The sequence below is a fragment of the Triticum aestivum genome, chromosome 7D (genome assembly GCF_018294505.1).
Source record: "Triticum aestivum cultivar Chinese Spring chromosome 7D, IWGSC CS RefSeq v2.1, whole genome shotgun sequence".
NCBI classification, from domain to species: domain Eukaryota; kingdom Viridiplantae; phylum Streptophyta; class Magnoliopsida; order Poales; family Poaceae; genus Triticum; species Triticum aestivum.
In genome coordinates, this window is record NC_057814.1 from 82,118,699 (window position 1) to 82,179,646 (window position 60,948).

General features: G+C 47.1%; 2 protein-coding genes and 2 non-coding genes across 5 annotated transcripts; all 4 read right to left on the minus strand.

Moving 5' to 3' along the window:
* Positions 1-1,321: 1,321 nt before the first annotated feature.
* On the minus strand, positions 1,322-2,126 carry LOC123163653 (auxin-responsive protein IAA20). 2 transcript variants are annotated; one of them, XM_044581009.1, is made up of 3 exons: positions 1,899-2,126; positions 1,565-1,843; positions 1,322-1,461 (listed from the first exon to the last, which is right to left on the minus strand). In XM_044581009.1, the coding sequence occupies exons 1-3, from the start codon at positions 2,075-2,077 to the stop codon at positions 1,416-1,418; spliced, it is 504 nt and encodes a 167-aa protein (XP_044436944.1). In that variant the 5' UTR covers positions 2,078-2,126; the 3' UTR covers positions 1,322-1,415. The 2 variants fall into 2 exon arrangements, with proteins under 2 accessions (XP_044436944.1, XP_044436945.1); XM_044581010.1 differs by lacking the exon at positions 1,322-1,461 and having other exon boundaries at positions 1,561-1,822.
* A 35,619-nt stretch (positions 2,127-37,745) lies between these two features.
* On the minus strand, positions 37,746-37,818 carry TRNAA-AGC (transfer RNA alanine (anticodon AGC)). Its single transcript has one exon. It is a non-coding gene; the product is annotated as a tRNA-Ala (tRNA).
* A 7,826-nt stretch (positions 37,819-45,644) lies between these two features.
* LOC123163635 (auxin-responsive protein IAA20) lies at positions 45,645-46,627 on the minus strand. The gene is made up of 3 exons (XM_044580995.1): positions 46,349-46,627; positions 45,996-46,247; positions 45,645-45,892 (listed from the first exon to the last, which is right to left on the minus strand). The coding sequence occupies exons 1-3, from the start codon at positions 46,357-46,359 to the stop codon at positions 45,847-45,849; spliced, it is 309 nt and encodes a 102-aa protein (XP_044436930.1). The 5' UTR covers positions 46,360-46,627; the 3' UTR covers positions 45,645-45,846.
* A 1,868-nt stretch (positions 46,628-48,495) lies between these two features.
* On the minus strand, positions 48,496-48,568 carry TRNAA-AGC (transfer RNA alanine (anticodon AGC)). Its single transcript has one exon. It is a non-coding gene; the product is annotated as a tRNA-Ala (tRNA).
* Positions 48,569-60,948: the final 12,380 nt, after the last annotated feature.

The window sequence follows — 60,948 nt, forward strand, 5'->3', positions numbered from 1 at the left end:
AATCAACCACCTTTTCTTCCAATGCCCACTTGCCAGATACATGTTGAATGTTGTAAGTCACTGTGTGGGAATACAATGTGACTTCTGTGATATGGACACATACCTGCATGGCTGGCTTGGGAGTTTTGGGTCAGAAAAAAATGCTTTTTATAGGAGTGGCAGCCCTAATGTGGAGTATCTGGAAAACCAGGAACTTAGCTTGTTTTCAACATGTTTGGCGCGTTGACGCTATGTAGTAATGTTCGAAATGTCACATTGGATTAATGAATGGAGTGTTTTGCAGGTGAGGAGAGGGACGCAAAGGTGGAGTTGCAACAGGACGCAAGACTTCTGGATCGAGTCGCCAGTGAAATCTTCCAGTCAAGACGAGAATGGGCGACCTGGGTGCTCAGGCTGAAGGATAGCTGAGATGAGATTGAGGGCCTTTTTGTATTTCCAGAGAAAAATGATGTCAATCTTCAGGCAAAACTTGTTAAGCTTGGAAAAATTGCTCATGTAATAAGTTGGAGGGGGTATGTGGATTGCTATGTTCCTTTGCTTGTGTTACTAGAGTTCTCTGGTACATAGGGCTAGGAGAGATATGCGTTTTGCAGCGCATAGGTGACGGGACGGGTGTGTTGTGGCTGTAACAATACTATTTGGGTTTCGTTACTGAAATCGGGGGAAAGATCCCTTTCATTCAAAAAAAAAAAAGAATTTTTCATGCATGATTTTAGTTAGATTTTGTTTGATCTGGAGAAGTCCATGTCCAGAACATACAAAAGCACCACTATAACGACGGTCTCCAACGTACAGTTTGGTTGTACTTCTGTTGTTTTGGAATATTTCTGAAATTTCATTTTGGTTCTAGAAATTCAGTCCCAGTTCATCGGTCAAATGTCTCTCGAATGTCATTGAAGTAGTTCTGAAAATACACTGAAACAACTTGTATTATAACTCTGGAGGCAACTTGGACGACGGATTATTGCACATCACGTGTAAAGGAGGATTTGGGTAGTACTGCAGTTTATATAACTCTAAAGACAGGAGCATGGTTTAAAAATTCAACGATTTTTCCAATATTTTGGTAATTTCCGCGTGTACCGAAATATTTGTAACTCAAAATTCCGGGTCATATTCACTAACTTCAAACAAAATTCAAATTTGGTCAACATCCATAAAAAATGAGTAAATTTTGATGGATCGAATTTTGAAATAATTTTCCGACGTTTCGGTGAAGACCGATTTTGTTCTGTTGCCGAAACATTAAACACTGGACCAGAGAGAAAAACTCAGAAAGTTCCATATACTTGTCGACGTGACGGCAACATGTGCAAAAATTATTCAGTGAGCTAAAACTAAATAGTCACACACGGCGGGCCGGTGCAGATCCATGACCCCCAAACTCAACTAGCAATGGCAACTACTGTAGTCGGTTACACGAGTAGTATCTTGAGCCGCTTGGCCGACATGACAAAGTCCCTGCAAGAGATTGATTCGGCACCTCACTGTTAGTCGAGACGCCAACGGTTGGATGCAATGAGAGGGGAATGCGCGCAGAAGAAATTAAGGAACCACAACTTACTCCCACGGCACGTCTCCGACGAGCATCCAATCCCCATCCCCTTCCTCGTAGGTGACGGCGTATGGATCACCATGGTGAGAAGTGGAGGAGGGGAACATGAGGCGGAGCGTGTGGTGGAGCTGGTGGTAGGAGGCGTGGCGGGACAGGTCCACCTTCCTCCCGATGGGCACCCCTTCCATCTTCACCTTCACGTGGCCGCCATTGCTGCGCGGGCGGAGCGCGCTCTTCACCGGCGGCCACCCCACCAGCCTCTTCTTCCTGCACGACTTGCAGGCAACCCTGCGGTCAGTTCCATGAAAGCGAAGAGCACGTACACCATCGATGAAGAACTCACTTGTTGCTCATTTCCCAGTCGCGGGCATCGCTGCAGCTGCTGCCGTGGTCACCATCGTCGTCGCGCAGGATGAGTGGCAGCCCAGCCTTGTCGATCCCGAACGCCTCCTTCGTCCCCCTCTTGCCGCACGATCCCGCGTGGTTCGGCGGTGCAAGCCCCAGCTCCAGCTCCAGCTCCATGGCGCAGGTGGCTCCTCTCCTTGGACAGGACAGTGGTCAAGCTAGCTACTCCAGCTGTCCAGCAACACAGTGGCATCGATGCGCGGCGTATATATACACGCACGCACGCACGCGCGGGGCACGGGGGCCGACGACGCACATGCGGGTGTGGAGACTGGAGAGAGATATTAGATGGCCGCGATCGATGCTCGGTGGTGGCAGTGGAGGTCGATCCGGAGAGGGAAGTCGCGGCGGCGGGGGACATGGTGTCGGGGCTCAAGGGTGCCAAGCCGCAAGCAGCGGGCGGGCTGTCTGCCAGCTGCCGCGGCGCTCTCTTGCGTGGGCCGCGCTAGCTACGTGGATCGATCGATAGCGACCCATGGTGATGTGCCTGCCCGTTTTGTGGGCGTAGGTGGTGCGTGTCTCTACGTCGATCGGTGTGTTTTGGCTAGTCTCTTTTTTGTGCACGACACGGTCCCGGTCCAGGAATAGCTGCTGCATTCGTGCATGCATGCATGCACACGCCTTGTGTGATTCGATGGTTATGGGCTAGTGATTTGAGTTCTTGGATCAGCATGCATGTCGATCGGTGTTGATCGCAGTGGCGGTGCCAGAATTTTAAGCTTGTGTGGTCAATTTAAAATTGTGTAGTCAAATATGTGAGTTTGTAGTATTTTTTGCAGGATCCATACATGTGCACGTTGATTTTTAAAAAAAGTTGGGTAGTCAACTGACTACCCAGCTAAAACGTGGCTTCGCCACTGGTTGATCGCGGCAAAATTTCCTGTTTTGACTCTTTTGACAAACAAAATCGGGATCTGACCCCTCTTTGAAAAAATTTCGACATTTGACCATTTTCCCTACCGCCACGAGGCCCGGCAGTAGGATTAGCTAGGCTACCGCCGGAAACTGCGGCGGTAGGAAACTTATCCACGTCAGCAGCGTAAACGGCCTCCATCCCCCCTCCGTCCGACCCTACCGCCGCAGTACATGGCGGTAGCCTGTCCGATCCTACCGCCGAGGGCCCTGGCGGTAGGGTGCGGGCAGTTATAAGCCGCCGGCCGCCCCACCCTTCCCCTTCTCCCCCAACCACCCACCCAAGAACAGAGGAGTTCTTCCTCTCGCCCCTCTCTCTTCTCCTCCACTCCCCCCCTCAGATCTCCTCGTTTCTTCACCGTTTTTGCGGATCGAGATGGCCCCGAAGAAAGAAAAGTAAGCTCCTTCGATCCCTCCAATTAGTTTTAGTCAAATAGCTTCCGATTCGTCACATTATTTGATTCAAATCACCCCCCCTTCTTGAACTAGATTTAAATATTTTGAACCCTAGGATTGATTTAGGTTGATTATAGACGTTATATTGTGTTAGATATGAACTCTAGTCACTAGTTGGTATGGTTATGTGAAGATGAACCCTGGTTCATATTATTTTTGGAAGATTTTTTTATATGATGCATGTTGAAGGAATTTATTGTGATATGATGATGCATGTTGATATGCTATGATGCAAGTAGTGGATATGATTGGACAACAAATGTTGAACCCTCAAGATGAACCTAGTTCATAAATTTTTGTGTTAAAAAAATTTATGATATGATGAATATTGGAGATATTTGTTTTGATATAGGATGCATGTGGATCTTATATGATGCAAGTAGTGGATTTTGTTGGAGTAAACATGGTTAATCCCTCAAGATGAACCCTAGTTCATGGTTTTTGTTTTTGAAAACAATATGATATGATGCATGTTGGGTGTTGTTGGAGAAATATGATATGATATGATATGATATGATGCATTTGAACCATGGTGATTGCATCTTGATATATGTATTTTAATTAGTTCTTGATATATGTATTGTATTTATTTCATGTTCATGATAATCTTGATATATGATTATTCAGAGATTGAACTCATAGGTTTTTTTGGATGTGATGAACCTTTGTTATGCATCGATATGTTTCGTAGTTAATGATGAACCCTAGTTCATGTTGAAAAATCTTTTGATATGCTTGTGTAATTCTTTTAGGTGGCCACCTCTTGCGGACGACATCGGCACGAAGTACACAATGCTTGACCCTAGGTTCGACAAGCGTCATCGTGCCCGTTTCATTGAGAATGGAGTGGTAATTATCATTTTAAACCAAATATTTCAAATTGATGAAAACAAGTTGCTAACTATTATGTCCATGCTAATTATGCTTTGGTTATTGATTTTCACAGATGCTGCCGCCACTGCGGATGAGGGCTCACAAGACGACGGTTAAGATGGAGTACGACGAGCGATACGCACCGTTCTTCAGGAGAGCCCGACTATTGGGTTTCGTCCTGCAGTTCAAGCGTAAGCCGCCGACGCTCGTCCACTCAGCTCTCACGGCTTTGATCGACCGGTGGCGGCCAGAGACGCACAGCTTTCATCTTCCATGTGGGGAGATGACCGTGACCCTCGAGGATTGGGCGATGATTACGGCCCTACCGCTCGAGGGTCGTGCTCTCACAGGAAGAGTGGAGAGGGCGAACTGGCACGATAGGGTTGTCAGCCTCATCGGCGACTACCCCCCCCCCCCCCCCCCGCGCGCGCCCCGCTAAGAGCAACCGGACTTCCGGCATACCGCTGCCATGGCTCCTGAAGCACCGGAGCAAGTGCCCGGAAGATGCCGAGCCCCGAGTGGTGGAGCAGTACGCCAGGGCCTACCTGTGGTACATTCTCACGGAGGTAGTGTTTCTGGACTGCTCCAGGAACTCTGCCCTATGGATGTATCTCGACTTCCTAAAGGACTGGGATGCGAGGTACAGCTGGGGGGACCGCCGGACTCACCTACCTATACCGTTCGGTAAGTGAATATCACTTTCTTTCAAATATCATGGACGTGTGCTGCTTTAGATTTTGACATCTTATCATCTATACTTGGTTTGTAGCTTGGCGACGCGACCCAGAGAGCGGAAGTCACGCCCGGTATGTGTGGATGTGTATGGGGCCTCTCCATTTGGATGTAGGAGCGAATCCCGGTTGGCCATCCGGAGAAGCTGCGCTCGCGTGCATGGACGGACTATGGCGGAGATAACGAAGATGATCAGAACCCGACCGTCGCATACGCTTGGGACGTGGTGCGTGTCTACACGGGCGAATCGAAGGCCTTGTACAAGGTCTTCAGCAACGAGCTTGATGCTCTCACAGCTTTCCAGGTATAAGAACTACATTTTGAATAGTTTTGATAACACTTTCACTTGAGCTTACCATTGTTTGGTTATAGGTTACTTGGCGGCCATATAGTGATGATCGAGAGTGGGGGTTCAAGATGAATAGCATGTGCAAGCAGGACCAACTTCTCTTCCGGTGCATCGTGCCCATGATTTGTGTCTATGCCGTGGAGTACCACTTGCCACAGCGTGTTGCCGCACAATTTGGTAAGGCGCAACACACACCACCAGCCGGCCATGATACCGGTGGCTACGACCTACACCAGTGAGTACCACAAGCCGTCCTCATCGATTCTAAGGCCTTGTTTTGATGTTTTACATTCATACAAGAAGGGTGTTTTACATTCTTTCTTATGCATTGCATGATGAGCAGGAAGAACAATCAATCAATCACGGACTGGGAAGCCGAACATGCGAGATACGTGAAGGAATGGAACGAGTGGAAAGGACGCAAAGATACGGAGAGGAGAGTGCTTGACTGGGGCGAGTATGAGGATCACATGTTGTGATACAACGACGGCATCAAGCATCGTCTGCGTCTGAGGCCCCAGTGGACGACAACAGATGCCGAAGACCTGTTCATGACGCCTCCGAGAATGAAGCCTACAACGAGAGCATCAGAGAGCTTCAAGGCGGGTTTAGGGAGTACGGACCTCTCATGAACAGAGTTGTATGTTGTTTTTACCTCTTTTGAAACGACGGTTGGATGAAATCAGCTTTTAGTACCATTGACTCATTTTATTACTTTGCAGTCTTCGGAGCTGAACAAAAGCATTTTTCATGCCTCTGATGCGCTTAGTGCTATCCCTGGGACTCGAGCTAGTGAGAACAAGTTGAGGGAAACGGTGAAGGTAATACGGAGTTCATTTTCGTTATCATTGGACATTCGAGAAGTTCATATTGTTTCGTTATCATTGCAGAAATACGTCAACAAAGCACGCCGGCTTGTGGGCCTGCTTGGGTGCGCTACAAACACCGAGGATGTTTTTCCTCCTGCACCGATGCGTAGCCTCGCTTCATCGAGCCATGCAGCCTCGTTGTCTAGGGCGGTTCAAGATGACGAGGAGGAGAGCGAGGACGATGATGATGAAGAGGAAGATGAAGAAGAGGGCGCAGAAGAAGAACATGGTGAGGAAGAGGAAGAGGACGATGAGGAGGAGGAGTACGATGATGACGACGGACCTCCAGCAACTCAGCCAACCCAGTGTGAGAAGAGGAATGTGCCGAAGAAGGATTGGAAGAGTCCATCCCCGTTTCAGAAAGCACGTCCTACCGCCCGCAAGAAGACGGCGGCTAAGAAGCGATCCAAGGATAACGAGGACCGAACGTCGAAGAGGGAAAGGAAGGACTGAAGTTGCTGCCGTGTCGTTGAACTAAAAACTTGCATATTTGCTTCGTGAACCATATGGATTTGCTCGTGAAACTGTTTCGTTAATTTGCTATGTATAACTTGGTGAAAACCTTTATGGATGTCTATTTGCTATGTATCCAACCTATCTTATTTATAGATTTATGGTGTGTGCTTCATATATCATACATATGCTTCATGTTTACAAGTGTTTAAATGTTGTTTGCCAAAAATTGAAGACAAGAGAAGTTAGGAGGTGCAAAAATGCACTCTGGGCCACCCTACCGCCGGGTGTCACGGCGGTAGGTCTGTACAGCCTACCGCCAGGACACCCGACGGTAGGGTGCCTCCCCCCCACACCCCCCTCCTGTGACCAAATAAGCGAACTGCTCAGCGGTAGGGTTGCACACATATGAAAGAGGAAAGTAAGCTCCTCCCATCCCCCAATTAGTTTGAGTTAAATCAATCCGCTTTTTTAGCCTAAAAAAGGTTCATGTTCCTGTTCAAAATCATGAGAATCCCTAGTTGATATGATGAACCCTAGTTAATATAATGAACCTAGATGATTGCAATGTGATGAACCTAGTTGATGAATCCTAGGTTTAGTTTTTTTTACCATATGAGGAACCCTCCCTAGTTGATGAACCCTAGGTTTAGGTTTAGATTTTTTTTGACAAATGTTGAACCATCGACTTCTCAATTTTTTTGTTAACAAATTTTTTGATATGATGAATATTGGAGTAAACAAAATTTATATGATGCAAGTAGTGGAGTAAATATGATATGATATGATATTGCATTTGACACATCTTGATGTATGTATTTTATTTAGTTAATGATGAAATTTTGTTATCATCCATATGTTTAGGTCTGCAACAGTGGCGCAACCATCGCCCATTCATCTCCAACACGACCCTTCTGCCTTGCCACTTCCGTACGTGTACGAGTCCTTCCCCGAGCTTCTGCAGCCGGTGGGAGCTTTTTCAGATGAGTTCCTAGAGGAGACGAGGGCAGTGCGGTGGCACGAGAGGGCAGAACGGATCTCCGACGATGTGAAGTCTTGGTCGCTGAGTGTGAAGGAGTTGAAGAGAGTGACTGCAGAGATGGAGGGAGATCCAACTATCTCCTGTGAACGCCGGGAAGAGACCATTGAAGTTGTCAAGCAGCACTCCAACTGGGACCTGCGCAATTTGGGCCGGAGGATCTACTTCGAGAGCAACGCGGAGGAGAGAGGCAGGATGCCGCCCCCAAGTGCATTAGCGTTCGATATCATCAGCTAGGGAAGGGCTGAGGCGAAAACTCCAGCGGGTAAGGCAAGGTGGAGTGCTTGAACGGTCAGATGCCGACCAGCGTTCCGCCTCCGCCTGAACCGGTGGATCCGCTGCCGTATCTGTCTCCACGGCCAACCCTAACATACGAGGGGGGGGAAGGTTTATCCGCCCTATAAACTTGTCTTATGCATATGCATCTATGTGTTAGTTGGGGTTGTCAAACTATGTGGACAAATTTGCTATTTGCTATTTCCTACTTATGAATCTATGTGTAAACTGTTTAATATTTGCTATGTGGAACCTTTATTAATATGTGAGTTCATATTTTTCTATTTGTGAAACTATGTGAAACTTGTGACAAAACCAACAATCAATAAAACTTGTAAAAACCTAAACCCACAGGACCCTAACGCCAAGACCTGCGGCGGTAGGGTAAGTCACCCTACCGCCAAGAACTTCGGCGGTAGGGTACTGCGCTGGCCATTATCTAACGGCAGTGGGCCGTCATGCCACCGCCAAAAGCCCTGGCGGTAGCCTGCGTGACCCTACCGCCGAGCCCTTTGGCGGTAGTAAAAGGGGCAGATGTAAAAAAAAATTAAAGTGGGGTTAGATCCCGATTTTGTTTAACAAAAAGGTCAAAACACGAAAATTGGCCGTTGATCGCTGTGTCATGCATGTGAAAACATCACCTCCTACAATTCTTGGGGTGCATGTGCTCGTGGGTTAGTATTTTTTGTTTGTGTGAGCCGTTAATTAACCCTTGATGATGGGGGCTCCTCGTCCTCCGGTCCGGACGTTCCCCACATGGGCGCAGCGTATGCCCCCAAGTCATGGGCCGGAGACAAACCAGCCACCGCCACTCGTCCATGCTTCGCCCACTCCAGTCAGTCAGTCACAGTGTGTCTGACCCATTACGTGCAGCATCGATCTGCACGGACTATGGACACCGTGCATGTGCATGCTTGCCCCCTCCTCTGCCGGCTGTCTCCCACTGTAGCAGCAGAAAACTGGAGCGTGACTATCTCGTCCCTACACTACATTGTATGCACGTAAACATGCATCCACGCGCAATTTCTGAGGGGAGACAGGATAATTACACAGAGAGTGCCGTTTGTCAAAAGTTTGGGCGTAGTGCAACGTCAATTTCCACTCGCTAGCAAAAGGTATGAATGCTTTGTCCAAGTAGTGCCATGGATCAGTTTCCATGTGACACGACACGGCCGATGAAAGCGCAGTATCGGTGCTATTACCGCCGTGATTGAGTAGCTAGTAGCTTAATTAGTCGGCATTTAGGCACCGGATTGCGTGGCTCATTTGACCGGCGCATGTGTCATCCCATCGAAGATATCTTTGAAACATCAAGGGACACATGAAATGATGCACACAGCAGCCATATCTAATCAACCCTAGACTCTAAAAACACCCTTGTCAATCAGGATCAGGTTTTTAACTCTCAGCTAGATTGACTTCTTTGTGCTAGCTGCAGCTGTTCCATTGAACTTTGGGTACAAATGATCGAGGCAGGTACGTAGTATCAGGTCTAGACCACCGTTCATCCTTCATCGTAAAAAAAAAAAACTCCAAATCACCGACCCGGCAAAAACGAAAGGAGCAAGACCACCGGGAATCGCCGAACAAGAAAGCACTCGAGATCAAGGCCGGCATCTCTGGAAGACTGGAACCACATGTGTCCTTCAGAGGCTGAAAGCATTTCAGTTTACGTCGCAACCAGCCTCTCCGTGCGGCGCCACTTGCACCGAGTCGATCTCTCCACCGAGAGTAGAGACGCGACCGCCCAACTAACGTGCAATCGTGCATGACAAGTATTTATGCCGGTTAGTTAATTGACTTGATCATCCGGCCGGCCGGCCGGCCGGAACTAGCTACCTCTTCCCTTGGTTTAATCAGCGGCTGCATCTCGCTCGTCACGGAGCACGAGAGATTCCATGGTCAGTTGGTCCAGGCTCCATGGATGCTCGTGGATAATACGTGGTTTCTATATGTAGGCCTCTGTGGATGATATGTGGTTGGGAGACCGGAGGCGGAGCGGGCGATGCATGCATGGGAGGGGAAGTAACCTGCCGGCATGTTCCCCGGAGGAGGAAGGGCGGGACGTCTCCCTGCCGGTCGCCGATCTCTGACACTTCCGGGCGTCGCCCTCTCGTGCATTATGAGAAAGCGCATGCACGCACGCTGGTGATATATGTTAGAGTAGTTATTATGGTATACGACTTCTAGTCCAAGTCAGTTTTGTACCCCTACCCCAAGTCGGGTTGTACCATCTTATATACTCTTATATGCCGCATCAAATCATCAATAAGCAACAGTTTTATTCAGCTTTCATGGTATCAGATACCGGTCCCACGGTTTAGGGTATGGCTCCGCCAACGCCACCGCCGCCGCCGCCGCCGCCCGGCTACTTCGAGCGCCGGGCCGCACTCATCGCCAAGGCTGCCAACGCCGCGGCCGCTTCTCTCTCGGCCCTCACCATAGCTCCACAAAACTACCTTGCACCCATCCTCGCCGCACCAATATCTCTTGCTGACACAATCTCCGACGTCAGCCCCTACATCCCCATAGTTCTTGATCTCGCCGCCCACAACTACTACCATTGGAGACATCTCTTCGATCTCCACCTCGGCCGCTGCAACCTGCGCTCGCATGTCGCCGCCAACTGTCTTCCCCGCCCCGACGATCCGCAATGGTTGAAAGACGATCTCGCGATCGTCCAGTGGTTCTACACCCGCATCACCACCGAGATCTTCAACATGCTCGATCACGACGGCGCCACCGCTGCCAACATCTGGCACTCCCTCCGTCAGCTCTTCCAAAGCAACACCGACGCTCGGAAAAACGCTCTCCACACCGAGCTTCGCAATATGGTGCAAGGAGACGCCCCGGTGAACCTGTTCTGCCAGCGCGTTAAGACCATTGGCGATGAGCTCCGCGAACTCGGCGATACAGTTAGCGACTCACAGCTAATCAATATCGTCGTCGTCGGCCTCAGCGAAGACTTTGACAAGCAAGCCTCGTTCATACCGATGATACGGCCCCCTCCTACCTTCGCTGAAGTACGTTCCTTGCTACAACTCGCGGCGGAAACACAAGCTCGCAAGGACTCTCGCCCCAAGGTCTTTCATGCTGCGGCTCGTCCTCCTCTGTCGTCTACACCAGCGCCGCCTTCCAGGCCGGCTCCTGCCGCCGGGCCGTCCGCATCGTCATCTGTTGAACCGCCCCCAGGCTGGCGTCCTAGTCCGAACTACCGCGGCAAAAACCCTATCTACAGGCCGCCGCCGACTCGTTCGGTTCCGCCTACGACATCACCAGCACCGAGTCCTGCACCACCCACCAGTGCTCCATCTGCGGTTGCATGGCGGCCTCCTCATGATCCTTGGACGGGGCTTGTTCAAGCATGGCCCATGCCCTGGTCCGCTCCGTCCACCCTCGGTGCTCCGCCGGCATACTCAGGTGCCTGGCAACCCGGCCTTCGGCCGCCTACTGGTGCTCCCGGGGTTCTCAACCCCCGACAGCCGGCCAATGCCTATCACGCCGCCCCGACGTATGCTCCTTATGGTCATTACAGCACCGACGGCGGCGCCTACTACACACCTCAGCCGGCCCTGCTCCCGACGCCACCCCCACCACAGCCGGCCAATGCCTACTACACTCCCCAGCCGGCCCTACTGCCTTCACCATCGTATCCGCCGGCACTGCTTCCGACGCCACCCTCACCTGCGACGCCGAGCTGGGATCAAGCTGCCTTTCTCCAGGCCATGAATAACTTTGCTGCACAAGGAAACTCAGGTACGGATTGGATCTTTGATTCAGGGGCCTCTAGTCATATGTCTGCATCTAGTAATTGGTTATCTTCTTGCACTAAATCTCCTTTCCCTTCCATTATCCTTGGAGATGGATCATCTATTCCTATATATTGTGTTGGTCAGGCTCAACTTCCCTCTTCCACCAAACCTCTTTTACTTCGCGATGTTCTAGTTGCACCCGCCCTCATTAAAAATCTTATCTCTGTTCGCCAATTTACTTGCGACAATCTAGTTTCGGCTGAATTTGACCCTTTTGGTCTATCTGTGAAGGATTACCTGACCAAGGCCGAGATCGCTCGCTTCAATAGCTCCGGTGATCTTTATTCTCTTAATGGAGTTCCTGCCGCCACCCCTCCAACATCCATGCTGGCCTCCGTCGATCTCTGGCATCGTCGCTTGGGCCATCCCAACCCCGCCGTCTTAGCTTCTATGCTTAGTGAATTTACCATACCATGTAATAGGGACTCTCATAATTCTGTGTTTTGCGAGTCTTGTCAATTAGGCAAACATGTGCGTCTTCCCTTTAGTTCCTCTAGTTCTTGTAGCACTTATCCCTTTGAATTAATACATTGTGATTTATGGACCTCTCCCATTGCAAGTGTTTCGGGTTTTAAATACTACCTTGTTATCCTAGATGATTTCACCCACTTTGTCTGGACTTTTCCTCTACGCAACAAATCCGAGGTCCATTCTCTTTTCCTTAATTTTCAACGCTATGTGTCTGTTCACTTCTTCCTCCCAATTCGCTTTATCCAATGTGACAATGGTCGCGAGTTTGATAACATTAAAAATCGTACTTTCTTCTTACAACATGGCATCCTGCTTAGGTTCTCATGTCCCTACACCTCCCCTCAAAATGGTAAAGCAGAACGCTCTCTTCGCACCCTCAATGATATAGTTCGCACTCTCCTCATTCAATCATCTATGCCTCCCAAGTTTGGGCTGAAGCCCTACACATGGCCACCTTCCTTCTAAATATTCGACCTTCTAAAACTAAACCCAACACTACTCCCTATTATTCCCTCTTTCTTTCCCACCCCGACTACTCCGCGGTTCGTGTTTTCGGCTGTCTCTGTTTTCCCAATGCCTACGCCACTTCTGCAAATAAATTGTCACCACGCTCTATCCCATGTGCTTTTCTCGGCTTCTCTGACGAGCACAAAGGCTATCGCTGTCTCGACCTTCACACCGGACACGTTCATGTCTCTCGTCATGTCACGTTTGCTGAGCACATTTTTCCTTTCTCACAACGCACTACTACACCATCCAACACCCCTAGCTCCGCAAACACCCCCTCTCCCCCTCCTTTCCAACTATATACTCCCCTACCTGCCGAACACAACTTATCACCACCACCATTAACACCCACCATAGCCAATCCCAACCATACACTCACCCCACCCGAGACGTCCCCAACACCCCCGACCCCTGCTCCCTCCCCAACACCCCCGGCCCCTCCTCCCACTCCACCACCCAGCCCTGCTCCCACTCCACCACCCAGCCCTACTCCTTCGTCCGACTCTTCCGCTGCGCCGGACTCACCAGTACCCACCTTACCCCCTCGTGCTATTCCTACAGCAGCCCCGATTAATGATCATCGCATGCGTACTAGGGCCAAATCAGGATTTCATCAACCCCAAGACCGCCTAAACCTTCATACCTCCGTATCTCTCACTTCTCTTCCAAAGAATTACAAAACTGCTCTACTTGATCCCAATTGGGCCGCTGCCATGCAAGAAGAATATAATGCTTTACTTCAAAACAACACCTGGCAACTTGTTCCTCGTCCTCCCAATACAAATATTGTTTCTGGCAAATGGATTTTTCGCCAAAAGTTCCACTCCGATGGGAGCCTCTCACGATATAAAGCCAGGTGGGTTTGTCGTGGCTTTTCTCATCAACAAGGAATTGATTACGAAGAAACCTTCTCTCATGTTGTTAAACCTAGCACCATTCGCACCGTTCTTAGTGTTGCTGTCTCCTCTTCATGGCCCATTCACCAACTTGATGTGAAAAATGCTTTCCTCCATGGTTCCCTTCAAGAAACTGTCTACTGCCAGCAACCTCTGGGTTTTGAAAATCCATCCTTTCCAACTCATGTATGTCTTCTTCAGAAATCTCTCTACGGTCTTAAACAGGCCCCACGAGCTTGGTTTCAACGCTTCTCCTCCTTCATTCAAACAATAGGCTTCACTCCATCTCTCTCCGACACCTCTCTTTTTGTGTATCATCAAACTTCTGACACTGCCTATTTACTTCTCTATGTAGATGATATCATTCTTACCGCCTCCTCTCAAAAGTTCTTAGATCATATTGTCTCTCTTCTTAGATCTGAATTTTCTATGACTGACCTAGGACTCCTTCATCATTTCTTAGGCATTGCTGTTGTTCGAGATTCCTCCAGCCTTTTTCTTTCCCAACGCCAGTATATTCTTGATCTTCTTAATCGTGCTGCTATGCTTGACTGTCAATCATCTCGCACTCCTGTCGATACTAGTTTTAAACTTTCGGCTACCGGTGAACCCTTTTCCGATCCTACTCTCTATCGTAGCCTAACAGGTGCTCTCCAATATCTCACCATTACTCGTCCTGAAATCTCTTTTGCTGTTCAACAAGCATGTCTCTATATGCATGATCCCCGGGTTCCTCACTATAATCATGTTAAACGCATTCTTCGGTATTTAAAAGGAACTCTCAATCATGGTCTCCACCTCAATAATTCTTCTCCAAACTCGCTTACCGCATACTCTGATGCAGACTGGGCTGGTTGTCCTGACACTCGAAGGTCCACTTCCGGTTTTTGTGTTTTTCTTGGTAACAATTTGATTTCTTGGTCTTCGAAAAGACAGGTTACAGTCTCACGTTCGTCGGCCGAGGCTGAGTATCGCGCTGTGGCACATGCCGTTGCAGATACAATCTGGATTCGGCAGTTACTCTCTGAGCTACATAGGCCTATTGAGCAGGCCACTATTGTCTACTGTGACAACATATCAGCAGTCTACATGACCAGCAATCCAGTTCAACACCGACGCACAAAGCATATTGAGATTGATATTCATTTTGTTCGTGAAAAGGTTGCTCTTGGTCAGGTTCGGGTGCTTCATGTTCCCTCTACGGCTCAGTTTGCTGACATTTTCACCAAGGCACTGCCTACTAAGCCGTTTCAAGATATCTGTTTCAGTCTCAACGTCGTCGAGCCTGCCGTTGATACTGCGGGGGGATGTTAGAGTAGTCATTATGGTATACGACTTCTAGTCCAAGTCAGTTTTGTACCCCTACCCCAAGTCGGTTTGTACCCTCTTATATACTCTTGTATGCCGCACCAAATCATCAATAAGCAACAGTTTTATTCAGCTTTCAATATAGGGTGCGTTTGGTTACCTGCATTATTTTTTGCCACTTTGCATACTTGTCTCAGTTGGGTCTGGCTAATCATATGCGGGGAAAAAAAACCATCATCTGCATGTTGATTGGTTGCCTGCATCCTCTCTTCCTGTATAGTAGCAACGTCTCTACGCACTGTGTTTGGTTGCTCGCATTGGCTGTGTTCATACTAGTGCATGTTGTTTGGTTGGCTGCACGGGATATGATTAAGACTTAACAGGTACCCATAACACACAGTGCCATGGCGATTGCAATGAATAATGACGAGGACACAAGCAACTAGTTCGTCATGCCGCAGTCGGACTCGGCGCCAAGGCCACCGTCCACCGCCGCTGGCTCACCCGTGTGGAAGGCCAGCCTCTTCGGATAGACAAGCAAGCCTCCCGCTGCCGTGGCGAGGAGAGTCTCTGAAGCTCATCAATGGTAGATAGATACCGAGCAGGGGAGGGGAACAACCAGTAGCAGAAGAGGGCGGTGGACTGGCCTCCACGGGCATGTACTACGCCGTCGCGCTCTTCTGTAGGTCCGATACGCCCTGGCGCTGCTTAGGAGCGGAGGACGTTGAGCGCGTGGCTCGGGAGCGGCAAGTCGGCGCGGTTGTAGTCGTGGTCGACGCACACGATGATGGCTAGCTGGAGCTGCTTCACGATGCAAGAGAGGAGGCAGAGAGGAGCGACGCCGGTGTAGCAGGACACGAGAGAGTTAACTGAGATTAAGGGGTGTCATTAACACATATCACACATATATGTATATACATTCCACGAGAAAGAGGTTAGATCTACTCGTCTACGATCGTCGAAACAGAAAATGTGCAACACGAAAGTCGTGCGAAATTGCAAGATGAAGCAGCTGGCAAAGGAAATTTCAAACAGTCGGCCATGCGAGACGAATTTGACACAATTAATCAAAAATAGCTCTGAACATGAACACGAGATTAAATATTTACGGTCAACGAAACTACAAACTGATCACAGAAATGGAACCATAACATCGATGCTCTTTTTTTTATGTAGAGCTTATCACAAATCGATGCACCTTGTGTGAATTAGAAGGGATCTAAGAAAGGAGATTAGAGAAGGATCTTACTCGAGGTGGAAAAAGAAACAACCTACAGGCTGTATACCGGTCGCATCCTGATGGTGGCTCGACTCAGCCTGGCCTGGTAGAAACAGCCAATTTGACGGCTACTTTTGTGTTGAACTGATTTTGAACCTGGATGATACACTTATTGTACTTTAAGAACTTGAATGATGAATTTCATAGTTCAAGGGCCTATGTGACATCTCTAAAATAGTTCGGGGTTCTACGATTCACTTCACCCAGATATATATGCATGCGCGCTACATGTACGCGAGATCTATTCTTATTTATTTTATCTCGCATTCCCGCGAGATCTATTTATCCAAACTATCATATTTTTATCCCATCTACTTGCCAATTTATGGTGCCGTTACCTGAAAGGGATTGACAACCCCTTTAATACGTCGGGTTGCGAGTATTTGGTATTTGTGTGCAGGTGTTGTTCGCGTAGTGTTGCATGGTTCTCCTACTGGTTCGATAACCTTGGTCTCATCACTAAGAGAAATACCTACCGTTGTTGTGCTGCATCATCCCTTCTTCTTTGAGAAAATACCGACGTAGTTCAAGCAGACATCATGCACTATGTATGATGTTGGTCTGCAACTGCAGTGCTTTGCTTAAAATGTGGTGTGCTGCACTGCTTTGCTTAAAATGTTGCATTGTACTACTTTATTTGTGTCTATGTGCATGTGAATAGCTTGATAGACCATATGGAACACTTACTATAAATAGCGTTCTGTAGGTACATATGCTACATTCTGCAAAAATTCAGTTATCAAACAAATAGTCAGAGACAAAAATTCTGTTATCAAACTTAGTTACCTGAGACAAACTCAGTTGTCTCTAAACATGTTCAGTTAACTGTATTTCTATTAAGTTAACTGAACACAAATTCAGTAGAAATTTCACTTAACTCAATACAACTGTGGGATTAAGTAAGCAATGTGGGCCTAATAATGGGCTGGTTTATTACTCTTCTCCCTAATATTTGTCTCTAATATTGGGCCTACCAGCCACCATTAATCTTCTACCTACCTACCAGCCACCATTACTACTATATAAAGCACCCCCCCATTGGCAGAAACAACAGTCAAACCCAAACCCCTCCCTTCTCCTCCCCCAGCCGCCAAAGAAAACCCTAGGAGACATGGATCCTGGAGAGGTCGTGGATGAAAAAGAAGAGGTGCCCAAGGGAGCCATGCGCAGAGAGGCAAGAAGGAGGAAGAGAAGGCAACTGGTAGAGAGGATCCTTGCAGAACGCAACCGCAAGGACATGGAGCAGTTCCTGGAGGCATTCCACCTCGGCTCAAACCCTACTGATGATGATATCATCTACTAGGCAAGGAGGAGGGCAAATTTCCATTCTTTTCAGGTCACTAGGCAGAGGTGGACTAGGATTCTCTACCCATGAATTTGCTGTTAAGTTTCTGTGCTCCTAGATCTACCTTTCTATCTATGTATGGAATCTGTCGATGAATGCAATGTAATGAAATCCTAGATCTACCTTTCTGTGCTCCTAGATCTGTCGATGATGAAGTGTATGCAATGTATGAATGGAATTATATCTATGTATGAGTGAATGTTAACTGAACTGAACACTAATTGAGTTCACTAAACAAAACACAGTTAACTGAACCATAATTCAGTAAACTAAACCAAATTTCAGTTAAATGGAAAAAGCAAACCAGTTAACTGACACAACAAATCAGTGAACTGAATCCAAATTCAGTTAACCAAATCAAAACTCACTTAACTGAATCCACATTCAGAAAACAGAATAAAAGGTCAGTTCTCTCCATATGAATTCCATTAGAGCACCAAAGATAACTGAGTGCATCAAAGATAACACAAATTCAGATAGTACAGTGCATATTAGGTCATTGCATCAATTAGTACAGTGCATCAAAGATAACTCAAATTTAGGCAGCAATCCGCTGATCCTAATTAACTAAATTAGACAAGTCCACTGATAAAATTCCATTAGAGCACCAATGGATCACTCACATTCATGTATCATCTCCCTAACCTTCCTTATCTTGCACTTGGTGTCTTCCTTATGCTTCAACAAGTCACCAATCATATACTCTAGCTTCTTTATCCCTTTCTTCAATTGATCACTTTCTTCCTTCAAGTTTTCCCTCTCTTCCATCATTTGTCCCTCTCTTGCTTCATCTCATCCCTCTCTTTCTCTGCCTTAGCCCTGACCACCTGATGAATGTTAGTCACTGATTTGTCGGACATTCTCTTCTTCTCAAGTTCTATCTTTAGGTCAGAGAGAGCTAACCTTGTGTTTCCCAATTCAGTAATTGCTTGCTCTTTGTCAATGACCATCTTAGCAAAATCTAGTTTAAAAAACTTCAATTCTTTTTCCATCTTTTCCTTCTCTCTCACAACCCTAACATTTTCTTCAGCATTAACAACAGCTTCCCTGAGCCTGAGTTTGACCTCCTCTTCATACATGTCCCAGACCCTAGCTAGACTGGTCCTCAATTGTGGAGGCCACTCTGGGTCAACCCAATGCACATAGGGGCATTTAGGCCCATCCTAAAATTTAAGAGGAAAAAATTTAGAGTGAAATGCATTATTCAGTTAACTGCACAAAATTCAGTAACACTGAATCAAGATTCAGTTAACTGCACAAAACTCAGTAACACTGAATCAAGATTCAGTTAACTGACACCAGATTCAGGTTACTGTTTTCACAGTAACCTTTGAGCATTCATGAGCTACTTAAACACTACATATTTAGACAACACTTAAATTATTCAAAAATAATATAATCTTCTTCTTATAGCAATATGACACAGAACAAAACTATAAATGGCACAACTGAGCAAGTTCAATCACATATGCACTTAAATGGATAAAGCATGTACAACTATGAACATCTACTAAAGCAGTACCATCTACATCTACAACTAAGAACATCTACTAACCTTTTGTGCACAACCCTTGAATCTTCTTTCACTGTCAACAGACTCAAAGGCAACCAACTTCTCACACACTGCTTGGTGCTCACATCTAAAAGGTAGATCTGCAGCAAGACCTCTCCAATCGAAGCTCTCAATGGTTCGAGGAGCCTAAAACCAATTCTGGTCAGAAATCCCAAATTTTCGCCTAATCCTAAATGCCAGATGCTGGTGGAGAGGATCTCACTGGACTGCTTACATAGTCGCCACCCGACGAGGAGGAGATGGATCCGGAATCACTCCACGAAACCATGGTGGCTCGCTTGCTTGGCGGCAGCGGCTTGCTGGACGGCGGCGAGGAGGTGCCCTGTGAGCAGAGAGCAAGAACAGAGAGGGGGTGTGCGACGACGAGTGCGGGTTTGTCTGCAATTGCGGGGTCATGTGACCGTGGTCTCCTAAACAATTAATTCAGGTGTATTCGTGACTACGGCTTGATTCTAAGGAAAGGCAGGGGCTCTTTGCAAAAACGCCGGCACTGACCGGCTCGGGCCCGAGGAGTCCACTTGTCGAGTTCTGGTTGGTCCAGGACCAAAGTTGCACATATGATGCAAGTTATGGGACTGGGTAGGGTCATTTTGCAAGTTCTAGGACCAAACCATCACATTCTAAGCAAGTTCTACGACTCCTAGTGCTTTTAACTCTTATAAGTTTGTAAACGTCATATGTATACATGCGTGTGCAACTTCTGATTGGGGCAAGACAATTAAGCTGGGAGAGCAGTTTGTCAAAAGTAATTTGGGCGTGCGCTACGTCAGTTTACACTAGCTAAGAAAAAAGGTGACTTATGTCTGATATTTTTTTAGAAGAATAGGGAGGCCTCTCCCCGGTTCCATTAACCAGAATGAAACCATACAGCGTCTTGTTTGAAAGAAACTACTGAAACTAAGGTTCACCATTTCGGACTAAAACATAGAAATTACAGGCCTGCTCGACAAGAGCCAAAGGACAAAACGAAAGCACACAAAGGCAAAACATGCGCCTGTTAACCAGTGATCACACCACATAACTCGCTCGCTCCCCTTCTCTTGAGTGGTGGCGCCAGGGGCGACCAACGGATTGCGAGGGTTGACACGAGATTGTTCACCATGGTCTTGCCGTCGGTGTCACACTTCTTGGCCGGGGAAGAGAAACCGCCGTCTTCAGAGATCTTGAGGTTGTCCCAGCATACCCCAGCATCCAATCCAGGGTTCTTCTTCAGCCACATGATATCATCAAGGGTTACTGGAGTAGCTTTGCCAGCGCACTCAAGAACTCTTCCACGCGGGCTTTGCTTGCTTCTGGGATCAGAATCACCCAGAACTTGATCATCCTGTGTATCAGTCTCCACACCTGATTGATAGATGTCCAAATGGTGTTATTAAAAATCATAGAGTTCCTACATTTCCATAAACACAGTAAAACTAACTACGTTCAAAGCTAAATTATTTTTATTAGAGATCCAAAGTCGGGCCACCGATTCAAAGTTTGCACCCAAGTTCTTTTGGAAAAAGAGATTGACAAACGACCATATATTTTTGGCTACAACATAGTCAAAAAATAAATGATGGTTTGTTTCTTGCTCCGCACGGAAGACACAATCAAGTGGCTTGATTATATGCCTTTTCCTAAGGTTGTCTCTCGTCATCAGCTTGTTTTGGGAAAACAACCAAAGGAAGACATGAATCTTTGGGGGCACTGCCAGTTTCCAAACAGCTGGCAGAAACAGGGGTTGCACCCCTCTAAAGTTAATCACGTGGTACAAAGAGCTAGAGGAGTAGGCACCCTTATTCTCAAGTTGCCAGATCAGAGCATCAAAATCACCATCGAAGATGATTTCTTTGGCAATTTCCATTAGCTGGTACCATTGCTCCATCAACTTACTATCAAAGTTCCTCCTAAAGGTTAACTTCAGCGTTTCACCATCCCAGACATCTTTGGCACTCTTGTTTTGCTCATTGCAAATCATATAGATGTGCCAGAATTGTACTGCTAGGGGGGAGGTGCCAAACCAAGTATCTTCCCAAAACCTAATCTTGTCTCCTGTCCCTATTTTCCATCTATACCCAAATTTCAAAGTTTGGATAATGGATTTCACTGCTTTCCAGAACCTAGAGGTATTGGTGGAGGTGCTAGGGGCAAAAACATTAGTTTTGCCTCTCATATATTTTCGGTCTATCATCATCTTCCAGGGTTTCCCTTCACCTTCATAGTATCTTTTAACCCAAGATCCTAAGAGGCAGATGTTAACCTCATGAAGATTTGGGATGCCAAGCCCCCCAAATTCTTTCTTCATACAGACCGTCTTCCAGTTAGCTAGATGCAATTTCATGTGTGCCTCAAAATCATTCCATAGACAATTTGCCATTTGGGCATAAATAAGTTCTATTGCCCATTTAGGAAATTTAAAGAAAGAAAGCAAGTACACAGGAATACTAGCTAAACATGCTTGGATGAGGATTATTCTCCCCCTGTAAGAAAGAAGCTTCCCCCTCCGTCCAGCAATCCTTTTCATAATCTTATCAATCAGTGGTTGAACATCTTCTCTCTTAAGTTTATCATAGTGCAAAGGTGTCCCAAGGTACTTAATGGGGAAGGAACCTATAGTACACTCTAGTATCTCTAGGAACTCTCCCACCTCAGCTGCATCCACGTGAACTGGTATGAGCTCACTTTTACTATAGTTTATTCTCATTCCAGAGATCATCTCAAAACTGGAGAGAACCATTTTAAGGTTTCTGGTATGTTCTATATTACTATCTAAGAATAAAATGGTATCATCAGCATATTGGAGACATACTATCCCTCCAGGGCAAATCTCAGCACACAACCCTTGTATCAGCTGATGATTTGTTGCTTTCATTAACATCCTAGTTAAAATATCAACTACTAGGTTGAATGGCAGGGGGAAAATGGGGTCCCCTGCCTTAAACCTTTTCCTGTAAGGAAAAAATCACTCTCAATGTTGTTAAGCTTAACACCCACTGATCCACCTCTAGTTACTTGAAGGATCCAATGGACCCATTTATCTCCAAAGCCTCTCTTTCTAAGCAGCTCTTCAAGGAATTTCAAATCTACTTTATCAAAAGCTTTTTCATAGTCTAGCTTGAGCACCAGGCCTTGCCTTTTAGTAGAGTGGATGGAGTGTAGAATCTCATGAGCTGTAACCACACTTTCTAAGATATATCTACCCTTCAGGAAGGCTGACTGGTTACTAGCTATAAGCCTTTGCAGGATCATGGCTAGTCTATTTGTGAGGACCTTGGTGAAGATCTTGAAGCTACAATTTAGCAAACTAATGGGCCTAAACTTTTTCATGCTGGAAGCATCAGCTTCTTTTGGAATTAAAGTCAGCATAGCAAAGTTAAGTCTATGAATAGCCAGCTCCCCCTGATGAAAAACTTCAAACATGGCCATCAGGTCTTTTTTGATCAGCTCCCAAAAGTGCTGATAAAAAAAGAAGGGGATACCATCCGGGCCAGGGGCACCATCTGCATATGATTCAAAGACAGCCTTCTTGATTTCCTCTTCTAAGAAGGGGGCCTCAAGGGCTTCATTTTCAGCAGAGTTAACTTTCTCTTCATCAGAGAAAAAGGTTGGGTTTAACTGGATCCCACCCCTTTCCTCTTTCTTGAAGAGATCTTTATAGAAGTTGGTAGCAATCCCAAGCATTTCCTTAGTGTCAGTGACTGGTCCAAGTGGGTCATCCAAGGAGTGGATAGTTGTTTTCCTCCTCCTTTGGTTTGCCACTGCATGGAAATACTCAGTATTCCTATCTCCTTCTTTAATGTCCCTATCCCTAGATCTCTGTTTTGCTTTGATCTCCTCTTGGAGCCAAATTTTCTGGAGCTCACTATGTGTGAATTTGAGCCTAGCTGCCTCAGAGTCAGAGAGCACTAAAGTTTCAGATTTGATGTCTAGCTTGTCATATTCCTCTAAAAGGATCTTCTTATATCTCCTAAGTTGGGCCTCTTCATTAGAGCTCCAACCTTTGATCACTCTTCTAAGCTTTCTCATCTTCTCCTGCCAATTGTCTAAAGGGTTGGCCTTAAGGGTGGGTTCATTCCAAATTTTGGAAATTAGCTTGGAGAAGTCCTCTCTAAGCAGCCACCTTTTTTCCATCCTATAACTACTACTCTTAGGCATTTGCTCAACCCCTGATTCCCAGATGATGGGTGCATGATCACTGCCACATCTAGGGAGAGCAATGCAAGAGGCTAGTGGAAAAATCTTGTCAAGCTCAGTATTACAAAAGAGCCTATCTATTGTAGACATGATCAGGTCAGCCTGGTTGTCAGCCCAGGTGAATTTTCTACTAGATAGCTTGATCACCAACAGACTCCAGATTTCTATCCAAGAATTGAAGTTGTCACACCATCTATGGTTGACAACCCCATTGCTTTTTTCTCTAGCATACCTAACTAGATTGAAATCCCACCCCCAATCAGGGTGGGGTGTGGATTCTCTATGAACAGGGAGTGAAACTCAGAGATAAATGCTTCCTTCCCTTCCTCATAGGGAGATTCATAAACAGTGACAATTCTAAAGGTTACATCTTTGCTTTTCAGCTTAAGAACACAACTAACTGAAAAATCAAGATGAGACCAAGAAATGATCTCAAAAAGGTCAGCATCCACACCCATCAGGATGCCTCCAGCAGAGCCTTTAGAAGGGAGGTGGTGCCAGGAGAAGTTCCTGCTTCCTACCAAGGATTTAAGGTAGGAGTCAGAAAATTCTTCCTTTTTGGTTTCTTGCAAGCCTAGGACAGACGCTTGCAATTTCCTAATTGTATCAACTATAAGGGTTTTTCTCCCTGGAGCAGAGATACCCCTAACATTCCAAAAAATTGCATTCATTGGGGAACCTTTGTCCTGGGGTGCTTGCCCCGTTTGTAATTACATACTAGGTTCCACACTCCAACAGAGTCAAATCTACTATTATGCTCCACCCCATCATCTATATTATATTTTTCGGGGGTGGTGAATCCTGAGTCAGGATCAACATTCCTGTCAGGATTCAAACAGCTAGGGGAAGGTAAGTTGAACATGTTCTCATCTCTAGAGTCTATATCAATTCCTATTTTAGAAGCTACCGAAATAAAATGAGGGTTATTGAAGAGGGAGAAAGGTGTGGACTTATTACCTTGCTCTTTTTTAGTTGCTGCATCTTGGGCCGCTTTGAGCTACTGTGCCTTTTGCAGTATGGTTCTGGAATCTCCAGCATTTCTTGCACTGGCCCTAGGCGCCTGTATGGGACCCCACTTCTCTGCCCTCTTAGTCTCATGGTTATGGAGGGGTGGGTATTCCACCTCATACTGTTTGTTCATCAGTGTTTCATCCAGCCTCAGGGGCTCCTTGTTCTACATCTCCTCTTGCAGCTCATCCCATTCATCCTCTGTGTCTATGTCCTCATTGTTCCACCCCTCCATCTCCCTTAGCAAGCTAAAACCATCCACATTGTCATCTGTTGCTCATGAACAGCTTAGAGCACTCCTTTTGGCTTGTTGCAGGTTTTCTGGAGCCTGTGCCTTCAAGAGAGAGGTGGGTGTGGGAGGCTCAGTGATTCCAGTCAGCTGGTTGTGGGTATAGCTCTTGTCACTCTTCCCACTCCCAGCATTAGAGTTGCTGCCAGCTCCAGACTTGGCACTTTTTTGCATCTCTATGCCCCCAGTCTCCCCTTCACTCCCCTTATCAGTGTCCATAGAGACAGAGCTGTTGGCTTTTGGAGGCTCCTGTATAACCACCTCTGCATCTGCCTGGGGTGGTTCCACCTCAACTTGGATCCTATATAGTTTCCCCTAGATCCCAAAAACTCTCTCATGTGGAATTCTCCTATGATCCTTGCAAGATATTTTAACTCTTGTTGTTTCATAGAAGCTCTGGAAGTTGTGCTGCCAGTCAACATCTAGCAGGACCCCAAAGGTTGATGTGATCTGATCAAGGATTGTCCATTCACACCATTTAGGGTTTAGTTTCCTAAGTTTTAGCCAGACTTCTTGGAGTTCCTCCTCTGTTGTGACATCTCCCAACCAGGTTTCCACTTTGACCATGGTGTTCTCCTTTGTCAGACCAAAGCAAAGGTACCCAGCCACTTGCTCCACATCAATCTCTAGGGGAAACTTGACCAAAAAGGTCCATTCATCCAGCTTGTTGATGGCCCATGGCCAGTTAGTTTTGTAAATACTAGCAAACTCCTTAGCTAGTTCTTGCTTAGTAACCTCTCCTTGCTCCACAAAGACAATGCCAACATTCTTGAGCAAACCCTGGTGTTGGGCATTGACATCTGGCATATCCAAGTGGTAGAAGCCTAGCCCCTGTGCAGCACCACCCACATATTTGGCAGCTGAGTGAGGTCTTCTCCTGGTAGGGCAATCTTCAACTTTGTGACTGATCATCTTGCAGATGAAGCACCCTTTTGGCTTGGTGCACTTGTCTTTGTGGTGCCCAGGATCTCCACAATTATAACAAAGTGACACTTGTATATGACATCAAGCCTGGGTTGATCTGTTGCTTCTGAGCCACATCTTGTTTCTTTTTCTATTGAATCTTCCCTTGGTTCTTGCTCTGCTGTGAGCTCCCTCCCTGATTGTTGCAAGGGTCCGAGGACTGCCCCCCTCCATGCCCTTGCATCTGCTGCTGGGGAGGGCCGTACCACTGTTGCTGCACGCCCCCCCCCCCCCAAGACTGCTGCGGGAATTGGCCATGAAATTGACCCGGGAAAGCCCATGGTCTGGGTGGCCCCTGATAACCAAAGCCGAAGAATGGCGGCTGCCCCCCACCTGCTCCCGTACCTGAGTTCATCTGCTCCTGTTGCCAACTGTTGGGGTTCTCTCCCCTTCCCCCTTTGCTTCTTCCACGGCCACGGCCTCTCCCTCCCTCCATGATGGGATCTGCAGCGGCCGCAGGTTGGCTTGGTGAGGACGGGGCGGCGGCGGCGTTGGGTGGGTGGGAGGGGGTAGTGGAAACCCTAAACTCGTCCCCCCTTCCCCGCTTTTTATACCAATCCACAATTGACTGTACCTGAGCTCCGCTTCGTCACCATGGCAAGCTGGAAAGCAAACTGGTGATCTGGACGCTTTTTCCCCCAAATTTTTGTACACTCTTTTGGTGCTCATCCTTCTCTGAACCACCCTGAATCTGCCAGCAAGCTCCATAGCCAACATGGCTTCTGTTTCTTCAGAACCTCTCATCCCCTGCATTGGTTGGAGTTCAACAGCATCTCCATCAAATCTAGACTCTCTTGCGAATGAGCTCGAAAGAAGGCTTCCCATCGCACTCTTCTTGCCTTGACTCTCGAGGTCCTTGCCGCCAGCGCCCACGCGATCACCTCCGACAGCTGGGTGGCCTGATTCGGCACGATCAGAGAAAGCTCCGCCTCCTCCGGATGCATCAGGATGCGAGTCACAATCTTCTGGGTTGATTCTGCACCTCTCCTGGGCAGCCTTAACTCTCTCCGCAGCTTGCTGGTGAGATCCACAATCAGCAGCTCTTCTGTTGCCATTTTCGGTGTTGCTTCTCGCACACTCATGACCGAAGTGGTAGGCAGAGTAAGCATGGGTTTCTTCTTCCATGCCCTCTGCAAGCTCCAGTCCGCAATCCACATCCTGAAACTCTGCAATCGCCGCATCCAACCAAATTTGCCTTGCCCACTTGTGACACTTGGGTCCAATTTCGCCACTATTGCAGGATTCCCCAACTCTTAATCCATGGCCGGGGCAGGGGAGAGGTATGGCCAGGGGTCGACCTCTTCCAAATCCGAAGGCGGCGCCGACAACATCTTCCCCTCGATGCATTCCCATCTCGCTCGCCGCTGTGGATCTGTGCTCCTCGCCTCTGCCCGCGCCCAATTGACAAAATCCTTCGGGGAGGTGGTCGGGTGTGGCATCCTCCTCTTCTCGTCCCAATTGCCCTCGAAATAGATCCTCCACGCCAGATTGAGGAGCTCGTGATCTGCGCTCGCACCATAGTTCTCGATTCCCCATGATGCCCACACCTTCATCTCCGGATCTGGCTCCGCCTCCGCTTTTTGCTGCAGCGCCCTCCACTCCTTCACGCACAGGAGATAGGAGGATGCGTCGTCGTGGATCCGCGTGGCTCGCTCCGTCCACCTCCGCATCCTTGTCGCCCGCAGCGTCTCCGATGACACCGACCCAATCGGGCGCAACATCTCCGGGAAGGCCCGGTACACGAAGGGGGAGGCATGTACGGGATTGTCGAGCCCAGGCCAGGAGGCGAGCATGTAGATCTGTCGACTCTCGGCATGGGGGCGGGGTGTAGGGCAGGGAGGCTCGTCGTCGCGGTGGAGTCGGCGGCGAGGTGGGGTGGGTGAGGTGGAGTCGCGGTCGCCAGTGCCGTGCCCCCTACCCGCCTAGCATCGCTGGCGCTGACGCGGTGGCCCCGCCCTCTTCTGGTGTACATTCTTGTCCAAGTACCTGTTGGAAATATGCCCTAGAGGCAATAATAAAATGGTTATTATTATATTTCCTTATTCATGATAATTGTCTATTGTTCGTGCTATAATTGTGTTATCCGGAAATCATAATACATGTGTGAACACATAGACCATAACATGTCCCTAGTGAGCCTCTAGTTGACTAGCTCGTTGATCAATAGATGGTTACGGTTTCCTGACCATGGACATTGGATGTCATTGATAACAGGATCACATCATTAGGAGAATGTTGTGATGGACAAGACCCAATCCTAAGCATACCACTAGATCGTGTAGTTCGTTTGCTAAAGCTTTTCTAATGTCAAGTATCATTTCCTTAGACCATGAGATCGTGCAACTGCTGGATACCGTAGGAATGCTTTGGGTGTACCAAACGTCACAACGTAACTGGGTGGCTATAAAGGTGCACTACAGGTATCTCTGAAAGTGTCTGTTGGGTTGGCACAGATCGAGACTGGGATTTGTCATTCCGTATGACGGAGAGGTATCTCTGGGCCCACTCGGTAATGCATCATCATAATGAGCTCAATGTGACCGAGTGGTTAGTCACGGGATCATGCATTACGTACGAGTAAAGTGACTTGTCAGTAACGAGATTGAACGAGGTATTGGGATACCGACGATCGAATCTCGGGCAAGTAACGTACCGATTGACAAAGGGAATTGTATACGGGATTACTTGAATCCTCGACATCGTGGTTCATCCGATGAGATCATCGAGGAGCATGTGGGATCCAACATGGGTATCCAGATCCCGCTATTGGTTACTGACCGGAGAGCCGTCTCGGTCATGTCTGCGTGTCTCCCGAACCCGTAGGGTCTACACACTTAAGGTTCGGTGACGCTAGGGTTGTAGAGATATTAGTATGTGGTAACCTGAAAGTTCTTCGGAGTCCCGGATGAGATCCTGGACATCACGAGGAGTTCCGGAATGGTCCGGAGGTAAAGATTTGTATATAGGAAGTCCAGTTTCGGCCACCGGGAAAGTTTCGGGGGTCACCGGTATTGTACCGGGACCACCGGAAGGGTCCCAGAGGTCCACCGGGTGGGGCCACCTATCCCGAAGGGCCCCATGGGCTGAAGTGGGAAGGGAACCAGCCCCTGGTGGGCTGGTGCGCCCCCCATGGGCCTCCCCCTGCGCCTAGGGTTGGAAACCCTGGGGGTGGGGGGCGCCCCACCTGACTTGGGGGCAAGTCCCCCCCTTGGCCCACCCCCCTTGAGATTAGATCTCTAGGGGCCGGCGCCCCCCAGGGCCCCTATATAAAGAGGGGGGAGGGAGGGCTGCGCAACCCAAGCCCCTGGCGCCTCCCTCTCCCCCCGTAACACCTCTCTCTCTCTCGCTGAGCTTGGCGAAGCCCTGCCGAGATCCCCGCTGCTTCCACCACCACGCCGTCGTGCTGCTGATTCTCCATCAACCTCTCCTTTCCCCTTGCTGGATCAAGAAGGAGGAGACGTCTCTCCCAACCGTACGTGTGTTGAACGCGGAGGTGCTGTCCGTTCGGCGCTAGGATCATCGGTGATTTGGATCACGACGAGTACGACTCCATCAACCCCGTTCTCTTGAACGCCTCCGCTCGCGATCTACAAGGGTATGTAGATGCACTCATCTCTCTCGTTGCTAGATGACTTCATGATTGATCTTGGTGATGCGTAGAAAATTTTGAATTTCTGCTACGATCCCCAACAGTGGCATCATGAGCTAGGTCTATGCGTAGTTTCTATGCACGAGTAGAACACAAGTTGTTCTGGGCGTTGATTTTGTCAATTTACTTGCCGTTAGTAGTCTTATTTTGATTCGGCGGCATCGTGGGATGAAGCGGCCCGGACCGACCTTACACGTACGCTTACGTGAGATAGGTTCCACCGACTGACATGCACTAGTTGCATAAGGTGGCTAGCGGGTGTCTGTCTCTCCCACTTTAGTCGGATCGGATTCGATGAAAAGGGTCCTTATGAAGGGTAAATAGAAATTGGCATATCACGTTGTGGTTTTGGCGTAGGTAAGAATCGTTCTTTCTAGAAACCTATAGCAGCCACGTAAAAGTTTGCAACAACAATTAGAGGACGTCTAACTTGTTTTTGCAGCAAGTGTCATGTGATGTGATATGGCCAGAAGGATGTGATGAATGATATATGTGATGTATGAGATTGATCATGTTCTTGTAATAGGAATCACGACTTGCATGTCGATGAGTATGACAACCGGCAGGAGCCATAGGAGTTGTCTTGATTTATTTATGACCTGCATGTCAACTGTAACGTCATGTAATTACTTTACTTTATTGCTAACCGTTAGCCATAGTAGTAGAAGTAATAGTTGGCGAGACAACTTCATGAAGACACGATGATGGAGATCATGGTGTCATGCCGGTGACGATGATGAACATGGCGCCCCGAAGATGGAGATCAAAAGGAGCAAAATGATATTGGCCATATCATGTCACTATTTGATTGCATGTGATGTTTATCATGTTTTACATCTTATTTGCTTAGAACGACGGTAGCATAAATAAGATGATCCCTCGCTAAAATTTCAAGAAAGTGTTCCCCCTAACTGTGCACCGTTGCGAAAGTTCGTTGTTCCGAAGCACCACGTGATGATCGGGTGTGATAGGTTCTAACGTTCGCATACAACGGGTGTAAGCCAAATTTACACACGCAATACACTTAGGTTGACTTGACGAGCCTAGCATGTACAGACATGGCCTCGGAACACAAGAGACCGAAAGGTCGAACATGAGTCGTATAGCAGATACGATCAACATGAAGATGTTCACCGATGATGACTAGTCCGTCTCACGTGATGATCGGACACGGCCTAGTTGACTCGGATCATGTATCACTTAGATGACTAGAGGGATGTCTGTCTGAGTGGGAGTTCGTTAATAATTTGATTAGATGAACTTAATTATCATGAACTTAGACTAAAAATCTTTACAATATGTCTTGTAGATCAAATGGCCTACGCTAATGTTGCCCTCAACTTCAACGCGTTCCTAGAGAAAACCAAGCTGAAAGACGATGGTAGCAACTACACGGACTGGGTCCGTAACCTGAGGATTATCCTCGTAGCTGCCAAGAAAGCATATGTCCTTGAAGCACCGCTAGGTGATGCACCTGTTTTCCCAGCAACTCAAGACGTTCTGAACGCCTGGCAGTCGCGTAGTGATGATTACTCCCTGGTTCAGTGCGGCATGCTTTACAGCTTAGAACCGGGGCTCCAAAAGCGTTTTGAGCAGCACGGAGCATATGAGATGTTTCAAGAGCTGAAAATGGTTTTCCAAGCTCATGCCCGGGTCGAGAGATATGAAGTCTCCGACAAGTTCTACAGTTGTAAGATGGAGGGAATAGTTCCGTCAGCGAACACATACTCAAAATGTCTGGGTTGCACAACCGCTTGTCTCAGCTGGGAGTTAATCTCCCGGATGACGCGGTCGTTGACAGAATCCTTCAGTCGCTCCCACCTAGCTACAAGAGCTTTGTGATGAACTTCAATATGCAGGGGATGGAAAAGACCATTCCTAAGGTATATTCAATGCTGAAATCAGCGGAGGTGGAGATCAAAAAGGAACATCAAGTGTTGATGGTGAATAAAACCACTAAGTTCAAGAAAGGCAAGGGTAAGAAGAACTTCAAGAAAGACGGCAAGGGAGTTGCCGCGCCCGGTAAGCAAGCTGCCGGGAAGAAGACAAAGAATGGACCTAAGCCTGAGACTGAGTGCTTTTATTGCAAGGGAAACGGTCACTGGAAGCGGAACTGCCCCAAGTACTTAGCGGATAAGAAGGCCGGCAATACCAAAGGTATATGTGATATACATGTTATTGATGTGTACCTAACCAGCGCTCGTAGTAGCTCCTGGGTATTTGATACCGGTGAGGTTGCTCATATTTGTAACTCAAAGCAGGAGCTGCGGAATAAGCGGAGACTGGCGAAGGACGAGGTAACGATGCGCGTCGGGAATGGTTCCAAGGTCGATGTGATCGCCGTCGGCACGCTACCTCTACATTTACCTACGGGATTAGTTTTTAACCTCAACAATTGTTATTTAGTGCCAGCTTTGAGCATGAACATTGTATTTGGATCTCGTTTAATGCGAGATGGCTACTCATTTAAATCCGAGAATAATGGTTGTTCTATTTATATGAGAGATATGTTTTATGGTCATGCCCCGCTGGTCAATGGTTTATTCTTAATGAATCTCGAACGTGATGTTACACATATTCATAGTGTGAATGCCAAGAAATGTAAGGTTGATAATGATAGTCCCACATACTTGTGGCACTGTCGTCTTGGTCACATTGGTGTCAAACGCATGAAGAAACTCCATGCAGATGGACTTTTGGAGTCTCTTGATTATGAATCATTTGACAAGTGCGAACCATGCCTCATGGGAAAAATGACCAAGACTCCGTTCTCCGGAACAATGGAGCGAGCAACCAACTTATTGGAAATCATACATACTGATGTGTGCGGTCCAATGAGCGTTGAGGCTCGCGGTGGCTATCGTTATGTTCTCACCCTCATTGATGACTTGAGATATGGGTATGTCTACTTAATGAAACACAAGTCTGAGACATTTGAAAAGTTCAAGGAATTTCAGAGTGAGGTTGAGAATCAACGTGACAGGAAAATAAAGTTCTTACATTCAGATCGTGGAGGGGAATATTTGAGTCACGAATTTGGCACACACTTAAGGAAATGTGGAATTGTTTCACAACTCACGCCGCCTGGAACACCTCAGCGTAATGGTGTGTCCGAACGTCGTAATCGCACTCTATTGGATATGGTGCGATCTATGATGTCTCTTACCGATCTACCGCTATCATTCTGGGGTTATGCTTTAGAGACTGTCGCATTCACTTTAAATAGGGCTCCGTCGAAATCCGTTGAGACGACACCGTATGAATTATGGTTTGGAAAGAAACCTAAGCTGTCGTTTCTTAAAGTTTGGGGATGCGATGCTTATGTCAAAAACTTCAACCTGAAAAGCTCGAACCCAAGTCGGAAAAATGCGTCTTCATGGGATACCTAAGGAAACCATTGGGTATACCTTCTACCTCAGATCCGAAGGCAAGATCTTCGTTGCCAAGAATGGGTCCTTTCTGGAGAAAGAGTTTCTCTCGAAAGAAGTAAGTGGGAGGAAAGTGGAACTTGATGAGATGACCCCTCTCGAACCAGAAAGTAGCACAGCACAAGAAAATGTTTCTGTGGTGCCTACACCGACTAGAGAGGAAGTTAATGATGACGATCATGATCAAGTTACCACTGAACTTCGTAGGTCCACAAGGACACGTTCCGCACCAGAGTGGTACGGCAACCTTGTTCTGGAAATCATGTTGTTGGACAATGGTGAACCTTCGAACTATGAAGAAGCAATGGCGGGTCCAGATTCCAACAAATGGCTTGAAGCCATGCAGTCCGAGATAGGATCCATGTATGAAAACAAAGTATGGACTTTGACAGACTTGCCCGATGATCGGCGAGCGATAGAAAATAAATGGATCTTTAAGAAGAAGACGGATGTGGATGGAAATGTTACCATCTATAAAGCTCGACTTGTCGCTAAGGGTTATCGACAAGTTCAAGGTGTTGACTACGATGAGACCTTCTCACCCGTAGCGAAGCTGAAGTCCGTCCGAATCATGTTAGCAATTGCCGCATTCTACGATTATGAGATATGGCAAATGGACGTCAAAACGGCATTCCTTAACGGCTTTCTTAAGGAAGAATTGTATATGATGCAGCCAGAAGGTTTTGTCGATCCTAAGAATGCTATCAAAGTATGCAAGCTCCAGCGCTCAATCTATGGGCTGGTGCAGGCATCTCAGAGTTGGAACATTCGCTTCGATGAGATGATCAAAGCGTTTGGGTTTACGCAGACTTATGGAGAAGCCTGTGTTTACAAGAAAGTGAGTGGGAGCTCTGTAGCATTTCTCTTATTATATGTGGATGACATACTATTGATGGGAAATGATATAGAATTCTTGGAAAGTATAAAGGCCTACTTGAATAAGTGTTTTTCAATGAAGGACCTTGAAGAAGCTGGTTACATATTAGGCATCAAGATCTATAGAGATAGATCGAGACGCCTCATAGGTCTTTCAAAAAGCACATACCTTGACAAGATATTGAAGAAGTTCAATACGGATCAGTCCAAGAAGGGGTTCTTGCCTGTATTGCAAGGTGTGAGATTGAGCACGGCTCAATGCCCGACCACGGCAGAAGATAGAGAAAAGATGAGTGTCGTCCCCTATGCCTCGGCCATAGGGTCTATTATGTATGCCATGCTGTGTACCAGACCTGATGTGAACCTTGCCGTAAGTTTGGTAGGAAGGTACCAAAGTAATCCCGGCATGGAACACTGGACAGCGGTCAAGAATATCCTGAAGTACCTGAAAAGGACTAAGGATATGTTTCTCGTTTATGGAGGGGACGAAGAGCTCGTCGTAAAGGGTTACGTCGATGCTAGCTTCGACACAGATCTGGATGACTCTAAGTCACAAACCGGATACGTGTATATTTTGAATGGTGGGGCAGTCAGCTGGTGCAGTTGCAAGCAAAGCGTAGTGGCGGGATCTACATGTGAAGCGGAGTACATGGCAGCCTCGGAGGCAGCACATGAAGCAATCTGGATGAAGGAGTTCATTGCCGACCTAGGAGTTATTCCCAATGCATCGGGGCCGATGACTCTCTTCTGTGACAACACTGGAGCTATTGCCCTTGCCAAGGAGCCCAGGTTTCACAAGAAGACCAGGCACATCAAGCGTCGCTTCAACTCCATTCGTGAAAATGTTCAAAATGGAGACATAGATATTTGTAAAGTGCATACGGATTTGAATGTCGCAGATCCGTTGACTAAACCTCTTCCACGAGCGAAACATGATCAACACCAGAACTCTATGGGTGTACGATTCATCACAATGTAACTAGATTATTGACTCTAGTGCAAGTGGGAGACTGTTGGAAATATGCCCTAGAGGCAATAATAAAATGGTTATTATTATATTTCCTTGTTCATGATAATTGTCTATTGTTCGTGCTATAATTTTGTTATCCGGAAATCGTAATACATGTGTGAACACATAGACCATAACATGTCCCTAGTGCGCCTCTAGTTGACTAGCTCATTGATCAATAAATGGTTACGGTTTCCTGACCATGGACATTGGATGTCATTGATAACGGGATCACATCATTAGGAGAATGTTGTGATGGACAAGACCCAATCCTAAGCATACCACTAGATCGTGTAGTTCGTTTGCTAAAGCTTTTCTAATGTCAAGTATCATTTCCTTAGACCATGAGATCGTGCAACTCCCGGATACCGTAGGAATGCTTTGGGTATACCAAACGTCACAACGTAACTGGGTGGCTATAAAGGTGCACTACGGGTATCTCCGAAAGTGTCTGTTGGGTTGGCACAGATCGAGACTGGGATTTGTCACTCCGTATGACGGAGAGGTATCTCTGGGCCCACTCGGTAATGCATCATCATAATGAGCTCAATGTGACCAAGTGGTTGGTCACGGGATCATGCATTACGGTACGAGTAAAGTGACTTGTCGGTAACGAGATTGAACGAGGTATTGGGATACCGACGATCGAATCTCGGGCAAGTAACGTACGATTGACAAAGGGAATTGTATACGGGATTACTTGAATCCTCGACATCGTGGTTCATCCGATGAGATCATCGAGGAGCATGTGGAGCCAACATGGGTATCCAGATCCCGATGTTGGTTATTGACCGGAGAGTCGTCTCGGTCATGTCTGCGTGTCTCCCGAACCCGTAGGGTCTACACACTTAAGGTTCGGTGACGCTAGGGTTGTAGAGATATTAGTATGCGGTAACCCGAAAGTTGTTCGGAGTCCCGGATGAGATCCCGAACATCACGAGGAGTTCCGGAATGGTCCGGAGGTAAAGATTTGTATATAGGAAGTCTAGTTTCAGCCACCGGAAAAGTTTCGGGGGTCACCGGTATTGTACCGGGACCACCAGAAGGGTCCCGGGGGTCCACCGGATGGGGCCACCTATCCCGGAGGGCCACATGGGCTGAAGTGGGAAGGGAACCAGCCCCTGGTGGGCTGGTGCGCCCCCCATGGGCCTCCCCCTGCGCCTAGGGTTGGAAACCCTGGGGGTGGGGGGCGCCCCACCTGACTTGGGGGGCAAGTCCCCCCTTGCCCCCCCCCCCCCCTTGAGATTAGATCTCTAGGGGCTGGCGCCCCCCAGGGCCCCTATATAAAGAGGGGGGAGGGAGGGCTGCGCAACCCAAGCCCCTGGCGCCTCCCTCTCCCCCCGTAACACCCCTCCCTCTCACTGAGCTTGGTGAAGCCCTGCCGAGATCCCCGCTGCTTCCACCACCACGCCGTCGTGCTGCTGAATCTCCATCAACCTCTCCTTTCCCCTTGCTGGATCAAGAAGGAGGAGACGTCTCTCCCAACCGTACGTGTGTTGAACGCGGAGGTGTTGTCCGTTCGGCGCTAGGATCATCGGTGATTTGGATCACGACGAGTACGACTCCATCAACCCCGTTCTCTTGAACGCTTCCGCTCGCGGTCTACAACGGTATGTAGATGCACTCATCTCTCTCGTTGCTAGATGACTTCATAGATTGATCTTGGTGATGCGTAGGAAATTTTAAATTTCTGCTACGATTCCCAACAATACCATGGATCTACTTTCGTGTGCCACGATACGACCGATGAAAGCGCAAGATCGATGCTATTACCGCCATGATTGAGTAGCTAGTTGCTTAATCAGTCGGGGTTAGGCACCTCGGATCGTGTGGCTTAATTGACCGGTGCGTGCATGTGACAAGGGACACATGACATGAATCAGAGCAGCTACTCCCTTCATTTCAAAATAGATGACCCAACATTGTACTAACTTTGTTTTTAAATATTTATTTTTTTAGTTATTTTAAATGGACTACCATATACGGATGTATATAGACATATTTTAAAACATATATTTACTCATTTTGTTCCGTATGTAGTTACTTGTTGAAATATCTAGAAAAACAAATATTTAAAAACGGAGGGAGTACTAAATTTAGTACAAAGTTGGATTATCTATTTTGAAATGAAGGAAGTATATAAGTATAATCTAACGCTAGACCTTTAGAAACGCTCGCGCCGATCAGGTTCAGGTTTTTAACTCTCAGCTAGATTGACTTCTTTTGTGCTAGCTGCATCATCGATCGGCTGGTCCATTGCACCTTGCGTGCAAAAGATCGAGGCTGGTACCTCGCATCAAGTCCAGAGACCACCGTTCGTCGTCGTGAAAACAGAAGTACAGACCACCGACTCGCCAAATACAAAAAGAGCCGAGACCACCGGGATTCCGGGAGTCGACGGACAAAGGTGATTAGGAACCAAGTTCAGCGAACGGCAGTCTTGATGATAAACAGCCGTCTACGTCTGCCCGGACAGGAAAGCAACCGATGGATGACGGCCGGCATCTCTCGAACCATGCACGCGTGTCCTTCAGAAGATGATCGAAAGCATTGAAGTTTACGTTGTAACCAGCATCCTGCCTCCGTGCGTTGCACTTGCGCTGAGTCTCTTCACCGATCGAGAGCGAGAGTAAAAGATTCGACCGCCAAACTAACGTGCGTGAGAGGTATGTGCCAGCTGATTAATTGACTCGTCTGGCCGGCCGGCCGGCACTAGCTAGCTCTTCCCTTAGTTTAATTAACGGCGGTCACCCGCTCGTTGCGGAGCACGAGAGATTCGATGGTCGATCGGTCCAGGCTCCATGGATGCTCACGCAGACACAGGAGTAGTGTGTGGTTTGTGTATGTCGGTTTCTTTGGATAATTACCAGGGACATGCTAATGCTTGGTCGACGATGCATACGCGCGAGTGTGCGTGGGCTAGGAGACCGGAGGCGGGACAATGCGCCATGGTCCATGTGTGAAGGGAAGCAGGGTACATACCGGCATGTCCCCCGGAGGAAGGGGGGGACGTCTCCCGGCCGGTCGGCGATCTCTGGCACTCCATGGACCATGGTCTCGTGCATTCACAGGCATTGCGCTTGCATGCACACACGCGACGTATGCCGCAGCTCCGCCCAAGATGTGTGTGTAGCGGCCCGGTGATGACGCCGATGCCGAGCCAGCCTTCTCTCATCTGGCCTGGTCACGGCCCACGGGGTTTCTGCCCAAGACAAAAATAAAAACAAAAACAAAAACTGGAGAAGTGGGGTATCGATCCCCATACCTCTCGCATGCTAAGCGAGCGCTCTACCATCTGAGCTACATCCCCGTCGATGTTCAAATCGAATGCGTCCCTTTCTCATGCGAAACATTCGAGAACAAAGCAGAAACCCAAAGTGAGTATTTATTTTCTTGACGCAGAAAACAAACCGAGTATACACGAACAAATCACAAGATACAATCGGCTGGAACAAATCACAAGAAAACAAACTGAGTATAGACGAACAAACCAGCATCCTATACATCGCATGTCCGGTGCACAGTAATTAAGCTGCTGCCTCGCTTGGAACGAGCAGCCATTCACTCTAGGCTAGGCTAAGTGCTGCACAGTAACCCAGTGCTTGTTGATATTTGGGATTTCAGGCTCCCGAAAAGTAATGATCTTCGGGTGGCTGTTGTAACTTAATGGTCTCAACACTAGGAAGGACTTCTTTTTTAGAAAAGTAGTTAGGATTACCTCCGGCCTCTGCATTAGAGTGATGCATGCAACCCCTTTATTAAACCAAGTGACCGAAAAGTTTATGATGACTAAACACCTATTCTATTACTAGACTGCCATCCAAACCGGTTGTAGATATCCTGAGTTACCATCTCCCATCGGGCAGACCTAGTAACCAAAGGGTCCCTGGCTTCCACAGGAGTGAGTAACGACGACATATGGATCCAAATAGTGGCCCTGTAGATAACATGCAAAAGATTTATACGAGTTTGTCTGTTAAAAACCATGCCATTTCTGCAGTTCCATATAGCCCAAAGTAATGCACATACTCATATCCGAATATGCCTCGCAATATTTGTCTACTGCATTTAGCCACATCCCAAATAACGTGTGAATTCTATTTTGAGGGGTTATATTAAAGGCTATATGAACCGAGCGCCATAAAAGTTTGGCCAGAGGACAATTGAGAAAGAGGTGTTTGATTGTTTCATCTTGATCACAAAAAGCTACATCTTTGACTACTCTCCCAATTACATTTTGTCAGAACCACCTCCTTGTGAACAAACCACATGAAGACTTTGATTCTTAATGGGACCTTGATCTTCCAAATATGTAGTGATTTCGGAATGGGACAAGAATCAATTAGGTTCAAATACATAGATTTCACCGAAAAATGTCATTCGTAGTTAATTTCCAGTGAATACTATCAGACTCATCAGAAAGGTTCACATTCATCAACCTTCTGACAAGGTGTAGTCATGCTTCCCATGGTCACCTACCAAAGATCTCCCGAATTGAATATTCAGAGGGTTGGAGTGTAACACTGTAGCAACATAAGCCTTCTTACGATGTACAATGTTATAAAGATATGGATACTGTGTGGCCAAAGGCGTCTCCCCTAACCAAGAATCCTCCCAGAATCTCGTCGAATTACCGTTTCCAATGGTGAATTTAGTTCTATGGAAGAAAGCTGCTTTCGTTCTCATCAAGCCCTTCCAAAATGGAGAATCATTGAGTCTGACGGTAACCTGTGCCAATGTCCTAGATTGTAAGTACTTATCATGTGAAATTTGTAACCACGTGCCTTCGGTCTCCACAGAAAGCATGTACAACCATTTACTGAGCAGACATCTTTTCTTTAGTTCTAAATTCTCAATCCCAAGATCACCCTAGTCCTTCGGCCTGCAAATGATGTCCCATTTAGTAAGCATGTACTTCTTCTTTATTTCATCACTCTGCCAAAAGAATTGTGATCGATAGAAGTCTAGTCTTTTCCGTACCCTGACAGGTACCTCAAAGAAGGACAAGAGGAACATCGGCATACTCGTGAGCACTAAGTTTATTAGTATTAGCCGACCTTCGTATGATATAAGCTTGCCCTTCCAGCAGCTTAGTTTCTTTTCAAATCGATTTTCGGTACACTTCCACTCCTTGTTAGAAAGCTTGCGATGATGAATTGGTATGCCCAGATAACTAAACGGTAGGGTACCCAGTTTACATCTGAACAATTGTTTATAGGCATCTTGTTCATCGTTGGCTCTCCCAAAACAGAACAATTTGCTTTTGTTAAAATTAATCTTCAGTCCCAACAACTGTTCGAATAGGCATAACACAAGCTTCATATTTCTGGCCTTTGCCAAATCATGTTCCATGAGAATGATGGTATCATCAGCGTATTGTAGTATGGACACCCCACTATCACCTAGATGTGGTACTAGTCCTCCCATCTGGCCTTCCTCTTTAGCTCTTCCTATCATAATTGCTAACATATCCGCTACTATGTTGAACAACATAGGAGACATCAGTTCCCCTTGTCTTGGACCCTTGTGCGTCTAGAAGTAGTGCCTATGTCATCATTCACTTTCACGACATTGCCGTTTTGTACAAATGAATCGACCTGCTTCCTCCAGGAATCATTGGATCCGACACAATGAAGGACTTGCACAAGAAGAACATTCTGGACATGGAAACTTGCCCAATATGCTTTCACGCGGTGGAGGACCGTGAACATCACTTTTTCTCGCGTCTGGCAGCTCACAGGATTTGGCGGGCAATCAATATGCATCCTCTTTTCATCTCGATTTGAGATCTCTTCCGCACAACACTACCAGCCACACGCTGCCTAGCTCGAGTAGCTCCTTCATGTTCCCTCTAATTCTCTGAAAGATTTGGGATGCAAGGAACAAGAAAGTCTTCCAAAGCCTTGAGATCGATGCAAGTAGTTCTATTAAAACTATTTTAGATGATTTGATTGTTTGGATCCATGGGCTTATGTCCAAAACTCTCAAGGGCCATGCCGGCCTGTGGCTTGAGTTCCCCTCCTCTCGAAACTTGTGAACTCTGCAACACTTGATAACTTTTGAAATATATTCAGGCGGGGAGCTTTCCCCCCTGACCATTTCAAAAAAAAAAGTTCAGACATCTGCTTATACTCGCCAATTTTGCCATTTTTGCTGGTCGTTTCGTGTCTTATTTGCCCATTGCATTGTCTGTTCTATTTTCTTGAGAAATGTTAGTTATAAGATGCCCCTAAGGGTGTCTTTTTTTTAAAAACACTGTGAGTCAGTACACTCTCAAGTAATTCAGTTTTCTCTCTTTCACTGATATTAATTTAACCCCGCTTAACCGGTTAAGGTGTACTAGACCCTTGTATTTTGGGTTAAATTCGATCGTATATTTGATTTGCAAAATATCGGTATGTCATAAAAATTATCTTACTGATTTGTATTCGCATGAAGTTTACAGCGATACCACAATTTCTACATACAATTTATATTTTACTACGCAAATGTATTGTCAACTTTGGATCAAATTGTGAGGGGGCCTAATAAACCCCGACAGAGGAAGTAATATATGAGTACAATTTGTAAGATGTCAACTTGTTACTTGTCATAAATGAAGTCAGCTTGTAAGATCTCAACTTCTCATAAATGAAGTCAACTTGTGATGGATGAAGTCAATTCGTAAGATCTCAACGCAGATCTCTGCTTCCAACTTGGTGCACTTTTTAGCTAGGTAGCCGGATCAGTACTCCACCTATATATTCGTACAAGATAGTACAAGTTTTTTTTTCGAGATTGACGGGGGGGCCAAAAACCCCACCGCTTATTATATTCCAACTCGAAGGTGACTTGGCAGTCAGTACAGATACAAGTAAGTGCACAAAGGCACAAAAGAAAATTACAGGGGAGGGCATCAAGAGAAAGCCCAAAACTAGAAGAAAGAAAACAAAATGGAGGGGAAGGCTGGCAATAGAACCAAACCGAAACCCCTGGAGGCCGACATCTCGGGTAGCGAGCTCCGCTGAGCAACTTGTTCCACCACTGACAAAGAACCACAACAAGGCCTAGGGAGGAAAATACGGGCACCAGAACAACAGCTCGCAATGGAACATCACTGGCACGAACGAAGGGCGTCGGATAGCCGAGTTCGTGCGGCGACACCGGTGTGCGCCGGCGAAGCCAAAAGACAACAGACCACCGAGACCGAAGGGCGCGGCACCGGTGTACCGCCGCCGAGGTCGAAGGGCAGCGTGTTGCTGAGGCCACCCCAGGATGTCCACGCAAACGTCGTCCGGGCCACCATGAAGCATAGCCCTGACAGAAAGGAGACACCGAAGTAGAAGCATATCGAGAAGCATCACTGGCGCGAACGAAGAGCGTCGGATAGCCGAGTTCGAGCGGCGGCACCGGTAAGACATCACATTTCATCTGCGTGCACAGGTCCTCTTGCTAATGTGCAGATCGATCTTCCTCGCAAACTATAGTTAGCCTTGCGTGCACAGGTCCTTTTGGTAATGTGCAGATCGATCTTCCTCGCAAACTATAGTTAGCCTTGCGTGCACAGAACATTACGCCTGTCGACCCTTGCCCCCCCCCCCCCCCCCCCCGCGTCGCCTCCCTACCGGCTCGGGGGCAACCCTAGCCGCGCCACACCTTCTCCCGCCGCCACCCCTCCCCCGCCGCGCCGCCGCCAGAGGCCCAGCCGGCGAAGCGCGTGCTGGTACCTGTGAAGGCGGCGGTGAGGCTTTTCCCTCGGCTCGGTGGCCTCCTGCCGCTGGCCAGTCCCCCCGCGCGATTCGGCCACTACCGGCGGCTGCTGCTCGCGCCGGCGCGGATCCGGCCGCCCCACTCCTCCCCTCCCTCCCCTCCGGTCAGCTGGCTGCTGCCCGTGCTCGGCACCGGCGATGCTCTCCGTCCCCTCCTGCTCTCCGCCAGGTCTGGCCGAGCCAGAGGCAGGGGCCTCCTCGGCTGCTTCGGCCCCTCCCACCTCTCCTGTGGTGGCGTCGCAGCGGCGGCTGTCTTCTCCGAGCTTCGGTCATGGCTACGGGACTACGGCCTTATTTGGTTTCCGGTGGTTCTCCCCAGAGGTGGCTACTCCTGCAGCGCGCCGGCCTGGCGGCAAGGCGGGCGTTTGAGACCCACGGTGGGCCTTCTGCCGGGGCGGCTCTGGCCACGGCAGCCTTGGACCGCGTTCTCCGGTGCCCTCGGCTCGCTGGTGTCCTTTGCCGGTGCCTCTCCGGTCCCCGGCGCTTGAGAGGTTGCGTTCTCCAGCCTCTTCAGTTTGTCGGTGTCCTGACGGTCGCGGCTACGACGGTCCGGATCTGCGTCTCTCCAGTTTTGGACTCGTCGGCATCGCTGGCATCGTCGCCTTGCCCCCGTGTTGGCCTCCTACGCTTCGCCGCCTCCCCAACCCTAACCCCGGTCACCTACTGCCTTGTCCCTATGCCATGTCCAAGGCTCGCGTGTCCGGCGACGCAGGTGCCTTCGTGCTGCACCAGGCGTGGCTCCTCTTCTTGTGGTGTCAGTTTCGGCCAACGTTTGGTTTCCACGCCTCCTTGTCATGATCCGGCGGCTATGGGATTGCTCGGATTTGGGCCGGGGCGAAATCCCCGCTTGGCTTGCCGATGCTGGCAGCGGCGACGCTTGCGAGTGTCGTTCCCTCCTTGGAGGCACTGGTATGGCCCTTTTCTGTGCCCCTCTTCGAGCTTTAGGGAAAACCCTAGATCCGATTCCTCGGATCGGACGACGGCGGCGCCACGGCGTTGTCCTCCTTCTTGAAGGCATCGTCTTGTTGGCTCACGATGTCCCCGGTGTTTGTTTTTGGAGATGTTGGACTTCATGTTGGTTCAGGCTGCCGCTCAAGGCGTGGTTTTTCAGGGCGCTATGTACGACTTCCACGGTGCTTCTCCCATGTCTTCTGGCTCCGACAAGGCCGGGTCCTGCTACCCACTTCCCGATCTCCCGGCGCTATTGGTGGGGGTACGTTGATCCGATCGAGTCTGGAGCAGTGGATGCTGGGCGGACGCTCTCGTGAGGTCGCGACGCTGTCTGAGTTCATGTGTCCCGTCTCCTCGCCTTCTATGGCTTGAGGCCGGATTAGAGGGGTTTAGCTGTGTTTTTCTTGTTTGGGCCGAGCATCCCATGTCTTCTTTGCTCCGGGCACCACTCTTGTACTTCTTCTCTTTCTTCTATCAATGAAATAATACGCAAGCTTTGTGTATTCACGAAAAAAGCCTTGCGTGCACAACACAGTCCACAGCACAACAATGGCTCCACTTTCAGCCGCTCTCGCTCTCAAGGCAGCCACCGTCGCTGCCATTCTCGCCATGCTGGTTGCGCCTTCTTTGGGGCGCTGCGGTCACCCTCAGGCGCCGGCAACGCCACCGCCACCAACAGCCACACCACCACCTCCGGCGCTGGCGTCAGCGCCGGGACCTGGGCCTGGGCCAACGATATCATGCAACGATGTTTTTCGCAGTGCTACTCGCCATGTGAAGCCTCAATTGCCTCGAACTGCAGCAGCTACTGCGACGGCATTGAGTATACCTGCAACCCCTGCAAGATCGACGTGATCGAGGGCTGCAAGAAAGCAAACAACTGCACCGCAGCTGCGACGAGTGCAACTTCGACCCTAGCGCTTCATGCGTCAGCCCCTGCACCCCCCGATACTGTGAACTCTGCCGGTACGGGTTGGGGCAGCAGTGCCGGGAAACCTGCCAGAAGGAGTGCTCTGCGCCCAAATGTGTACCCTAGAGCCCTCAGAACTAGGTGGTATCATGTGTTGTACAGTGCCCACCGTGTCTGCCGGTGCATTCGTCTTCATCTATGTATGTATGCAGTGTGTACTAGATGATGTGACACCAAAGTTTTATTATCTAAAAATAATATTTCCTTGGTCTGGAATTATTTGTCGCGAAATGGTTGTACTAGACGTGTTTTTACTTCTAGATAGTACATCAATTTCTATCTATTTTTGCGACAAGTAAATCGGGATGGAGGGAGTATATAGCTATGGGGATGTTGGCCGTGGGATAACCTCCTTTTCGAAGAAAAAAAAGCTATGGGGATGTTGGTGGTGGTGGTGCGACCGGATTGGGGTCGACGGTGGTGTCTTGGGGTATGGAAACAGCACTGCTTGGTTGTGGAGCTGCCATCTTTGCCCCCGTTGTCTGCACAAAACCATACAGGTTGACCCCGTTTTTGGCCCGGTTTCCCTCATAAACGAGGTCAACTTGCTTAGGTTTTTTATCTGGTTTTCTTATAAAACTGGATCAATCTCTTGCACTATGGCCATTTGAGTGGTAATATATTCAGGTGAGTAAACTCTCTCCCTCCCTCCCTCCCAGGTGAGTAAACTCTCTCTCTCTCTCTCTCTCTCTCTCTCTCTCTCTCTGGAGAGAAGAGCAAGGCACTAGCTCGTTTGCCCGCCCTTGGCTTGTTAGCCCGATATGATAACCAAGCTTCAATTCTGAGATTGGCGAAGAGGGTGAGCGGCGTTATCGATGGCAATGAACTACACGCCGTGCCGTGAGAGGAGTCTAGATCAACCTCTCCACCTTCTGTAGTTCTTTTCTGATAAATTCTTTGTTCATTTTCATGCATGATTTTAGTTCAATTTTGGTGAGGTTCACCAATCTGGACAATGATATTTGTTTGATCTGGAGAAGTCCATGTCCAGAACATACAAAAGCACCATTACAACGACGTTCTCCAACGCACAGTTTGGTTGTACTTTTGTTGTTTTGGAATATTTCCGAAATTTCATTTTGGTTCTACAAATTCAGTCCAAGTTCATCGGTGAAAGGTCTTAGGTTGTATGAAAAAATCAGTAAAATGTCTCTGGACTCTTTATGATGGTTCCGTAATGCCACTAAACATGCATTATTTTTACATTAAGTTTATGCAAATTTATGCACATCATGTGTAAAGGAGGTTTTGGGCAGTAGTGCAGTTAACTCTAAAGACAGGAGCATGGTTCAAAAACTCAACGAATTATCCAATATTTTGGTAACTTCCGCGTGTACCAAAATATTTGTAACTCAAAATTTCATGTCATACTCACTAATTTCAAACAAAATTCGAATTCGGTCAAAACCCATTAAAATTGAGTACATTTGATGGATCGAATTCTGAAATAATTTTCCGACGCTTCTCTGAAGATTGAATTTGTTCTTTTGCCTAAACATTAAACCTTGGACGGGTGAGAGAAAATCGATCAGGAAGTCCCATACTTGTCGACGTGACGACAACATGTACAAAAATTATTCAGTGAGCTAAAACTAACTAGCCACACACGCCGGCCGGTGCAGATCCATGACACCCAAACTCAACTAGCAATGGCAAGTACTGCAGTCGGTTACACGAGTAGTATCTTGAGCCGCTTGGCCGACCTGACAAAGTCCCTGCAAGACATCGATTCGGCACCTCACTGTTAGTGGAGACGCCAACGGTTGGATGCAATGAGAGGGGAATGCGCGTAGAAGAAATTAAGAAACCACAACTTACTCCCACGGCACGTCCCCGACGAGTACCCAGTCCCCGTCGACGTCCTCGTAGGTGACGGCGTATGGATCACCATGGTGAGAAGTGGAGGGGAACATGAGGCGGAGCGTGTGGTGGAGCTGGTGGTAGGAGGCGTGGCGGGACAGGTCCACCTTCCTCCCGATGGGCACCCCTTCCATCTTCACCTTCACATGGCTGTTGCTGCGCGGGCGGTGCGCGCTCTTCACCGGCGGCCACCCCACTAGCCTCTTCCTCCTGCACGAGTTGCACTCGGCCAGGTCAGTTTCACGAAAGAGAAGGGCGCGCACCTACCGACCTACGTGCATTGCATTGAACACCATCGACGAAACACTCACTTGTTGCCCATCGATATCTCGCAGTCGCGAGCGTCGCCAGTGTCGTCTTCGCCGTTGCCGTGGTCACCGTCGTCGTCGTCGTCGCGCAGGAAGAGTGGCAGCGTGGGTTTCTTGACCCCAAACGCCTCCGCCGATCTCCTCTTCCCGCACGAGCCCGCGTCGTTGGGCGGCGCAAGCCCCAGCTCCAGCTCTATGGCGCCGGTGGCTAGCGCTAGCTCTCCTTCCCTTCGACAACTGTTTTCCCTGTACGTACGTGATCACAGCTGAAAGCTTGTGCTACAGCTAGCTACTCCGACCGGCAACGCAGTGAGGTCGATGCGTGCCGTATATATACGCGCGCGGGGCACCGCAGTCGATGGTTACGTTCGGTGCATATGCATGGTGACAGACTGACAGTGGAGGTCGATCTGGAGGGAGTGAACTCGTCGTGTGCTCGTGGCGGCCGGGGGAGTGGGAGACATGGTGTTGGGGCTCAAGGGGGCCAAGCAGCGGGCGGGCAAACGTACTGTCGAATGCATGGTCAAGCTAGACACGTTCAGGATTGAATAGGTACCGCGGCGTCAATGGTGTCACGAGACGTAAGAGCCAGATCGAGGGGGCATGTGCATACGCGTGGGTGCTTCTCCATCAGCCGTTTATTTAACCCTTGATGGGCTCCTCGTCGTCCGCACCGCACCGGGCGCTCAGCACATGGACATGCCGCAGCGCATGCCCCCCAAGTCAAGGCAGACAAACCAGCCACACTGCTCCAACTCCATGCTTCGCCCACTCCAGTCACAGTTGCATGTGACAGTGTGCCTGATCCACACCTTCGATGCGCATGCATGGAGCATGGACACAGTGCTTCCCAACGCCGCTCCCTGCCGGCTCTGTCCCAACACCGATGTTTATAAGTTTGTAAACGTCCTACGTATACATGCGTGTGCAGTTTGTCAAAAGTAATTCGGGCGTGCACTACGTCAGTTTCCACTAGCTAAGAAAAAAGGTGAAATGTGTCTGATATGAATGTTTTGTCCAAGTACTAGCATGGATCAATTTCCGTGCAGCACGATACGACCGATGAAAGCGCAAGGTCGGTGCTATTACCGCCATGCATGAATTGAGTAGCTAGTACCTCAGATTGCGTGGCTTAATTGACCGGTGCGTGCATGTGATAAGGGACACATGGCATGATGAACAGCAGCCATATCTAATCTAGGACTAACGCTAGACGTTTAAAAACACCCGCGCAGATCAGGTTCAGGTTTTTAACTCTCAGCTAGATTGACTTGTTTGTGCTAGCCGCATCATCCATCCATTGCACCTTGCACCTTGCGTGCAAAATATGGAGGCTGGTTCGTGGATCAAGCCAGACCACTGTTCATTTGTAAAAACAGAAGTGCAGACCACCAACTCGCCAAATACAAAAAGAGCGCGCGGGGACCACCCGGAATCGACGGGCAAAGGTAATTAGGAACCAAGTTCAGCAAACTCCAGTCTTAATGAAACACAGCCGTCTAGCTATGTCTGCTCGGACAAGAAGGCATTGAAAGTTTACGTTGTAACCAGCCTCCTGCGTCCGTGCGTTGCACTTGCGCTGATCGAGAGCGAGAGTAAAGATTCGACCGCCAAACTAACGTGCGTCACAAGCATGCAGTTAATTAATTGACTCGTCTAGCCGGCCGGCCGGCACTAGCTAGCTCTTCCCTTAGTTTAATTTAATTAACGGCGGTCACCCGCTCGATGTGGAGCACCAGAGATTCGATGGTCGATCGGTCCAGGCTCCATGGATGCTCACACAGGAGTAGTATGTGGTTTGTGTATGTCGGTTTGTCTGGATAATACACCCGCAAAAAAAAAGGTTTGTCTGGAAATAACGATGCACATGCTAATGCTTGGTCCCCCGCAAAAAAAATATGCTAATGCTTGGTCGACGATGCATACGCGCGCGTCTGCATGGGTAATGCACCATGGTCCATGTATGAAGGGAAGCAGGGTACATACCGGCATGTCCCCCGGCGATCACTGGCACTCCATGGACCATGGCATCATGCTCACGTGCACTCACAGGCATTGCACATGCACACACACGATATATGCCGCCGCTCCGCCAAAGACAAAGACAAAGACAAAAACAAAAACAAAAACAAAAAATTAAAATTAGTGATTGGAGAAGTGGGGTATCGATCCCCATACCTCTCGCATGCTAAGCGAGCGCTCTACCATCTGAGCTACATCCCCGTCGGTGCTGAAACAGAATCCGTCCTTTATTTCAACGCAAAACACTCGAGAACAAAGCAGAAACACGAAGTGAGTATTTGTTTTCTTGACGCAGAAAACAAACTGAGTACGCACGAACAAACCACAAGATACAATCAGCTGGAACGCAGAAACTGAATTGAGTATACACGAACAAACCAGCATTGTGTACATCGCATGTCCGGTGGACAGTAATTAAGCTGCTGACTCGTTTGGAACGAGCATCCATCCACTCTAGGCTGAGTGTTGCACGGTAACCCAGTCATTGTTTTTCTTTTTCTTTTGCGAAGAGCCCAGTCATTGTTGATATTTGGGATTCCAGGGTCCCGAAAAATGTAATGATCTTCGGGTGGCTGTTCTATCTTGGTCGTCTCAACGCAAGGAAAGACTTGCACAAGAAAAACATTCTGGACATGGAAGCTTGCCTAAGATGCCCTCACACGGTGGAGGACCGTGCACATCTCTTTTTCTCGTGTCCGGCAGCTCACAGGATTTAGCGGGCAATCGGTATCCATCCTCTTTTCAAGCCGATTGGAGATCTCTTGCGCACAACACTATCGGAGCCACGCTGCCCAGGGGTAGCTCCTTCATGTTCCTTCTAATTCTCTGAAAGATTTGGGATGCAAGGAACAAGAAAGTCTTTCAAAGCCTTGAGATCGATGCAAGTAGTTATGTTAAAACTATTCTAGATGACTTGATTGTTTGGACCCATCGGCTTATGTCCGAAACTCTCAAGGGCCACACCGGCCTGTGACATGAGTTTCTCTCCTCTCTAAACCCGCGAACTCTTAACACTTGATAACTTATGAAATATATTCAGGCAGGGAGCTTTCCCCCGGTGACCATTTCAAAAAAAAAAAATCAGACATCTGCTTATACTCGCCATTTTTGCTGGTCTTTTCGTGTCTTTTTTTGCCCATTGCTTTGTCTATTCTATTTCCTTGAGAAATGTCAGTTATAAGATGTCCCTAAGGGTGTCTTTTCAAAAAAAAGGAAAAAAATAGCCATCGTGATTCAGTACATTCTCATGTAATTCAGTTTTCTCTCCTTCACTGATGTTAATTTAACCCAACTTAACCAGTTAAAGTGAGTACTAGACCCTTGTATTGTATTTTGGGTTTAATTCAACCATATATTTGATTTGCAAAATATCGGTATGTCATAAAATTATATTACTGAGTTGTATTGGCATGAAGTTTACAGCGATACCACTCTTTCTGAATATAACTTATACTACCTCCGTCCTAGTTTATTGGTCCCCTTTGTTTTTTGTGCCAAATTTTGACTAAAGATTTAACTAAAAAAATGTTAATGCATGTCACAAAAAATTATATCGTTGAATTTTGAACATAGTTTCCAATGATATTATTTTTTTAAGATATGCATTAACATTTTGTTAGTTAAATCTATGGTCAAAATTTGACACAAAATACGATGGGGACCAATCAGGACAAACCATGACGGAGGTAGTATGTTACTGCGCAAATGTATAGTCAATTTTGGCTCAAATTATGAGGGGGTCTAATAAACCCAAACGGAGGAAGTAATAGTACTCCCTCCGTTTTTATTTACTCCGCATATTAGAGTTGACTGAAGTCAAACTTTGTAAAGTTTGACCAAATTTATAGAAATGAATATAAATATTTAGCATAGCAAATCTATATGGTGTGGAAGTACATTCAACTACGAATCAAATGATATTGATTTGTTATTGTATATGTTAATATTTTTGTCTATAAACTTTGTCAAAGTTTATAAAGCTTGACTTTGACCAAAAACTAATATGCGGAGTAAATAAAAACAGAGAGAGTACTACAATTTGTAAGATGTCTGACTTGTCATAAATGAAGTCAGCTTTGTAAGATCTCAACTTCTCATAAATGAAGTCAACTTGTAATGGATGAAGTCAACTCGTAAGATCTCAACGCAGATCTCAGCTTCCAACTTGGTGCACTTCTTAGCTAGCTACCCGGATCTGCACTCCATCTATATATTCAGTACGTACAAGATAGTACAAGTTATACCCACGATTCAAATCTTCAGTGCCTACAGATAGCGTCGTACTATGTGCACTAGTAAGACATCGCATTTCATCTGCGTACACAGTCCTCTTGCTAATGTCTATATCTTCCTCGCAAACTTAGTTAGCCTTGCGTGCACAGCACAGTCCACGCCACAATAATGGCTCCGCGTTCAGCCGCTCTCGCTCTCAAGGCAGCCGCCGTCGCCGCCATTCTCGCCATGCTGGTTGCGCCTTCTTTGGGGCCCTGCGGTCACCCTCAGGCGCCGGCGCCGGCAGCCCCACCGCCGCCAACACCCACACCACCACCACCACCACCACCACCTCCGGCACCGGCGCCGGCGCCGGGGCCTGGGCCTGGGCCAACGATATCGTGCAACGACTGTTTTTCGCAGTGCTACTCACCATGTGAAGCCTCCATTGCCTCGAACTGCAGCAGCTACTGCGACGGGGTTGAGTATGCATGCAACTCCTGCAAGATGGACGTGATCGAGGGCTGCAAGAAAGCAAACAACTGCACCGGCAGCTGCGACGAGTGCAACTTCGACCCTAGCCCTTCGTGCGTCAGCCCCTGCACCACCCTATACTGCGACCTCTGCCGGTACGGGCTGGGGCAGCAGTGCCGGGAAACCTGCCAGAAGGAGTGTTCTGCGCGCGCCCAAATGCGTACCATGGAGCCCTCAGAACTAGGTGGTATCATGTCATGCCCACAGTGTCTGCCGGTGCATTCATCTTCAGCTATATATGCATGCAGTGTGTACTCCAATCTTTTTTTCTTATCTAAAAATAATACTACCTCTGTCCTGAATTAATTCTCGCCGAAATGGATGTATCTAGACGTATTTTTAGTTCTAGATACATCCATTTTTCTATGTATTTCCGCGACAAATAATTCAAGACGGAGGGAGTATGAGAGGAGAAAGATTTATTCCTCCTATTTTCGTGTGTCACCCCTCTTCTCAGCGGACATATGCACCTCTCTCTCTCTCTCTCTCTCTCTCTCTCTCTCTCTCTCTCTCTCTCTCTCTCTCTCTCTCTCTCTCTCTCTCTCTCTCTCTCTCTCTCTCTCTCTCTCTCGGGTGGGAGAAGAGCAAGGCGGGAGCGGGAAGCAGGAGTGAGGTGTGGTGTGGTGGCACCGGTGGGCGCGGCGCTATCTCGTTTGCCCACCAGTGGCTTGTCAGCATGATATGATAACCAAGCTTCATTCCAAGATTGGCGAAGAGGGTGAGCGGCGTTATCGATGGCAATGAACTACAAGTCGTGCCGTGAGAGGTGTCTAGATCCAACCTCTCCACCTTCTACAGTTCTTCGGTCTCCAACGTACAGTTTGGTTGTACTTTTGTTGTTTTGGAATATTTCCGAAATTTCATTTTGGTTCTACAAATCGGTTTGAGTTCATCGGTGAAATGCCTCTTGGGTGTCATTGAAGTAGTTCTGAAATTCCACTGAAACATGCCTGTTAAATTTCTGTGGAGAGTCTTTATGATGGTTCCGTAATGCCACTGAACATTCATTTTTTTAAATTAAGTTTATGTGAATTGTCTGTGGAATGCTTCTGAAAACCATTGAAAGAAAACTGTAGAAACTGAATTTGGTCAAAATGTTTTTGAAAATCGAACGAAAAGAGAGAGAACTAATTATTGAATCTTATGTAAAAATTACCAACATTTGTGTTGTTTGAATCATGTGAATTTGATATTTCTTAAACAATTAAATTTTGTTGGAAAAGTTGTGAATTAGATCTAGAACTTTACTGAAACAAGTTAAATATGTGAAAGTTGATCTTGCTTCCTAAGGTGTGTTGTTTTGAAGAAAAAAATCAAACGGCTCTATCTTTGAAGAAGTTTGTTAAAACTAATATTTACATCTACAGTACAATACAAAATCAGTGTCATTACATCCATCATTAAATATATTTTCCATAGTTTATTTATATACGCCTTATATTAATCAACGGAGGTATATTGTTGTTTTTATAAACTTGATCAAAGATTTAAATTTTTGAATTTCAAAAAATCAATGCCCTTGTTTTACAAGGAGATATTCGAGCACTGCAATCTTTATATTACTCCCTCCGTCCCAAAATTCTTGTCTTAGATTTGTCTAAATACGGATGTATCAAGTCACGTTTTAATATTAGATACATCCGTATCTAAACAAATCTAAGACAAGAATTTTGAGACAGAGGGAGTAGTTAATAGTAACACAGAGAGTATGCACATGGTTATACTAGTAACACACAGAGAGTGTGACACGCTAGCTAGATACCAATACTAGTATGTCATATGGGCATATGCTACAAATCTAGAGGCAACTTGGACGACGGATTTATGCACAGCATGTGTAAAGGAGGTTTTGGGCAGTAGTGCAGTTAACTCTAAAGAAAGGAGCATGGTTCAAAAACCGAACGAATTTTCCAATATTTTGGTAATTTCTGCGTAAACCGGGATATTTGTAACTCAAAATTTCGGGTGATATTCTCTAATTTGAAGCAAAATTCAAATTTGGTCAACATCCATTATGAGTAAATTTCGTTGGATCAAGTTCTGAAATAATTTTCCGACGCTCTGGTGAAGACCGAATTTGTTCTGTTGCCGAAATATTAAACATTGGACCAGAGAGAGAAACTCAGAAGGTTCCATATACTTGTCGACGTGACCGCAACATGTACAAAAATTATCTCTACACTTTTAAAAGACTCAGTTGGTGATGATGGTGTGTCTGCCATCCGTAATTTCTAACCATTAGATCTGCATCTAACGATTGTGAGGTCAATTGTGGCATTTTTGCAACAATACTCCACTTGCTCCAATTTGCAGAAAGCCCCTTAGTATCTTGAAACTAACCACATTCCTCCCTCACCTCATCAAAACAGTCCGAGGAATATATTTTGAATGAAACGTAATATTTTTTTAGTGACATATATATATATCTGTGTGTGTGTGTGTATTATTCTACTTTGTATCCGTTGCAAACACCCGGCACACTGCTAGTTAATTGAGCTAAAACTAACTAGTCGCACACGCCGGCCGGTGGAGATCCATGACACCCAAAATCAACTAGCAATGGCAAGTACTGGAGTCGGTTGCACGAGCAGTATCTTGAGCCGTTTCGCCGTCCTGGCAAACTCCTTGCAAGAGATCGATCGATTCGATAACTTTGTTAGTCGCGGCGCCAACGATTTTGTGTTGCTTAACCGGATTCGATGCATAGACAGGGAAATGAAACCACGACTTACTCCCACGGCGCGTCTCCGACGAGCATCCAGTCCCCATCCGCGTCCTCGTAGGTGACCGCATATGGGTCGCGACCACGGCAGCAACCATGCCGCTCTGGCTCCTCTCGTACATCTGAATCACCTTGGGGTGTGTTTGGTTGCTGTAGGCTACAGTATCTGCATTGCATACCCTTCTTCACTCAGTCTGGCTCTTGAAAAACAGCTTCATATGCGACATCTGCAAGTTGATTGGTTGCCTGCATATGGACTGCCTACATTAGGGGGATCAACTTTGGCATTTTGTTTGGTTGCCTGCATTATCTCGGCGCATACAACTACATGTTGTTTGAAGTATGATTAAGAGTTAGCACTTGCACTTAGCATACAAGGTTAAGAGCTAGCAGAGAAAGGGAGAAAAAAAATGCAGTGTGCACCGGTGCGGACGTTCCCCACATGGGCGCAGCGCATGCCCCCAAGTCAAGGGAGAGAAACCAGCCACTGCCACTCGTCCATGCTTCGCCCACTCCAGTCAGTCACAGTACATGCGACAGTGTGTCCGACCCATTACGTGCAGCATCGATCTGCATAGACTATGGACACCGTGCATGCTTGCCCACTCCTCTGCGGGCTCTCTCATACTGTAGCAGTAGAGAACTGGTGCGTGTCTATCACGTCCCTACACTACAGTTTACTCAACGTACACATGCATGGACGTGTACATGCATGCACGTGCAAATTTCTGAGGGGGGACAGGGTAATTACACAGGGAGTTGTTTGTCAAAAGTTTGGGCGTAGTGCAACGTCAATTTCCACTCGCTAGCAAAAGGAAAAATGTGCCTGGTATGATTGCTTTCTACTCCAAGTAGTGCCATGGATCAGTTTCCGTGTGACACGGTACGGCCGGTGAAAGCGCAATATCGATGCTATAACCGCCGTGATTGAGTAGCTAGTAGCTTAATCAGTCGGGATTTAGGCACCGGATTGCGTGGCTCATTCGACCGGTGCATGTGCCATCTCATCGAAGATATCTTTGAAACATCAAAGGGACACATGAAATGATGCACACAGCAGCCATATCTAATCGAACCCTAGACTCTAGAAACACCCTTGCCAATCAGGATCAGGTTTTTAACTCTCAGCTAGATTGACTTCTTTGTGCTAGCTGCAGCTGTTCCATTGAACCTTTGGTACAAAGGATCGAGGCTGGTACGTAGTATCAAGTCCAGACCACCGTTCATCCTTTTTTTTCGAGAAACTGTCGATTTATTCATCTTCAATCACGGCAGTACAATGAACACCAGAAATAATAAAAATTACATCCAGATTCATAGACCACCTAGCGACGACTACAAGCACTGAAGCGAGCTTCTGGACTAAGCCTCCTCCGCAAGTTATCCGTCGCCTTCCGCACGCTATCCGATGCCTTCCGCTCAGAGGTGTGTCTCCGGATGTTCTCACAAACATAGTATCCACATAGATTGGTCCCCGGTGGCTGCTTATCCACATTAACTAACCTTCTAAAATCTAGCTCATGTTTGAATTCACCGACAATTTCTTCTGAGAACCGTCTCCAAACCCTACAGGGCAAAGAAAATTAAATGAACAAGGGAGTTATTAGTTACTTGATATTAGGAAATGAACGAAAGAGACCGATCGATATAGAGCTCAAATGATTGAAAATAATTACTTTTGCAGCATTTTTCTCATGTCGGCCCAACGCTTTGGATCCGAATCCATAGAGTCCATGATTAGAACTCTGGAGGTGTGAAGTTCAATATTTAGCAGAATCCAGTGGAACCTGCGGACACGTTACATGCACAGTCATGCATAACTCATCGATTAGACATACCATGCATGGAGTAAACAAAAGAGAATGGGCACAAGAGAGAAACACTCACCCAAAATGGTAAGGAAATAGAATATGACTTTTGAGTTGATGCTTTCTAAGAAACTTGTACAAGTCTTTCTCCACGTCTTCGGGGTGATTTTGTAACACATGTCCATTAACGATATGTGGGTCAATGAACCCAACACCATGGATGTTTCTTATTTTGCATTCCCAAATCTTCAATCTGCATAATAGCGTACGCAACAATATAGTTAGGACAATATATATATATATATATATATATATATATATATATATATATAGTGCAGGCAATGAAGAACGAGATGAGGTAGAAATAAATCACTTACAGAACGTAGCAACTCAGCATAGATTTGTCGAGGTCGCGCAGATTGAACAGCTGGAACAATTCACTCATATGAACTTGTACAGAGTACCGTTTGGTGTGATGCTCCTCTGTAACATCCGCATAAACATATTCTTTGTCGGCCCATGTTATGAATTGCTTGTACCAACGTAGCAGATTTCGCATTTGTGGTGGTAGACTCTTTTCCCGCGCAGGCTCGACGAGAGGCCCATTCCGCACATATTGTAATGCTATCTCACATACTGGCGCATCCTCAAGGCCTAAGAAGGCACGAAGAGTCAAACCCATCTCGGACGCTTGTTTCATGGCACTCGCTACAGTCAATCCAAGTGCTGCCGCAGCTGCTATGATCTCGGGGTCCTCTTCCGGACCGGCTTTCACTATGAGCGGGGGGATCGATTGTTTCTTCTGCATCCCGAGCTGGTCAACTTGTTTCCCGCTTTTTTTACTTTCTTCTTTCTCCTCCTTCAATATTTTTGCTTGCCTACGAAGTTCATGTCCATAGTCGTCAGGCATATTCAGCTCGGCTTGGGACGGTGTCGTCAAAAAATCCTTAGCCCACTTCTTTTGCTTCTCAGTGAATACTTGCTTGGGCTCAGGCTCTTTTATCGCCTTCATATCCGCCTTCCATTTCTCATAATCAACAGACGCGGCCAATTTGGTTTCAGCTTCACTAAGTTCCCAAGGCCTTGGGAGGAGAGGCTTCAGTGATGGCTCCGGTACCCTTGTGGTCTTAGGTACATAAGGGTCCGGGTTAATAGTCCAGGAGCGGGTTTCCTTGTTGTCTGCCTGCTTCTGCTTCTTCGCCGGAGGTGGATTGGGGGGCGTCGTACCCGCCGGAGGAGGATTGGGGGGCGTCGTACCCGCCGGAGGTTGTGGATCGGGGGACGGCGTCGAATGGCGTGAAGGAGGTGTAGGTGAACCACCACGACCACCACCACCGCCACCACCGCCACCAACACCATCGGAGGGGGGTGGACTTGCTAGCCTTGGCGCCTCGCCTGGAAACACTATGTACTTCTTTTTCCATAGAATGATCTGGCGCTTGACATCTCCAAGTCTTCTCTCCCCTTCGGGTGTAGGTTTGTCAATCTCCAGGTCCTCAAACCCTTGGACTATGTCTTCCACCGTGACACGAGCATAGCCATATGCAATGGGGTTGTTGTGGTGGAGTGCTCCAGGTGTACAGGGTAAAGCACTGCCGCTAGCTACCTTCGTGGAAACGTTCCCCACGGGATAATGCAGATCACATTCTTTCATCTCCTTTACATCATCCACGGGGTAGTGAGGCTCCGGTGCACGAATCTCGATCATCGGTGCACTAGCACCAGGCGGGGCATCCGTGGAAGCCACGCTGCTTCTCCGCTGCTGGCTTCCGCGATCCGCTTCATGATCTTCATGCGGCCCTGCAGCCGATTTTTCTTTTACTAGTTCATGCACGGTCTGCTTCAACTCATGGAGTTCCGATGCAAACTTCGCCATAAGATCTGCATCCCGGTCCGTCTTTCTCTTACGGCTTCTGTAACAGTACGGGTCATTGTCCTGGGAAAACCCTACTTTCCACGGAACTTTGCCTTTGCCTCGTACACGTCCTCCGTGTTCATCATTTCCGAGGATCGTTGTCAGTGCGTGTTTCTCTCTGTTGAACTTGATCAAGCCCTCTTGAGCTTGGGTCATTGCGTCAATAAGGGCTTGGGTGGGAGCAAACTTTTTCTTCCGGTGAACACACACCCCTGTCTCCGGGTCTAGCGATCCCCCATGCCCGTACCACCAGCTTTTGGCCCTTGGGTCCCATCCCTCTGTACCTAGAGGGATTCCTCGCACCCTCAGGTCCTCCTCCATCTTCTGCCACCTAGGCTCCGAAAGGCGGTATCCTCCTGGCCCCATAATATGATGGAACTTTTTCTTACTCACATTATCCTTATTTTTTCGATATTTCCTTGAAATGCTCCGATTGCTTTTGCCTCACAAATTCTGGCCAATCATCTTTCAGTTTCTCATGTTGTCCATTGAAATCCGGAGTCTTGCCCTTGTTGACATAGTCACGGGTTAAATTTTTCTTGAAGTTCCGGAATGCTTCGCCCATCTTCTGAAGAGCGAACTCTTTAACTAGCCTCCTCCTCTCGCGTCCACCCGGAACCTCGTTACCGAATTCATCGACTTTGTTGTATTCTGGAGGTAGAATGAAATGTTCCATAAGCTTTCTCCAGCAATCCTTTTTCGTTCTCTTGTCGACAAAACTGAAACCAAGACGTGCCTTCTTTGGCTCCTTCCATTCCTGGACGGTGATCGGGACGTTGTCTCTAACAACGACTCCGCATTGGTTGATAAACTTTGAGGTGTGCTGTAGGGGCTTGCCGGTTTCACTGACAAACTCAATGGCATATGTTTCTCCTGTTTTCATCGCCTTGGATTTGCCACGCTTTGTCGTACTCGATCCGGAGGGCTAAAAAAAGAAAGAGAGTCGCCCGCGTTAATACATATGTATTCACATTTCAATAAGTTTGTATCACGAGAGGCTCAATGTATATATATACCTCACCGGAGGTGGTTGCTACTTGCAATTCGAGATCGTCGTTTGTTGACGGTTGACCTCCGTCGACAATGTCCGTTCCTTCACCTTCTTGATCATCGACAATCTCTGTTCCACCTTCAAGGTTCAGAAAAGAAGAGACTACATCCTCTTCTTGCTCATATTCTGAGCCCGGCACATAAGGAATCTCGTTGTTGATGATGCCCATTAGATAACGTTCAGCCTCCGGATCCCTAAGCGGCTCGGCTCTATCGTCCGCCATATTTCACTCCTGCATGTAGTAAAAATTCTTCCTTTTCTTCTTCCTTTTCTTCTTCCTTTTCTTTTTCCTTTTCTTCTTCCTTTTCTTCTTCCTTTTCTTCTTCCTTTTCTTTTTCCTTTTCTTATTTTGTTTTTCCTTTTCTTTTGTTTTGTTTTGTTTTGTTTTGTTTTTGTTTTGTTTTCTTTTGTTGTTTTCTTTGTTTTTCTTTGTTTTGTTTTCTTTGTTTTGTTTTGTTTTGTTTTGTTTTCTTTGTTTTTCTTTTTGTTTTGTTTTGTTTTGTTTTGTTTTGTTTTCTTTTGTTTTTCTTTTGTTTTGTTTTGTTTTCTTTGTTTTTCTTTTGTTTTTCTTTGTTGTCTTTTGTTTTTCTTTTGTTTTTCTTTTGTTTTCTTTGTTTTTCTTTTGTTTTTCTTTTGTTTTTATTTTGTTTTGTTTTCTTTTGTTTTGTTTTCTTTGTTTTTCTTTGTTTTGTTTTCTTTGTTTTGTTTTGTTTTATTTTCTTTTGTTTTGTTTTCTTTGTTTTCTTTGTTTTTCTTTTTGTTTTGTTTTCTTTGTTTTCTTTGTTTTTCTTTTTGTTTTGTTTTCTTTCTTTTCTTTTGTTTTCTTTTGTTTTGTTTTGTTTTCTTTGTTTTTCTTTTGTTTTCTTTGTTTTCTTTTGTTTTTCTTTTGTTTTTGTTTTGTTTTCTTTGTTTTTCTTTTGTTTTTCTTTGTTTTGTTTTTTTTGTTTTTCTTCTGTTTTTTTTTGTTTTCTTCTGTTTTTCTTTTGTTTTTGTTTTGTTTTCTTTGTTTTTCTTTTGTTTTCTTCTGTTTTTCTTTTGTTTTTGTTTTGTTTTCTTTGTTTTCTTCTGTTTTTCTTTGTTTTCTTTGTTTTTCTTCTGTTTTTCTTTAGTTTTTGTTTTGTTTTCATTGTTTTTCTTTTGTTTTTCTTTGTTTTGTTTTCTTTGGTTTTCTTTTGTTTTTCTTTGTTTTCTTCTGTTTTTCTTTTGTTTTTGTTTTGTTTTCTTTGTTTTTCTTCTGTTTTCTTTTCTTTTTCTTTTCTTTTGTTTTTCTTTGTTTTATTCTGTTTTTCTTTTGTTTTTCTTTGTTTTCTTTGTTTTTCTTTTCTTTTGTTTTTTCCTTCGTTTCTGGCGGCGGCGGCGGGAGGCGGAGGACGGCAGGCGGCGGCGGGAGGCGCAGGACGGCAGGCGGCGGCGGGAGGCGCAGGACGGCAAGCAGGCGGCGGGCAGGGCAGCGGGCGGCGGGCAGGGGCAGGGGCAGCGCGGCGGGCGGCGGGCAGGGGCAGGGCAGGGCAGGGGCGGCGGCGAGGCGCAGGGGCAGGGCGGGGGCGGCGGCGGAGCTCACTGGGCAGGGCAGGGGCGGCGGCGAGGCGTAGGGGCAGTGCAGGGGCGGCGGCGGAGCTCACTGGGGCAGGGGCGGCGGCGCGCAGGGCAGGGGAAGTAGGGGGCGACGGAGCTCACTGGGGCAGGGGCGGCGGCGTCGGGGCAGCGCGTCGGCGTCGATCGGCGTCGGGGCAGCAGCCTGGCAGCGGCGGGCGGCGATCGGCGTCGGGGCAGGGCTTCGGCGTCGAGAGGAGAATGGGAGGTGGCGGAAACTGCTAAGTGCTATATATATAGACAGAGCTTTAGTCCCGGTTGGGGAGGCGGACCGTGACTAAAGGTACCCTTTAGTCCCGGTTGGGGACACCAACCGCGACTAAAGGGTACCTTTAGTCGCGGTCCGCCTCCCCAACCGGGACTAAATGGTTTTGGCGCCGCTTTCGTTCCCGCGCAGAAAGAGCCTTTAGTCGCGGTTCGTGTCACGAATCGCGACTAAAGGTCCTTTTTCATATAAAATAAAACTAATTCATTTTAAAATCTTAAAAATACAATTATATATCAAAAAATCAGAAAAATAAAACTAATTCATTTTAAAATCTTAAAAATACAAATAATATATCAAAAAATCAGAAAAATAAAACTAATTCATTTTAAAATCTTGAAAATACAAATAATATATCAAAAAAATTAGAAAAATAAAACTAATTCGTTTTAAAATCTTAAAAATACAATTATATATCAAAAAAATCAGAAAAATAAAACTAATTCATTTTAAAATCTTAAAAATACAATTATATATCAAAA

Coding starts and splice junctions, on each gene's coding strand:
- LOC123163653 (XM_044581009.1), bottom strand. CDS start 2,077: ATGGAGCTGGAGCTGGAGCTGGGGCTTGCACCGCCGAACCACGCGGGA. Junction 1,844..1,898: donor GACTGGGAAATGAGCAACAA/GTGAGTTCTTCA, acceptor AACTGACCGCAG/GGTTGCCTGCAAGTCGTGCA. Junction 1,462..1,564: donor GTCGGAGACGTGCCGTGGGA/GTAAGTTGTGGT, acceptor AATCTCTTGCAG/GGACTTTGTCATGTCGGCCA.
- LOC123163635 (XM_044580995.1), bottom strand. Junction 45,893..45,995: donor GTCGGGGACGTGCCGTGGGA/GTAAGTTGTGGT, acceptor GATGTCTTGCAG/GGACTTTGTCAGGTCGGCCA.